The following is a 72,089-nucleotide window of genomic DNA, read 5'->3' on the forward strand; positions in this document are numbered from 1 at the left end:
CTCTAATACCGGAGTCAGGGGCTGGTTATCTCCACCTGCCGCACCCAGACTGTTCGCTACGGGGAAAACGCTGCTCTCACACTCTCTAACCCTCTCTAACGTCTGGATGCGCTTGTCTTATGCTGATATCTTCTCCGTCAAAATGCTCACTAACACACACCTATCCCAAGTAAAATTACCACTAACGACGAAGGAAGAATGTCTAAACATCCTGCACTCCACACACTGAATGAGCTGAATGGTAAACATGATAACGTACTTGACTCAGTTGTTTGGAGCTGAATTCCATTTATTGTTCTTAGATGAAGAAACTCGCGCGTTCTTCAAAAAGCGCAAAAAATGGAAAAAAGGAAAAGCCCAATAGTACGAAAAACGTAACAAAAATAGTTGCTGTTAATATTATTATTATTGTATAAACAGAAAAGCTATTTAATTTAAACGCTAATACAAACGGGAAACTTTCACGGCAACGATACAAAAACAAAAAGCTACGTCACCAACAGGAAGCAATCACGTATAGGGAACCCAAAACTAACGAACGGATATTGTTCAACTTATTTTCTGGAAATTTTAACTTCAGCTTGATGCCACAGACATCAATGAGACAGAGTTCAAAAGAGCAAAAGTGACTGTGCTGTCTGTGTCGGAAACATGGAATAATCTCAATTTATTGCAGTGATGTTAGACAATTTAATGGATGTGCAATCACTTTATCATTTTACTAATTATTGCTTGGTACATTGGTTCCAGTACATTCTATTTTCAGTGTTTACAAAAACTGAAATTGAACAGTAGACTAATTTTGATTTATTGACAAAATTGATTAGTTGGATGACCAAAGCCCTGACAAACAAATTAGATCAATAAATTAAATTATACACTGTTATCAAAATTATGTTGGCCATAAGGACTAATTTAATCTTATCTTGTGTCCTACTTAGCATGCAATAAACAGACTAATAAACTAAATGAAACTATAATTAATTGTCAGGATGGTGGCTCTTGGGATTACGGGATGGATCCAGAAGCAGGAGCAGGGCGTGAGTTGCTTTGATCGAGCGTTGAAACCGTGCCTAGATCGTGGAGCCGAGTCATAGTTAAGAGAGCGTGAGCGTGGGTCAGAGCCGTGAAATCCGTGTGCATTGCGTCAATGCCAAGATGTGAAGATCCGAGCGTAGTGACAATTCCAAATCGTGAGACGAAAGGCAAAAACGAGAAACAAAGCAAAATTGGCAACGTGAAACTATCATGAGCAAAAACGCAAAAAACTGCATGGAAAAAACAGACAATAATCCAGCGGCGAGATATAAGGAAGCACGCTAAGCCGGAAGAAATCAGCGCTAGATGAAAAACCGGTGTCCCGCTGGGGCGGTCCGGGGGCGTGGGAAAACAAGCCCGCGTGGTGAGGAGCCTGACAGTGTGGAAACGGAAATGTCAGCACACGGAAGTGGTCTCTGAGAACCTGACATTAATAAACCATTTGGTGCTGTGATATTGGGCTATTTTAAGTAACAGTCTGTCTGCATTTTGACTGACAGCATTATATTTTATGATGATGGTGGTCATGAAGATAAAGATGGCAATCTGTGAAACATAAATAGTTGCTGAACTATACACCAGTCAGCCATAACATCAACACTGATATTAGTTAATGTAATGGTTGCGCACTTCAGCATTCCACAAATAAAAGCCAATGCAGGCAATGATAGAAAGGCACCAGAAAACCAAGTGCACCACAGCCCACTGCTCAACAGACTCAGCAGAAAAGCAGCCCAAGTCTGCAGACACATCCTCCAAGCTCCCCAGATTCAATCGAGCCCCATGGGATACACCATACAAACAAGTCTGATCCATGGAGTCCCAACCCTGCAACCCACAGCACCCTTAGGATCCGTTTCAAGGTCTTGGTGCCATCATAATAGCATAACCCAAAGACTCTAAGGAGCCACAGTTCCAGGGGCCAGAACTGCGTATTCCGTTCAACGATGTGGCTCTTTGCTTAATCACCATTGTACAATGCAACATTAAAGAAACTAACTAACTAGTCACAACTGTTTCTCAACACCATAGTACCTGTGTCGCACTTCCATCGTTAGAACCATGTTGGTTTAATCTGTCGTTCTTCTCCTTTTTCAATACAATGGCAGAGTAGTGCCATAGGCACATATCACCCCCTACTGTGAAGTATTTTTTTTCTCTTCAGCTCGCATTCAATGCGCTTTCACAGTGACGTTATGAAAAGAAGTGGTGTAATAATGTCATGAACGCAACATTCATTATTTGTACAATAAAACATATATAGGCATACACAGTTCAAATGTGCTCTTTTCGAATAGCAAAGTCTATAACTGTTACTTATATTTCATTTGAACTCATTTTTTATTTGGTATTGATACATAAGTACAATTAAAATAAAAAGAAATTATGGGTTTTGAAAATGCTGGGATTGTGTTGTAAACACCTGTTACCTATTTTGCTCAAGATCATTTCCTATATAAGTCCCTTTACATACAGCCATGTTTTAATGAGAGTTGTGAGATGTGAAAAAATGACACGAAAACCACAATTTACTAAAAAAGAGCTTGCAGTTCTTTTTGAGGGGGTGGAAAACAATCAAATCTTGCTTTTCTCCAAATTAAAAAACACAGTTACACATTCTGACAAAAAAATGGAATGAAATCGCACAAAAATCGAATGCTTCTGGAAATAGGTATGAGAGAAGCCCAGAGGAAGTCAGAAACAAGTGGAGGGACTTTGCAAGTGTGACCAAACAAGCAAGTCCAGTGGTGGTCTGAAACTCAACCCCTTCAAAAGCTGCTATGTAATTGTAGTTACTGCAATTCTCCACAACATTGCAGTTAAGGAAAATGTCCCACTTTTTAATGAGGAAAAGGGGGTCTTTCTGGTGCTGCAGTGGATGAGGAAGATGACACTTCTGATGAGGATGATGATGATAATGATGATCCTTTGAACACACATCAAGGCAAAATGCATCCTGCAGGAGCAGAATTCAGACAACTGTTAATTTAGAATATGTTTGGTTAGTTATTTTTTTTACAGTTTGGATCCTGTATTCTTTTGTTTAAATGAATCTCGAATGAACGTGTGTTAATAAATATTTTGTTTATTTGCCTATATGGTTTCCCCCTGCAAACGTACTTTAAATACTTTTGCAAACAAGTAAGTACTATTTAAGTACTTTTGCATATATATATATATATATATATAGAGAGAGAGAGAGAGAGAGAGAGAGAGAGAGAATACGTGAACATTACGGATAACATTCAAGTAAAACAAGTAAAAACCTCTAACACTACAAATATTGTTATGAGAAATTTCTCTTTGGGTTGTTACGTTCCAAGACGTAATTATTTTTATTTGTAATATTGTGTGTATACAGTGTGTAATCTGAGTTTTGCCGTGTTTTGGTTTTCTCTCTCATTCTCTTTTCTCTCGTCCACCTTACTGCAAAGCTTAATGAAGTTCAGCTGTTGGTAATTGCCATCATCCACCATTGGCTTGTCCTGATTCCTGATTGGCTACTGAAGAAGAGACTTTGGAAATAAAGCTGGAGACTTTGTGTGAAGCTCTCCCCCCCTGCCTACTCTGTGCTGCCCCGCCACCAGAGACTGTTTCTTCTCCTGCCCCTGAGCTTAGTGTCCGTGCTAGTGGTTGGTTTGTTGTTTGTGTGTTCCCCTGCGTTGGGACTTCTAGAGGTGTTGCAGTGTCCTTGTTGTAATTTCACTCTGTATGACCTTACCAAAGATTGCCAAAAATCTAAGACTTCTCTTTATAATATTAAACTGGTTTACTTTGTTGGAGCAGTAGGGAGGTGGATGCCATTTGTTTTTGACCCAAGTTTTCTCCTGTTTTTGGTTAGAAAGGGAGTAAGGTAAGACTTCTGTTGTTTGTTTTAATTTCTTTGTGAGACTAGATAGTGTCCCTCTGTTAAGTTAGCTCTGTTATGTTTGTTATTTTTGGCATGGTTCCCCTTCTGAAGTATGATTTGCTCCCCTTCATCATTGAACTTCTTAAATAAAAGTCTCTTTTGTTATTTACCAAGTTAGTGTGGTCTTTTGCTGGAATGCTGGGACTGGGGAGAAACAGTTAATTTGTTTGATATTGCTTTTTTTTTCCCTAAGAATTTGCCTCTGTCGATTTCTTTGTTACCTCCTCTCTGACCCTAGACCAGAGACAAGTGTAACAATTGGGGGCTCGTCCGCTTTGTGATTTTTCTTTATTGCAAAATCACAAAAATAAGTTTTTTCCCTTATTGTTTAAAATACAAAGTTTGTTTGGCTGCTTTAAACTTTGGTAGGTAAGGGATTCCTATATTAGTGAAAATATCGACTTCGACTTATTAAAGTTTACTCTGTCTCCTTCTTTTGAAGAATTTAATAATTGTCGAAAAGTAGATCTCCTGTTAATAGCAGATTTTTACAACATTTCAGTTTCTAGAAGTGCACGGAAACACGCAATTAAAAATGAGATATATATTAAGTTAGTAGAGGCTGGCATCTTTCCAGAACAAACATTAGAGCAAAGGGATGAGGCAGATGTTGGCGCAGAAAGTGACTCAAATTCGGTTACTAGCGGTAAAAGTGTAGCTTCTGTAGATCCTCAGGTAGCTTTGAAATTAAAAGAGCTTGATCTTGCGTTAAAGAAGCAGGAGTATGAGACACAAGTGCTTCGGCTGAAAGCTCTTGAAATTCAAGCTGATCGTGATATTAAATTGCGCAAGCTTGAGTTAGAGGTGCAAACGCTGCGTAGTCGCCCAATTCCGGTGCCTCGTGTGAGGCCGCCCTCTTCTGGTGATGGTGTGGTATCAGGGTCTGAGTTTGATGTTAGCAAATATGTCAAGTTAGTGCCACCCTTTCGTGAGTCTGAGGTAGACTCCTATTTTGTTGCTTTTGAGCGTGTTGCCGCGAAATTAAATTGGCCAAAGGACATGTGGGCCTTATTGCTGCAGTGTAACCTTGTTGGCAAGGCACAGGAGGTATGTGCTGCCTTACCAATTGAGGAGTCATTGGACTATGATGCTGTGAAAGCAGTCGTGTTGAGGGCATACGAGTTAGTCCCAGAAGCCTATCGACAAAAGTTTCGAGCGTGTTTAAAGCAAGCCAAACAAACACATGTGGAGTTCGCAAGAGAAAAAAAAACTCTCTTTGAGAAGTGGTGTCTTGCTAGTAAGGTTACCACGTTTGAAGAATTGCAGGAGTTAATTTTACTTGAAGATTTTAAAACTTGCTTACCGGAAAACGTTGTTGTCCATCTAAATGAACAAAAAGTATTAAAGCTTACTGATGCGGCAGTGCTTGCAGACGAATTTGCACTTACTCACCGAACTGTCTTCTCCTCTGTGCGTCCGTCTAAAACTCCTCTCGTTACAGAAACTGTCGCTCGCATTGTGCCTAAAGCTAATGTCAGTATGTCTGGTGGTGGTGGGAAATCTGTTTTAAAGGGCACAGAGAAAAGGAGGGTTTGTTTCTACTGCCTTGATCCTGGTCATATGATTTCTGATTGTAAGGCGTGGAAGCGAAAGGCCACGTACACAAAACCTAAAAGCGTTGCGGCTGTACAAGCTGTTCTTGATTCGTTCACGATTGACACTTCCTCCTATAGTCCTTTTCTACTATCAGGTTATGTGTCACTGGCAGGAGACTCTGCAGATAGGTGCGTACAGATTTTAAGGGACACTGGGTCGGCCCAGTCCCTCGTGTTGGAGGATGTTTTGCCTTTTTCTGATGCATCATATGCAGGAGCAAATGCTCTGGTACGTGGTATTGAGATGGGCTGCATTAGCATTCCACTACACACCCTCAAAATAAAGTCAGACCTGGTTACAGGCCTAGTCCAAATGGGTGTCTGTAAGAAATTGCCCGTTGATAATGTCAGTATAATACTGGGAAATGACCTTGCTGGTGGTGCAGTTTTTCCCAGTCCGTTAGTGGTAAGCAAGCCGGTAGCCTTCGATGTCCCTGATCTCTCTGTCATGTTTCCTCTAGCTTTTCCAGCCTGTGCTGTTACACGGTCGCAGTCAAAAAGTTTTCAAGACGTTGTTGATTTGTCTGATTCTTTTCTGAATGTGCCACTTAAGCAGGTAGAGTGCAGACTGTCTATTGAGAATGATGTGGTCCCTGAGGAGAATTCCATGCTTCCTTTTGAAAGTGAGTCCCTTGTGGGTAAGGAACATCTGGGTGCTGCCCAGAAGTTGGACCCAACACTGACAAACTGTCGTAATGCTGCTGAGGCCAGTCGTAACCATTCGTTGGCAAAGGTGGGATATTTTTGGGACGATGGAATTCTGATGCGCAAGTGGCAGCCAAAAGAAGGTGATGACTGGCAAACCGTATTTCAAATAGTTTTGCCTTCCAGTTACCGGTCTCATGTGTTGAAGTTGGCACACGAAAATGTTCTTGCTGGTCACCTGGGTGTCACAAAAACGTTTCAACGAATTGTAAAACATTTCTTCTGGCCTGGAATAAAAACTGAGGTTTCCCGGTTTTGTCGATCATGTGACATCTGTCAACGTGCTGGAAAGCCCAACCAAACTATTCCAAAGGCCCCGCTTCACCCGATTCCTGTTGTTGGGGAGCCTTTTGAAAGGCTGGTGATTGACTGTGTAGGTCCCCTCCCTAAGTCGAAACATGGGCACCAGTATATTTTGACAATTATGTGTGCTGCTACCCGTTACCCTGAAGCCATACCACTCCGCACATTAAAAGCACAGGTAGTAATAAAGGAGATTGTGAAGTTTTGCACCACATTTGGCCTGCCCAGAGTTATTCAAACCGACCAGGGGTCAAATTTCACCTCTAAGGTGTTTGGGCAAATGTTAAAAGAGTTGGGAGTATCGCACAAGATGTCTAGTGCCTACCATCCAGAGTCGCAGGGCGTACTGGAGCGTTTTCATCAGACCCTGAAAACTTTGCTTCGCACCTTCTGTAGTGAGACTGGAAAAGACTGGGTAGATGGTTTGCCATTACTTATGTTTGCCGTCAGAGAATCTGTACAAGAGTCACTTGGGTTTAGTCCTGCTGAGCTTGTGTTTGCTCACACAGTTCGTGCCCCCTTGAAGTTGTTAAAGGAGCAGTTAAAGGGTAAAGAGAGTACACCCATTTCTGTTCTAGACTATGTAAGTTCCTTCCGTGAACGTTTACATAATGCTTGCAAAAAAAAAAAGCCAAGATGGCGCCGGTGAGGTCGGCTGCCGTCACGACTGCTCCGACCACCCTTTCTTTGTTTTTGTTCTTTAAGTTAGTTTACAGCGTTTTAAAACCGGCAAAATTACCACCATGGGGTACATTAGTTATGATAGAGACACTCTTGTTTCTATTGGTATACAATGTACTCACAATTCGACGTTTTTAACTCCGGATCCGAGCTGGCCGAGTGAGATCCTGAGGGACAACAAAGGACGCGACGCGAAGCGGCGGCCTCGAGGGAAAAGAGCCGGCGTCAGGAACAGGCTGAGAGCCCGTGCACACCGCACACCTCTGCCTAGCATCCTGCTCGCCAACGTCCAGTCACTGGAAAACAAGCTCGATGACCTCAGGGCCAGGATAAAGTTCCAGAGAGACATTCGGGACTGCAATCTCCTCTGCTTCACCGAGACATGGCTGAACCCAGCGGTGCCGGACCACGCCATTCAGCCGGCCGAGTTCTTCTCGGTTCACCGCATGGACAGGACGCGGGACTCGGGGAAGTCAAGGGGAGGCGGCGTGTGTTTAATGGTGAACAGCAGCTGGTGCAACAGCGCGAGCGTTGTTCCTCTCACACGCTCCTGCACACCCAACCTGGAACTACTGTCCATCATGTGTCGTCCCTTTTACCTTCCTCGGGAGTTTACATCGGTCATAATCAGCGCCGTTTATATTCCACCACAAGCGGACACGGACACTGCCTTATGCGAGCTGCATGAGGCACTCACACAGCAACAAACACAACACCGGGACGCTGCGCTTATTGTGGCGGGGGACTTTAATAGTGCCAACCTCAAACGCGCAGCGCCGAACTTTTATCAGCACATCACCTGCCCCACCAGGGGCGAAAGGACATTGGATCACTGCTATACAACGGTCAAGGACGGCTACAAGGCACAATCTTGTCCACCGTTTGGTAAATCCGACCACGCCGCCATCTTCCTCATGCCAAAATACAAACAAAGGCTGAAACAGGAAGTTCCGGTTCAGAGGGAGGTCGCGTGCTGGACGGACCAATCGGTGGCCGCGTTACAGGACGCACTCGATGACGCAGACTGGGACATGTTCAGAAACAGCTCCGATGGTGACGTCAGCGTGTTTACGGAAGCGGTTGTGGGATTCATCGGGAAACTAGCGGACGATACCGTAGGAAAAAAGACTATCAAAACGTTTCCCAACCAGAAGCCGTGGGTGGATAAAACCATCCGCGATGCTCTGAGATCTCGCACCGCTGCCTACAACACGGGACTCGCGTCGGGGGACATGGAACCATACAAGGCTGCGTCATACAGCGTCCGGAAGGCGGTGAAAGAGGCGAAGCAGCGCTACGGGAGAAAACTAGAGTCACAACTCCAACAGAGTGACTCTAGGAGCCTGTGGCGGGGATTAAGAACAATAACGGATTATAAAGCACCAACATCCGGTATGATAAACGCAGACGTGTCACTGGCAGATGAGCTCAACACTTTCTATGCTCGCTTCGAGGCTGCAGCTAAGGACGCTAGCGATGCTAATGCTAGCGGCGCTAACGGCTGCAGACAGGAAGTCACTGCCAGCACCGGAAGCGCGTTCATCATCACCGAGCATGACGTGAGGAGAGCCTTCAAGAGAGTGAACACCAGGAAAGCAGCAGGACCAGACGGCATCTCAGGCCGTATTCTCAGAGCCTGCGCAGACCAGCTAGCACCTGTGTTCACTGAGATATTCAACATCTCTTTATCTCAGTCGGTGATCCCCACATGCTTCAAAGAGTCCATCATTGTTCCTGTCCCAAAGAAACCTCATCCTGCTTCCCTCAATGACTATCGCCCTGTAGCTCTCACCTCAGTAGTGATGAAGTGCTTTGAACGCCTGGTCAGAGACTTCATCATCTCTTCACTACCAGACACACTAGACCCACTACAGTTTGCTTATCGTCCAAACCGTTCCACGGACGATGCAATCTCTCATCTCCTCCATACATCTCTCACTCACCTGGACACTCGGAGGGGGAATTATGTGAAAATGCTCTTCATCGACTACAGTTCTGCATTTAATACCATAATTCCCTCCACACTTACCACCAAGCTGGAGCACCTGGGACTCAGCTCATCAATGTGTCAGTGGATCTCCAATTTTCTGACTGGCAGACCACAGGCAGTAAGGATGGGCGGACATGTCTCAGCCTCCCTCACTCTCAGCACTGGAGCCCCCCAGGGTTGTGTTCTGAGCCCCCTGCTGTACTCTCTGTACACCCACGACTGCGTGGCCACTACCAGCTCCACCACCATCATCAAGTTCGCTGACGACACTGTTGTGGTGGGCCTGATCACGAACAACGATGAGACGGCCTACCTGGAGGAGGTTGGAAATCTGGAGAACTGGTGCCAGAGAAACAATCTCCTCCTGAACGTCAGTAAGACAAAGGAGCTGATAGTGGACTTTAGTACAAAGCAGGTGAGGAACTACCAGACCCCCGTCATCAACAGGAGCCCAGTGGAGAGAGTGGACAGCTTCAGATACCTCGGTGTTCACATCACGCAGGACCTGGCATGGTCCTGTCACATCAACACCGTGGTAAAAAAGGCCCGGCAGCGTCTCTACCACCTCAGACGCTTGAGAGACTTTAGACTGCCCTCCAAGGTGCTCAGGAATTTCTACTCCTGCACCATAGAGAGCATCCTGACGGGAAATATCACGACCTGGTTCGGGAACAGCACCATGCAGGACAGACGAGCTCTACAGAGGGTGGTGCGATCAGCTGAGCGCATCATCCGCATCGAGCTCCCTGACCTGCACTCAATCTACAGCAAGCGGTGCTTGACCAAGGCCAGGAAGATCGTGAAGGACCTCAGTCACCCCAATAACGGACTGTTTACTCTGTTGCGGTCTGGGAAGCGATTCCGCTCCTTGAAGGCCAACACAGAGAGACTGAGGAGGAGCTTCTTCCCGCAGGCGATAAGGTCTCTCAACCACAACCACACCACTATGCAGAACTAACAATCTTTTCATCTTTTTCATAATTGATCAAATCCATCAATCTTCTTACATCCATGAACACTATGGACAATTACATGCTCACCTTCCTTCATATATACACTACATGTCGTTTGCTTACATCCTGGACCATTGCACAAAGTCACTTTAATAACTTTGCACACCTACCTTCACAACTACACTACATTTTACAGTTTTACGTTTACATCCTGGACCAGTGCACAAAGACACTTTAATAACCTCTGCACAAAGTCACTTTATTCCATGCATATTTGCACACACAGCACAGTATATTTCAATTTGTACAGTAGATTTCTATTTTTGCACATCATATTTCTATTTCTATTTTTATTTTTAGTTCTATTTTTCCTAGTTTAATTTAATTTTTATTTAATTTCTATCGTATTTCTTTTATTCATATTTATTTCTTATTTGTAAACTTTAATTCTCTTCTAGGGTCAATGGCAGCCGTAAAATGCATTTCACTACATTTCGTACTGTGTATGTTTGTGTATGTGACAAATAAAATTTGAATTTGAATTTGAATCTGGCTAGGTCTCATCTTTCTGTGTCACAGTCTAAAATGAAAACACGCTTCGACAGAAAAACAGTGCAGCGCAGTTTTCAGCCGGGTGAATCTGTTCTTGTCCTTCTCCCTGTTCCTGGCTCACCACTACAAGCTAAATTTTCAGGGCCTTATGTTATTGAACAGAAACTTAGTGAAACCGATTACGTTGTAGCTACTCCCGAGCGCAGGCGTAAGAAGAGGGTATGTCATATTAACATGTTAAAGCCCTATGTTGTACGTGAAGTGCCTGCCTCTGCAATCTCTGTGTCTCAGTGTAAACCCTGTGTTACAGTAGACTGTGTTCCTGTTGGTGGAGATGTGATACTGGAAGAACCTCAGTCTCCTGGTGTGCGTCTGAACAATTCTGCTATTTTAGGTAATATATACTCGCATTTGTCCTACTTGCCCAAAGATCAGCTGAAAGATGTTGTGAAGCTGATACAAAGCTATCCGGCATTGTTCTCTGATGTTCCAGGAAGAACAACAATGTTGTTTCATGATATTGACGTAGGTAACTCTCTCCCTATCAAACAACACCCGTACAGAGTAAATCCTGTAAAGCGGGAGATCATGAAGTCTGAGGTTGATTACTTGCTCCAAAATCACCTTGCGGTACACAGCCAAAGTCCTTGGAGTTCACCATGCCTGCTAGTCCCAAAGCCTGATTCCACTTTTCGTTTTTGCACTGATTATAGGAAGGTAAACAGTGTCACCAAGCCTGATTCCTTTCCCTTACCCAGAATGGAAGATTGCGTGGATAAGGTTGGTGCTTCAAAGTTTGTGACAAAGTTAGACCTATTAAAAGGTTATTGGCAGGTCCCTCTAACTGCACGTGCGTGTGAAATCTCTGCATTTGTCACCCCGGATAACTTCCTCCAATACAACTGTATGGCGTTTGGGATGCGGAATGCCCCAGCGACCTTCCAAAGGCTTATGCAGAAAGTTTTGTCCGGGTTGGGTGGCTGTGACGCTTATTTGGATGACATTGTGGTCTACTCACATGATTGGGAAGGCCACCTAAACAACTTAGAGAGGGTATTTGACAGACTGAGCAATGCTAATTTAATTCTCAATCTAGCGAAGTGTGAGTTTGCTAAAGCAGTAGTAACTTACCTTGGAAAAAAGGTGGGCCAAGGCTGTATAAGGCCTGTGACAGCCAAGGTGGCTGCTGTTGTTGAATTCCCAACTCCCCTTACCAAACGTCAGTTGCGCCGGTTTTTGGGAATGGCGGGGTACTATCGAGGTTTTTGTAAAAACTTTGCAACAGTAGTGTCTCCCTTAACTGACCTCCTAAGCACTGTGAAAAAATTTGTCTGGAGCCCTCAGTGTGAGAGTGCTTTTCTTGCTGCCAAAGACCTTCTCTGCAATGCTCCAGTTCTCTCTGCCCCTAACTTTTCTTCTCCATTTAAGCTACAAGTAGATGCAAGTGCTGTAGGAGCGGGTGCTGTCCTGTTACAGGAGGATTGTGCAGGAATGGACCATCCTGTCTGTTACTTCTCCAAGAAGTTCTCCAAGAATCAACGGAACTACAGTACAATTGAAAAAGAGGCTCTTGCCTTGGTGTTGGCTCTCAAACATTTTGAGGTTTATGTGGGTGGAAGTTGTATGCCTCTTGTTGTCTATACTGACCATAACCCTCTGATTTTTCTCTCTCGTATGTGCAACCTTAATCAGCGTTTGATGCGCTGGTCACTTTTCCTACAAGAATATAACATAGACATTCAACACAAGAAGGGTTCAGAGAATGTGGTGGCGGATGCACTCTCTAGGGCCTGTGAGTGTGATGGTGATTGAGAAGTTACTTTGCATTACGATACACTGAAAAGTATTTACAAGCCATAAGTTGTAAATTTGGTGATGGGGGTGTTACGTTCCAAGACGTAATTATTTTTATTTGTAATATTGTGTGTATACAGTGTGTAATCTGAGTTTTGCCGTGTTTTGGTTTTCTCTCTCATTCTCTTTTCTCTCGTCCACCTTACTGCAAAGCTTAATGAAGTTCAGCTGTTGGTAATTGCCATCATCCACCATTGGCTTGTCCTGATTCCTGATTGGCTACTGAAGAAGAGACTTTGGAAATAAAGCTGGAGACTTTGTGTGAAGCTCTCCCCCCTGCCTACTCTGTGCTGCCCCGCCACCAGAGACTGTTTCTTCTCCTGCCCCTGAGCTTAGTGTCCGTGCTAGTGGTTGGTTTGTTGTTTGTGTGTTCCCCTGCGTTGGGACTTCTAGAGGTGTTGCAGTGTCCTTGTTGTAATTTCACTCTGTATGACCTTACCAAAGATTGCCAAAAATCTAAGACTTCTCTTTATAATATTAAACTGGTTTACTTTGTTGGAGCAGTAGGGAGGTGGATGCCATTTGTTTTTGACCCAAGTTTTCTCCTGTTTTTGGTTAGAAAGGGAGTAAGGTAAGACTTCTGTTGTTTGTTTTAATTTCTTTGTGAGACTAGATAGTGTCCCTCTGTTAAGTTAGCTCTGTTATGTTTGTTATTTTTGGCATGGTTCCCCTTCTGAAGTATGATTTGCTCCCCTTCATCATTGAACTTCTTAAATAAAAGTCTCTTTTGTTATTTACCAAGTTAGTGTGGTCTTTTGCTGGAATGCTGGGATTGGGGAGAAACAGTTAATTTGTTTGATATTGCTTTTTTTTTCCCTAAGAATTTGCCTCTGTCGATTTCTTTGTTACCTCCTCTCTGACCCTAGACCAGAGACAAGTGTAACAGGGTATGTTTTAACAAAGATACTCACCTTTTCTTCGCACAAACGAAACCAAGGCTGTGTTCCAACCGGCATAAATAATGCTTTTGTAGGGCACTTCGAAGGGAGAATAATTGCAACGGTATTGCTGTTATATCATTTCAAAGTGAATTTGTAATCAAAATAAACGAAAAATTAATAACCTACTGTAATATCTGAGCACCAAAACATTAGGTTTTCCAAATCGCTTACAGTGGTTGGGAAAATTTTTAGAAACTAATAGGGTGTAGGTTCATTAACTGTGAATAGAACACACCCAGCCGCGGCAAGGAACTATGCTTCTAAACACAGGTCGAAGGCTGTAGTTCCAACCACGTAAGTTTGCGACGCTGTTTGCGAATGTTCATTTGAACTATGGTTTTAAGAAACACCGAATTGTTGAACTATGTTGGTAATGACGTAACTTGCAACCATTGTTGGCTAACGATGCTTCTGGGAAACGTACCCCTGAAGTGGTAGCACATGGCGAATCTACACAATACAGGGTTTTGAAATTTTTGCATTATAATATGAAATTGTAGACTGAGTTACATAAACAATATTATTTGTTTTGGCAAGGAAGTCTCACCGATCCAGCTTATAATCAATGAGATTGATCACGTATTGCTTACCTGGATGAGTTTCATGTGATGATTAGTGTCTGTATGTTATTTTATTTTACTTAATTTTTAGAGCCACTTTACTGTGCACAGCCCTACTTCAAGTCTAAATGCAATGGAAACAGCCCCCCAGCCCAACTTAATTTCAGGGTTTAATTGCCTCTTTCTTCTGGATCAAAGCTGAAGCAGCATGTGATACTTCACTCTGTCTGCCTTTCATGCATGCTTTTCTTTGTTTGCCTGGCTAATGGTGGACTGTAAGGTACTGTAAGAAACTGACAAGATTTACATGTACTCTGATTGTAAATGATCCTCTGACTTATCATAAACATAAAGGGAAGAGTTGTGTGGGAAATCCTCTCCTCTGACACAGATATAAATATATTTAAAACATAATTTTATTCATATAGTGCTTTTAACAGTAGTCATTGTCACAAAGCATTTTTACAGAATCAGAAAAAATATGTAACTGTGTTTGAAAAGTGTGATGAGATATTTTTTAAATTTTCCCAAATACATAAGCAGAGAGGTGACAGTAGCAGGGAAAACTTCACAACTTCAAAAATGACTTTAGGAAGAAACCTTGAGAGAAACCAGGACTCAACAAAGTTCATTAAAGATGTGTTCAAACCTGTCAAAACTACAAAACCCACTATAACGTGCAGCTTATTTTGCAGGTCTTAGTGTCGTAAAAAGTGACATCAAATTGTTTTGAGGAAGAAGTTTCCTAAACACCTTTTACTTTTCCTACTCTGAGCGTGAAATATTTTCTGTCCTAAATGAACTTTGAGTGCAATTCCTATAAATGATTCTGAGAGGCTTATTTATTATGGGCCCAGAATTATATTTGGAGTCTGCAGTTTGAGGGCACAGATACACATCTCTAATTGTTGTTGTTATTCTTCTTTTTCTTCTTCCTCTTATTATTTAATATTATTATTAGTAGTAGTAGTAGTAGTTTTAGTAGTAGCTGTAGAAGTCGTCGTATTATAGTCAATAATTAGGTCACTAAGGAATACATGACCAAAGGAGACAGTATAAATGCACACTAAACCTTTTCCTACCTCAGTTTTCGTTGTCTAGATCCTGATGTATTACTTGTCATTAATGGATGATACTAACATTACATATTTAACCCTTGGTGGACATGTGGCTTTACAGCATTACAGATATGTTTATTTTTTTATTACTCTTACAGTGTATATATCAATCATTATGTTTAATGCTGTTATAATTTTTGTAATATTCATGAACAAACATCTTCATGAGCCCATGTATATTTTCATAGCTGCGTTGCTTTGTAATGCTCTCTCTGGAGCAACAGCTCTTTATCCTAAACTGCTTATTGACTTGCTGTCTGAAAAACAAATTGCTTCTTATTCTGGGTGTTTATTTCAGGCTTTTTATGTTTATTGGTACGCTTCTTCAGAGTTCGCCTTGTTATCAGCTATGGCCTATGACAGATATGTGTCCATCTGCAAACCACTGCATTATACAACTCTCGTAAAAATAAGTAATGTCAGAAGGCTCTTATGTTTATCATGGCTTTTGCCTTGTTGTGAAATTGGTATAGCGGCGTTACTTACATGCCAACTTCAGTTATGTAAATTTAAATTGAACAGAATATATTGTGATGGGTACTCCATTATCAAATTAAGTTGTAGGGAAACATTTGTAAACAACTTATATGGACTTTTTATGTTTTGCACCATTGTTTTTCCACCGGTGATCTTTATATTTTACTCATACATCAGGATACTCTCTGTGTGTTTAAACAATTCTAAAGATTTCAGAAGAAAGGCTCTACAGACCTGTTTACCACACCTTTTAATTTTCATAATTTTTTCTGTTAATACATGTTTTGAAATTATAAACTCCAGAGTAGACTCTAACCAGATTCCACACATTATTGTCATGATCCTGTCAGTTGAATATTTATTAATTCCTCCTATATTCAATCCCATAATATATGGATTAAAACTGAAGGAGATTTTAAAAAGCATTAAGAAACTTATTATTTAAGTGCAAAACAACGTATAACCTAAAAAGAAACCTTGGTCCAGTTTTTCCACAAAAAATATTATTACGACTATTATTATTATTAGTCACAGTAGTAATAAAAGTACAAAAATGCAAGGAAAATTAATTATATATTTGCAATATGACCTGTATTATGCATACATAAAGATAATGGCCAGGAAACATTATTTTTCGCTTTACCTATAATTATAATTTTAAAGACAAATAAAAAATAAAACAAAATATTTTGTATGTAGTTATGTAAAATTGTGAAAAAATGTGAACACAATTAGCATTGCTTGAAAAAAAAAAACTTAATATAAAATTCATGGTGATTTTTGAAATGCCTAATTCTGTAATAATGATCTTCTCTCTTTGTCAATGTATTTCTATAGTTCTATTTTCTAGTTTATCACCTTAGTTCTTTTACTAATCACATGTTTACATGATTAATACAACTAAAAGCTAGTTTTATCATACGCTAAGGAAATTGCATGTAATTTGAAAACAGCAATTTAAGGTTAACCCAAGATAATATTGATTTTAAATATTAGTATTATATTTAAAAACTGAAAACTGTTATACAATAATTTGTTATTGTTATATTTTTATATACAGTATGTAGAAAAGAACGCAGATGTATAGTAAATTTTATTTGTCTGAATATAAATATCGACTTTTTATCCATAGATTTTTCTATATGTGCAGTACTTTGCAAAAAGCTTAATAAAATCCTTAAAATTTAAGCCACACAGATACATGCCGGGAACATATTATAGGTCAATGACAGGGAAGGTTCAGACTTTAAACTGTTGTGTATTAGGTTTCAGGATATGTCATGTAGGACCCAAGTTATCATTTTTATTTTAAAGGGTAAATTTAACTGCTATTTAAATATGGAACATATACAGAAACCTCAAAATGATAACATTGTTATTATTTATTTTTTTATTGAAACAAAGGGAAACAACAAAAAAACACATGATTGTGTGTATCTGTCCTATTTTTTTGCCTATGTGACTTTTTAGAAAAAAATTTAACAAACTTAACAAAATTATTTATACTAACTAAAATTATTAATTTTAGTTTATCATATTACCTATTTTTTGGTAAAAAAAAAAAAGCATAGGTGACTCTATACAGCACAAGCCTAAAATGCTGTGGGGCGGCATGGTGGTGTAATGGTTAGCACTGTTACCTCACACTTCCTCCCGGGCCAGGCTCTATTCCCGCCTCTGTGTGCATGGAGTTTGCATATTCTCCCTGTGCTTGCTAGGTTTCCTCTGGGTACTCTGGTTTCCTCCCAGTGTCTAAAGATATTCAGGTAAGGGTAATTACACAAAATGGCCCTGACTAGCCCAGGGGCAAAGTCTAGGCAGGATGGGGAGACTGACAGATCTCCAATCCTTTCAGATAGGTAACGGCCATTAGAAAAACCATCCTAAAGGTCAGAAACCTGAGGCGCTGACTCTAGTGGTTAAAAAAAAAAAGGGTGTCAATTGGCTCTTCGAGCACGATAGATAAAACCCACAAAAGGGACCGTGTCACAGTAACCCCACCAATCAGGCTCAGTGGTTAAGGCATTGGACTACAGTTCGGAAGATCCCAGGTTCAAACCCCACAACCACCAAGTTGTCACTGTTGGGCCCTTGAGCAAGGCCCTTAACCCTCAACTGCTCAGATGTGTAATGAGATAAAAATGTAAGTCGCTCTGGATAAGAGCGTCTGCCAAATGCCCAAATGTAAATGTAAATCAGGACGTGGCAGGCTGAAAAAGCAGTTACGTACGTCCTGAGGGTACTAGGGCACAAGCCCGAGGACAATTTTTCCTGCAGAGACTCCAGCACTGAAACATTTCGGCAGTGGACTGGGTCTACCTGCTTCGTCATGCACCAACTTTCAAATACATTCCATTTGAGGGCATAAGCTCTTCTAGGGGAGGGAGCCCTAGCACTTAAAATAGTCTTAATTACACTGGCTGAAAAGACCAGCTTGACTTAGTTGGTCCCGTTGTTGCAGGCTAAAATAGCAGTTACGTACGTCCTGAGGGTACTAGGGCACAAGCCCGAGGACAATTTTTCCTGCAGAGACTCCAGCACTGAAACATTTCGGCAGTGGACTGGGTCTACCTGCTTCGTCATGCACCAACTTTCAAATACATTCCATTTGAGGGCATAAGCTCTTCTAGGGGAGGGAGCCCTAGCACTTCACTGAATGTGAAGGTTCCAAAACTCGGGCCGGGGATGAAATATCGTCCCCTGCGTCTGAGACAGAAGATCCCACCTCATTGGAATCACCCATGGTGAGCCGTTGTAGAGGGATACTAGATCCGAGAACCACACTCTGGTCGGCCAACAGGGCGCTATCAATAAGAGGCGCAAACACTGTTGATGGACCCTCGCCAAGACTCCTGGGAGCAGAGCTATCAGGAAAAGCGCATAAAGGCGTAACCAGGGCCATGTACGGGCCACGGCGTCCAGACCCGGGGTAGCTGGAAGAATCAGAGAGTAGTAAAGGGGGCATTTGCTGATCTTGCAAGACAAAGAGGTCCACCTCTTCTACCTGAAATCTCTCCCGATTGACGGACAATTTTGGGGTGGGGTTTCCATTTCCCGTGTGTCAGAGATTGACTGGACAGAACAACTGCTCCCACATTCATATGCCCTGGAATGTAATTCGCCCTGAGGGACAGGAACCTGGTGTGCTAGCTATTTAGCAGCGCGAGCACAGTCCGCCCTGGCGATTAATATATGAGACTGCCATAGTGTTGTCCACCCGCACTAGGACATGGTAGCCTCTCAACTGCTGAAGGAAGTGCTTTAGGGCCAAAAATAGAGCCATCATTTCGAGGTAATTGATGTGCCGCGCGAGAAGATGGCCTCTCCAGCTCCCTTGGGCTGGACGGTCATCAAAGACCGCACCCCAGCCCATGAGGGAAGCGTCTGTCATTAGCATCTGCGATGACAAGACGAACTTAGAGTGGGACCTAAAGTCAGAAACCGGGGTCTGAACCACATAGGAAGGGTACGAAGCACTGGCGCGTAACCTTTATTGGGGATTGGCCCTAGAGTGAAATCCCCTGGTTCTTAGCCACAACTAAAATGCTCTCATGTGCAAAAGGCCCAAAGGTGTCACCGTGGATACAGCTGCCATAAGAGCTAAGATCTATGAAAGTGATGGTCACTTTTCAGTCTAGCTTGATTTCCTTGAGGTTGTTGAGAATGGATTCGACACAAGCGGGAGACAGCTGTGCCCGCTTACGATCGAATCCCATGTGACACCCAATATGTTGTCCTCTGAACAGGAAAGAGCACGCTTTTTATGGCATTGGGTCTCAATCCTAAGAAACAAAGATGAGCTAGGATGACATGCTGATGTCAAAGCGCTAGCTACAGTACTGAGACTGGGCCAGCCAGTCGTCTATGTAATTCAAATACGGATGCCCTGGAGTCGTAAGCGCCAGAACTACATCCATGCATTTAATATATGCGCGGGTGATAGAGCTAGACCAAATGGAAGGACCCGATACTGGTAAGCTTCGCCCCCGAAAGCGACCTTAGGAACCTCCTGTGTTGTGGCAATATTTCTATATGAAGTAAGCATCCTTCAATCCCTTTTGATTTGATTGTCCCAAATCAATCGCTTGGTAGGATTTGAGAGCAATCACTTTGACAGTCAACATTTTGAAGCTGTATTTATTTATTTTAGATAGCAGAACAGCCCGCGAAAATCAAAAAATTGGACGTAGCCCCCCGTTCCTCTTGGGAACCAAGAAATACAGACTGTAGTAGCCTGACTCACTGTCTGGTAGGGGAACATGTTCCATGGCCCCATTCCCCAGCAACTTCTGTCAGCAGATGCGCACATTCCGGTTTTACGGAAGTGGAGACCACGCCGTTGAAACACGGAGGGTGATGTGAGAACTGCATCCTGTTGTTTCTCTCTACAATGCTTAGTACCCAAGGAGATATTCTTGGCAGTAGTTTCCACGCTGCCAGTTTCTCTGAAAAGGGCAAAAGTTTCGGCGGCTTGGGTAAACCGGGGGGTGATGTTAGATGTTCGGCATCCTGAAACATGGCAGGAAAAACCGAAGAGCTAACACTTTATTGGAGACTGGTGTTGCCCGAAACACCAGTGGTGGCGGAGCAAAAATACCGACCTCCTGGGGTGCCAGGAAGAACACTTCATTCTGCATGCCTCTCCCCATTGGGGGGCCACCCCCATGGTCCTGGGCACATGAACCTCAGGGCTTCTTTGTGAAAGAGACAATATGCCAGTCTGAGCTCTTTTGAGGCAGATTGCGAAGCGCGACGCACCCCAATCTTTACGAGGGGGTGCCCGGGTCAAAAACACGTGTGTTCCACGCCTTGCAAGCGTCAGACCCGGTTGAGACTGGGTGGCCGACAGTCCCGACTCTTGAGCACGGCGGGGAAGGAATTTTTAGAGACTTGTTCATATAACTTCGCCTCATGAACCTAGTGGCGAACGAGTTAACGACATCATCAAACAGGCCGGAAGGCGAAATAGGGGCATCAAGGGGGATTGCGCGATCCTATGCTTGATGTCGCTGAGATTCAGCCATAAGTCTGTGGCCTGGCGTAATTCCAGAACGCCCTATCTTGAAGAGCCCCGCCAGTACTCAAGTCTCTCAGCAGGTCAGCCTGGTAGACCTGCAAAACCGTCATGGTGTGCAATGGAGCATCAACCAGCCCTGCTGCCGGAAAAGCTTTTCCCTCCAGGGAAGATAAAAGTCTACACAGCTTGAAAGGAAGTATTAGCTTTTTAGGGAGGATGATGTCCTGCTGGATACACGCGTTTTAAGCCCTAGAAATGCGCCGCGGCCCGGTGCTTCTCAAGGAATGCGGGGCGCGCGCGAGCACTTTATTCGAAGCAGTAAAGTGTACAGATCGCCCTCCGATATTTATCAGACACGGAGGGATATCTCAATTAAAACTCTGCCATATCGGTGAGTTAAACACTTTCTTATTTTGCTGGTTTAAACACAGACGCATACACAACAAGGTCAGTTAAGACAAAAGATCTGAGGAATGTTTCCGGTTCACTCCTATTCATAACCTGCAGGTGCATCTCACGGATGAAGTCACCTGACCGAGGTTATATAAGCCAAAATTTGGCATGTTTGATAAACACATGCTTCACAACTGGCAACATAACAAGATGTTTCCCATAGCGTTTTCACGCAGCATCGAGTGTAGCCTTTGAAACGGAACAAAGATGAGCTTATTCAGGCCATTGTGACTTACTGGAAAGATCGCTTGACCAAATTTTCGTGCAATAAATATTAAGATCATCTTCAGAAAGTTTTGCCGATGGTGGTAGAGCGCAACGGGTGTGCTACTGGAATGTAAAAATGTAGTTTGGTAAAATGTTTTTTCTTATTTATTAAAGAAAATTATGACGACCATAACAGCTTACTGCATTTCATTTTTATAATAACACAAAAACACGAGCGCTGATGAATGGCATCGTCATTGTTGACGCTGACGCAGTAGCACATCCTGACAATGTTTGAAGTTCATGGTCTTTTTGAAAACTAACGCTGGCTGTGATATCCCTGTAGTGGTTAAAACAGCGGATATAACTAATTTTCTTGTCTTTGAAATAGACAAAGAGCATGAGTAAAATGGTTACAGTATGGTTAAAGAAGTAAAATTAAAAGCTTACTTATTTAAATTAAAAAATAGTTTAATAGTTTAAATAAAAATAGATGCCGCAATGAGCATTTACTTAAACATAAACCACTGATCAATAGCGCGTGATACAAACATGTAAACAATTTATTCCTACAGATGCACCCGTTTTACAGTACATACAGTATAAAGTTACCGGCTTATCACTAAAGCGATTTATGGTGATAAAGAATGGTATAAGAGGGGTGACAGCTGTCACACCAAAAATAGGTGCAGGATCATTTTCTATTGTCTTAAGAAATATTTTCTAAACATGGGTTATTGTGGTTTATTTACAATATATGTTAGTTTAATATAAAGCCGGTATCGTTATTCTTCTTTTTTATTTACGCAGTCTAATGAAGTTTACCAGAGCGCAGAGAAGTTTTGTTGTATTAAATAATATGTATAGAATAGAATAGTCTTTATTGTCATTGCAACAAGTACAACGAAATTTAAAGTGCCATCCCTCAATGCAACCTTGAAACATAATTACGCATGCACACACACACACACACACTCCCCCAAAGTGTACATTCTGCTATTGCAATTGATCTTTTTTTTTGCATAAAATTGCATTAATTGCAGAAAAAAATGCATAAATAATTTAAACTTATTGCACATTATTTGAACCATTTTTATAGCAGCATTCAGTATTCTTATTGCACTGGGATAAAAACAGTTTTTATATCTACTGGTTTTAGTTTTTAATGATCTATACTGTCTGCCAGACGGCAGTAGATCAAACAGTTGATGTCCCGGGTGTGAGTTGTCCTTTGCAATTTTATTGGCAAGTTTAAGACAGTGGGAATTGTGTAAGTTTTCCAGATTGCTAAGAGGGCAGCCGACAATCTTCTGGGCAGTTGTAATGACCCTCTGCAGTGCCGTTCTCTGGGCCACAGTGCAGCTGCTATACCACACACATATGCAGTATGCCAGTATGCTCTCAATGGAGCATCGATAAAAAGACACCAGCAGTCTCTGGGAGATGTTGTTCTTCCTGAGCATTCTCAGGAAATACAGTCTCTGCTGGGCCTTTTTTAGTATTTCAGATGTGTTTATCCCCCAGCTCAGATCCTCCTCAACATGTACTCCCAAAAAGCGGAAGTACGGAACCCTCTCCACACAGTCCCCACTGATAAACAGTGGTGAGATGTCCACTTTTTCCTCCTAAAATCTATGATGACCTCCTTGGTCTTAGAGGTGTTAAGCAGTAGATTATTTTCTCCACACCAGGCTGTTAGCCATTCCACCTCATACCTGTAGGCAGACTTATCCCCCCCCAGAGATGAGTCCTACCATTGTTGTGTCATCTGCAAAATTGACAAGCGTGTTACTATGCTGGACAGGTGTGCAGTCGTAGGTGTACAGGGTGTAGAGCAGGGGGCTTTAAAACAACCCTGTGGTGACCCGGTGCTGAGGCTGATGGCCGGTGATGTATATGGGCCCACTCGCACCCTCTGACTGCGATCACGCAGAAAGCTCCTAATCCATAGACAGATGGAATATGAAAGCCCCAGGTCCACTAGTTTGTCCATCAGTTTGTGGGGGAGGATGGTATTAAACGCAGAGCTATAATCCACAAAAAGTAGCCGCACATAGCTTCCCAGGTGCTCCAAATGGGATAGCGCTGCCTGGAGAGCTGTTAATATGGCATCCTCTGTGGATCTGTTTGCCCTATATGCAAACTGGTGTGTGTCAAAATTTGGTGGGAGGAATGAAATGATGTGACTCCGTACCAGCTTTTCAAAGCACTTCGTCACCACAGAGGTGAGAGCAACTGGCCGGTAATCACTAAAACTGTTAATGTGTAATTTTTTTAGGCAGGGGGACTACAATTGAGGATTTTAGACAGAGTGGAACAGTGACCTGGGACAAGGACTGATTGAAAATCCTGGTGAGGACTTCAGCCAGCTGGTCAGCACAGTCCTTCAGCACCCTTCCAGAGATGCCATCCGGTCCTGCAGCCTTTCTGGTGTTAATGTACCGCAGGGTACGCCTCACCTCCCACTCTTCTACTGTCCATGCTTCGTAAGTATGGGTGCACCTGGTTGATCCACCTCTAAACGGGCAAAGTAGTAGTTTAGTTTCTCTGCCAGTAAAGCATCACCACTGCCACACCTGCCACACCTGCCTGCTGTTGTGACTGTCCAGGTGGTCCTCGATTTTCCTCCTGTACATCGATTTAGCCTCCCTGATGCCTCTCTTTAGGTGGGCTCGGGCTGTGCTGTAGATAGCCGTGTCGCCAGACTTGAAGGCGTTGTTCCTCTCCTTCAGGAGCTGCCGGACCTTCTTGTTCATCCAGGGCTTTTGATTGGGATAAATCCGTATACGTTTGTCCACTGTAACAGTGTCTACGCAGTTCTTAATGTAACAGAGTCTGTGAACACCTCCAGGTCTGAATCTTCAAAGACATCCCAATTCGTCCTATCAAAACAGTCCTGCAGCTGCTGAGAGGCTCCAGCAGGCCATGTTGTTACAGTCTTTGTAATTATAAGAGCAGTTTTCCTGAGGGGAGCATATGCAGGGACTAAAAGCAAGGACATGTGGTCAGACTGGCCCAGGTGTGGTAGTGATCTTACCCTGTAGCCTAGCTTGATGTTTGAGTAGACCTTGTCCAGTGTGTTTGCTCCCCTAGTAGCACATTTTACATGCTGGTAAAATTTTGGGAGCGCTGACTTTAAGTCTACCTGATTAAAGTCCCCTGCTATGATGTGTACAGCATCAGGATACGTGCTCTGCCATCTGCTAATGCTACTATATAACTGTCCTATAGCCGAGCTAGCGTTAGCATCTGGTGGAATATAAACAGCAGTTATCATGACTACATTAAACTCTCTTGGTAAGTAAATGGGCCTGCATTTAACAGTCACATACTCCAGGTCTGGGGAGCAGTGACCGTCTACTGTCACTGTGTCAATACACCAGCAGTTATTGACATAAACACAGAGCCCCCCTCCTCTACTCTTACCTGAGTCCCTTGTTCTGTCATGACTCTGTATTGTGTAGCCTACTAGCTCGATAGCAAAGTCTGGGATGAGGGGATGAAGCCAGGTCTCTGTGATTAACATAATACAGCTGTCCTTCACGATGGTATTAGACGCCATCTGTAGCCTCAATTCATCCATCTTGTTGGTAAGTGATCTGGCATTCGTCATGAAGAGGCTTGGAAGCGGTGGTCTGTGTGGCTGTTTCCGTAGTCTAGCTAGCGCGCCGGCCCTGCAGCCTCGCTTCTGCTTCCTCTCCCTGCGCCGACTTCTTACCGCGGGGATGGTAATCCACGGAGAGCCGGGGCTTCTCGCTATGTCCACCGGGATGTTATTTGACCATAGAAACTCCGCTGTAATACTCCGCTCGAAACAGACTCCTATCTTGAGAGGATCATGCCGGCTGTAGATGTTATTTGCCCAACAGGATGGACTAAAAATGAAAAAAAGCCACAAAACACACAAGCATCTAGAGTAGCACTGTGCCGCTGCAACAGTGTGCGCCGCCATCTTGCCTTCGTATGCAGCATCAGGGCCTCCTATTCCTATTAATTTTAAGTTGTTGTTTTTAGTGTTACTATGTGTGCTTTACAATGACAAAGAACATTCAAATGCAGATACTTCATGCCTTCCCACGTGTGAATCAGCAGTTCTCACCTATACATTCAGAGAAACTACCAATAACTGTAAATAGCACCCCTCCCCACTTCACAGGCCTCTTCGTACTTACTTCTTACTACTATGTTCTTTACAGATTTTCCTTATCATAATATGCGTTAGATTCTTCTTTTTTTTAATCGACAGCGTGAGAAGCACCGTCACAAGGAAGCGTGTAGGAGTGCTGCCTACGCGTGCTCCGTTCTGCCACTCCACCAACCGCCACTTATCGTCAGCTGTGTGCCCGCAGCAGTGTGGCACAGCCCCCGGAACTGCACATGCACAACCTGTATCCCATTCTTTCCATTCTCCCTTCTTCAACACTTTCCTTCCCCATTTTACCTAAATAAATTACCTTTTTCCTGTAAGACCTCGCCTCGTGTCCGTGCTTTATGGTGCCGCCCGTGCAACATGGGTCGAACACTTTACAGATCATAACAGCCCACTGCATTTCATTCTTATAATAACGCAAAAACACAAGCGGGGCTGAATGACCGACATCAGCTGACGCCGTAGAACGTCCTGACAACGTTATAATTTTATGGTCATTTATTTCAGTTAATAAATCAACTACAAATTTAAAGAACACAAGATATAAGACAACTCAAAACCCTACACGCATCTTTTCTAATTACATGTGATAAAATCTAAAGGCTCACTCATTAACACATTATCTGAAATGTGTTACCATTTATTTTGTTTTAATTTAATCCTAATAAGACCTAATTGTAATTTTAGTTCTGTGATTATGAATTTGTTTAACTACAATGTTTTACTTGATTTTATCCGCTACTACATGCAGTTCCAAAACTCAGTGTCTCATTAATCCAGCAGAGAATGAACTAAGGCATGAGACGTCAGTCTGTAGTTATATAGCGCCACTCAGCGGTAAAAGCCAGCAAACGCACAAAGCCAAAAACTACCTCCGAGCGCCGTGACGGTAGAACCTACATTCCGATTGAGTAACCACTGTATATTGTATATTGTGTCACATATACACACATTTATCATGAAAGATATATTGTAAAACGAAATCATGTTTGCTTCAGCATTGGAAACAATATTGTTTTAGTCTGACTTTTGTATTTTTTGTTGTACTTCATCTTTTTCGCACACACTTGCACCTGTAAATTAAATCCTATTAAAACAGACAATTTTTTTTTTAGGATTTTTATATAATTTTTTTATTTACTATCGGGTAAGTTGTATTATGCTTTCTCTGGAGAATAAACAAGCCTGGTAGATTGTCTTGAAAGTCTTGGGCAGCTGCGGACTGGAGCACCATGAAACATTTATTAAAATGCAATTCTTATGCACACAAAAATAAACTACACAGCAAAAATATGTTATATTATATTATAACTTGAATAAATTGGCTCACATCGGAGTATCGTGTTGAAAGCGTTTATCTAGCGAGCCTATCTATTTTTTTTTTATTGATAAATCGTGTGCGCCCAAATCAATATTGCTCCTTGCTCATTAGATAGGTTGCCTCCCCTATCTGCAGGTGTGCGAAGGAGCGGTGCTGCGGAATTAGGCACGGCTGGTAAGGCATCACCGCTAATGGTCCGTGGCTTCTCCCTGTCGCTATAAAACACAGCAGGGGGTGTAGCTCGGGGTCGGTTGGGCTACTGGATACTTCTATGCGTTATGAATGCAACGCACGCGCAACAACATGGAAGAGCTGCATGCAAGCAGGGCAAATGGAACGCATCCCAGGAACTTCAAAGAGGCAAATACGTCATTGAACACCGCCAGAAGGACAGCTGCAAGCTCACTGCCGAAGAGGAAAAGGCTGCAAAGAGGTTCACGTCACGGTCCCTGTTCCCTGCCAGGGAAAGCCGCCCAGCCCTCAGACATCAAAGTGAATAAAATCCTGTCGTAGGCCATGCTAAAACAGGTTACACCTCGCACCTTATTCCGCTCCATACTCCACCCATGTTGACTGTTTGGTGGACTACCAGACTCTGTGTCAAGAGCCTGGGCGATCAAGCGCTACAGTCTTGGCATACACTGGACCCTGAAACTATTAAAGATTTTTGAAGGATCCAGATTGACTCTTGGACATCGGGAGTCCATAGAGGGTGGATACTGTAATGACGTGGGTCTCACGAGGGGCAGAGCCGCGCGGGGGTGCTTTGAGAGCGAGAGAGAGAAAGTGAGGAAGAGCGAAACGCATTAGTTTAGCATGCAGTATTAGGTTAAAGTGCACAACGTACAAATGCTCCCTCTTCTCTAAAATAAATCCTCTGTAAGGCAAACACCCCAAGAGGCTCTAAGTTTTTGTTTCAGTATTTAGAGCCCCATCCGTTCTCGCGTGAATGATGGAGCTCTGTTTGTTTTTGTGTTTTTAGTTTCCTTTCATTTTCCTTTTAGTTTGCTTCTGGTTTTGCTAACATTTGAATATCCTGCTTACTGATCTGCGTTTTGCTCCCTTTATTTGTACTTTTATCTGATTTCTCTAAGATTTCTACTTCAGCAGATTAGCACAGTGCTCAAAAAAATTTTTTTGGGCAAAACCCTAAATTAAAAACTTTTTAGATTGGATGAAAAGGGGACTTTTTTCTCCAGCTGCCAGCAGCTTACATTCCAGAGACAGAAAAACACAGCTGCCTCCCTTTAAATGCCTCTTGTGGAATCTACTTGCTGCATGACCTGCCACACACTTCTATGAAGGATTACGGTTCTTGAAACAAACTGAACTTAATTTATTTATCTTGAGAACAGATTTAAAGCATTAATGGATGTGGGCGAGGAATCCCCAAATGTGATTGAATATGGTTTGGATCAGCCAGTAGCTAATATTGCTACCAACAGTCGCTCAAAGTTGAGCATACATCAGTAGCAGAACAACAACTTAATGCTGCTTTCCTCAAGCAACCATCTTTGATGTAAACAGGGAACTTCAGAACATTCTGACAAGCACAAAACTGCAAATCAAATCATCATCCACGTGGGGAAGAATGACATTTGGAAAGAGCAGTCAGCACTTCTTAGGAAGGATTTCATTGAACTCTTTGAAAGACTTCAAAGACTTGAAGTTCAGTTTTTCATCAGTGGACCTCTCCTAGCAAGGGGACCTAAAATGTTCTCACAGTTGCTTGGGCTGAACACATAGCTTAAAAGAACCTGCAGTTCAAAAGGAGTCAACTTCATCGACAACTTCAATCTTTTCTGGGGCCATAGAAACTGTTGAAAGTTTGTTAAAACTTCACCCAAACAAACTTGGTGCAAGGGTGCTAAAGGCAAATATCTATTTCTCCCTTCATCATGCTTCAGCAAAACATGCCAATCCTCTCAACCTGAATGGCACATGCACACAAGGACAAAGTATGAGTGACCACAGCTTTCGAGTCATGTGGTTGAAGAATCCCACAAGGACACTGATAACATCACGCAGCCAAAACAACCACTGCTCATGGACATGCGGGTTCAGTCCTGCTCACAGAGCGCATCACAGACAGACTGTGACATATTACAACAGCTCCAAGATAACTTTCTCGAAAAAGCCAGGGATTTCAGGACAATTTACTACAGCCACCAGAAACACCAGAGCCTGCGCCCTTCTCACCAGACACATCATTCCTCTGTTCAACATATCCACTTCTAAGCTTCTCACAGAAAATAGAGGAACTGGTGTATACTGGAGTCAAACTCTCCCACCCTCTCTCGATCTCGTCTAGGTGAAACAAAACAAACAGATAGTAGCTCTCAGGGATGTGTGTTGGTTCCCCGCTATGATAGCAATAACATTTACAAATGTTTTCAAAACAAGTTGTCAATCTGCGATCTTGACACACTTTCCACATCTTTTCCCAAAAGTATGTTTAACGGTTTAGAAGCAGATTTTTTAGAAGTGCTCAACATCTCACTTTTCTCTGGGACTTTTCCTGAACTCTCTGAAAACCGCAGTTGTAAAGCCACATTTGAAAAAGAGCAATCTTGATAACATAATATTAAATAACTACAAATTTGTAAACATTAGGCAAAACATTCATACACACGGCTGATGAAATTAAATTGTGAACTATGAGTTGTGTTTTTATGTTTGGTTTTTAAGTTAACCTGCACGTTACCTTAAAAAAAGTAAAAATTAAAATCCCGACAGATAAGTGTTTCCATTTATGCGCACAGGCGCTGTGCCGGTTGTGTGTAAATGAAGCACCCCCTTTCTGTTTCACACACACACATACATACACACATTAAAGGCGAAAGAGAGAGAGCCGGCACGGTGTCAAATTACGCGTGCGCACACACATAACACACACACACTCAAACACTGACACACACTAACGACGAGAGAGTCACAACAACGCTCGTTTTAAAAAATTAAGTTTTTATTAGTAAAAATTACTAATTTAGTAATTAAATTAAGTATATTTAGTAAAAAATTATTTAAAAAATTTTGCTCGTCTTGCGGAACACTTGTAAACCGTGTTACTCGTAATCCAAGGTTCCACTGTATATATATATATATATATATATATATATATATATATATATACTTGAAATATAAATATTTTTTATATATTTTATCTCATTTTAAACCTTGTCTCTTTCCCTTCTGTGGTTGATATTACCCAAACAGGTGCATCAGTTTTCAGATGTTATTTACATGTGAAGGTGATGGTGTACAGTAGGTCAGGAAGGAGGAGGTCCTCTAATTGCTCAGAATCAATTACATTGTGTCTGGATGAAAGTATAAAAACTTTCCAAAATTGATTTTCTTTAACAACTGCAGTTTATCTTCACATGAAATCACATGGATTGATTAATGCAGTTAATGGATTACTCTATCAACATTACCTATTTAACACTAGAGGGACATGTGGATTTAGAAAAGTGCAGATATCTTTATTTTACATTTGCTCTAACTCTGTATGTATTAATTGTTTGTTTTAATACTGTTATCATTGTTGTCATACAAACAAACAAACGCCTCCATGAGCCCATGTACATTTTCATTGCTGCTTTGCTTAGTAATGCTCTCTATGGAGCGACTGCTGTTTATCCCAAATTGCTCACTGATTTACTGTCTGAAAAACAAATAGCCTCATATGAAGGTTGTTTGTTTCAAGCATTTCTACTTTACACATATGGTTTGGCAGAATTTACACTGTTATCAGCTATGGCCTATGACAGATATGTGTCCATTTGTAAACCATTACATTATGCAACTCTTATAAAAATGTCCACTGTTAGAAAGCTAACATTTTTATCATGGTTTTTGCCATGCTGTGAAGTTGGTGTTGGTGTTATTTTAACATCCAGATTACAGCTTTGTAAATATAAATTAAACCGAATATTCTGTGATAATTACTCTATTGCAAAACTAAGCTGTGGTGAAATAGCTATGAATAATTTATGGGGACTTTTATTTTTTATCATTGGTGTATTTCCTCCAGTGATCTTTATAATCTACTCATATATTAGAATACTCATTCTTTGTTCAAGTAATTCTAAAGATTTCAGAAAAAAAGCTCTTCAGACCTGTTTACCTCATCTGCTTATTTTTATAAATTTTTCGGTCAGTGCATGCTTTGAAATTATAAATAACAGATTGGAATCAAAGCAAATTCCACACACTCTTACCATAATATTTTCAGTTAATCCTGTAGTTATCCCCCCTTTATTCAATCCCATAATATATGGATTAAAATTGAAGGAGATTTTTAATAGTATTAGGAGATTGATTTTTTGGGGAAAAGAAGCAAAAGTTTACATTTAAATGTAAATGTGTTGCTGTCTTGCTGAAACAGAGATTGTTTCTATTAATATGTTTTCTATTAATAAATATTTGCTATGGATGACCAAGTTTGCTAATAAAAAACATACAATGAAATTTTATTGGAAGTTAAAATGTATATAACTCTTTTTTTTTGCTCGCCTTTTTTGCCCCAATTTTTTGCCCCTAGAACTTTAAATTATAGGCTGTTAAAATTTATTGTCTTTGGGCATATAGAACCCATGCCTATTCATTTTTTAAAACATGTTTAAAGAGATAGCATTGTGTTGGTGTAGCATTATTCATGGAAATTAGATGATCCTGAAGCCTTAAGATGGTCCTTAAGGCTTCAGTAGGGTCTGCAGTAGGAAAGTTGTGGCAGACATGCAATACCCAGTAGGGATTTCTGTTTTGTAATTCTAAAACAGAAAACAAGGCCCCTTGTCTGTATGCTTACTGGAAATTCCCTTCGGTAATTTACTAGCGAGACTTTGCAGCACACCTTTACCAACTTAAAAATAACTGACAAAATTATCTTTGTTAATTGTCAATAGAGTTAGTAAAAAAAGATTTCATTTAATAAGCAACTGAAAGCATTGTGTTTACTTTATAACCTATCCCAAGTGCATTAGGCTGTCTGCTATAGTATGAATTAACTTGTGTTGTTTGTTAAATAACATTTACATTTCAGTGTACAGTAAATTGTTACCAATAGCTAATATGATATTGTTTCAGTTTTTGTAAAAAAAAAGCAAATATGCTTATCACAGCTGGTGTTTTAGCATGTTAATAATAGTAATGTTGATTAACACTGCAGCTGTGTTTCAGTGTATGTTGTCACAAATGGCTAATGGAAGTTAGTCTGTTAAGTAACTTTAAAGAAGTACAGTGATTGAGAACTGTTTTGTACTGTATTCTATTCAACGCCCTGTTTCAGGCCTGCATTATTTTATTTTATTTTATTTTATTTTAATTTATTTTATTTTACAGGACTTAATTAATAAATAAATAAATAAATAAAATAAATAAAAATAAATCAGGCTGAGCATGTGGTATCTGAGGTTGTCCATAATATGTTTTGAGTGCTGTACATAAGTAAATGAGTATGGTGGTGTCTGTGTGTAGAGTGTTCATGGTAGATTTCCTCCCACAGTCCAAAGACATGGATATTAGGCAACTTGACATTTTCAAATAGTGAGTCTGGGAATGTGTGTGCTTGTGTATTCTACAATGGATTGGCATGCTGTCCAGGGTATACCATGTCCAGAGTTCAATGGGATCTGCTCCAGGCCTCCTGCAACCCTTTACAGGATAAGCATTATAGTCAATGGCTGAATGGAAAAGTAAATAGAAATATAGTGGCAAGAAAAGGTATGTGCAACTTTTAGAAATTCATGGATGCATAAATGTTATGAGATGTCAAAAAATACAATTCGATCTTCATCTAAGTCAAGAGTGTTGACTAATGCAATGTGCAAAAATAAATAATATTGCAAAATAAATTCAGATTTTTCTTTATTAAACACACTCATTTAACATTCAAAATGGCAGTGGAAAAAATAAGTGAACCCTAGGAATTAATAACTTGTTTTCTTGCCCCTGTATGCTACTATTCAATAATACATATTATTTAATATTGAACATATATTCACAATTTTTATTGGGTTTTAACACTAGAAGCGCCGCGCCAGTGTCACCGACTTTTAATGCGGTTTACCGGTCATTTTGACAGTCTATTGTTTTGAATGGGAAGCTGCTGCTGACACACAATGATTGCTAGATGGCGCTTTCACCCAAAGCAAATAGTTTAGCTCCAAGATCAACTTGCACTTGGACAATGCACCATTCATTCCCGCGGTGATAATCAGCTGTATTTTTTTTTTTTTTATATTTAACTGAGAAAACCTACTACAGAGTCTCTAAGGGGACAAAGGAAGAAAAAAAATGGCAGAAGAAAAAAAACAAGTCATGTTTTGCATGTTATAACCCAAAGTTTTTGGCATTCCTTTTTTTGTTTGTTTTTTTCTCCTCCTTTGTCCATCTAGGGGCTTCGTACTATAACAAAAAGGAAAGCTCTACTTAACTTTATATCGTATGGAGAAAATGTATTTAGTTTGTTCATTCTAGCGACTTAGTTCTGAACTCGCTTCCGTGAAATTATCGCTAAAACAATATTAAATTTGAATAAATCAGATCAACCACAGCAGATAAACTATGTCATAACCGAAGCAAACACCACGATTATGCCTTGTTTTGTTCAGTGTTGCTAGGCAACGGACCACGTGCCAAATCGGTGGGAACGTGGTTCACTTGGCTGCGGTGTATTATAAACCTGCGGAATGTTTCACTGTTTATGCTCACATAAGAATCATGTAATGTAAAAGAGAGGGAAATGTGGAGGTGATTTAGGTAACACATTTCCATTTACCTCTGAGAAAAAAAGCTGTATTTTGTTTGTTTACATTTAGAATATTTATAACAGTACAAGAAGTATGCACACGCGCACACACACACACACACCTCCCCTGAGCCCTCTGTAAACATCCAATTACCGTCGGTATGCAATGAGTCAAGGCGTAGCCTAACGTAGCGTTGTGTCGGATTTCAGTGATCACGGAGTGGAAAGACTAAAGCAGTTGCAGCGTTTTTTCAGGTACAACAAGCACAGCGTCCACGTCCGACAAATTACTGTTGTCTGACAGACCCCTATGTAAAGTCTATAGTAAAAGCCTAAGTAAATGAATATAGAGAAATTTACCTTGTGTTTTCTACTATAAGATTATCATAAACCAAATAAGCTAGGCGTTACATTTTAAAGTTCTTGTCCTCTTGTCAGGAATCCACTATAGTAAAAGCCTATAGTAAATTTTACTATATTCATAGTAATATTCATATTCATATTTAGAGCTGTTTATTTACGATAAAAAATTACAAAAAAAAAAACAAAATATAAAAAAAAAACATAACATGATCTGTTCTATAGCCCATCTGCTTTAACTTAGGTTTTTTATTCATAATATCATAATATTAAATATTCTTCAATGCTTATATTTAGTACAAGAAGATAAGAGTTCGTCTGTGCAGTTAGTGCCCTTGTAGAGAATAAATTAATGAGTAACACCTTCCATAGTCCATTGTTATTTTTAGTGATTTTGTCAGGATGAACTAACCTAGGCGACCAGATGACTTAGCTTTAGCGATTAGCCCAATGTAGCGTGGATGGTGAACCCAAACGCGGAAGAGAGCGAGTAGGTAGGATAACCACGCTTGTTAGTCTAAGGACTCTCACAAAAGGGGAGCAAGGGAAAAACACAAATTTAACCCGCGTCCTATAAACACACACTCAAGATCAGAAAGCGAAACCCAAATAAAGTGAGTACTCACGAACCGATGATGGACAACCAGAACCGACATGGGCTGAACTCAATGACTGAGCGCTGAATCGTGGTTTGTTTACTCCTCTTATACTTCCTGATTTGCGACCGCTTTACTTCCGGGTCCTAGTGCCGGTCGCCGATTGAGTGTGCATGACAGTACCCCCCTGTCCAGGACCGGCTCCTGACGGTCCTGGGGTGGAGGATACCCGACGACGGTAGTCCCGGATTAGTTCGGGGTCGAGAATGAACCGGGACGGAATCCAGGATCGTTCCTCGCCTTCCCAATCGACCAGGTACTGGGTGCCCCTGCCCCGAGGGCGTGAGTCGAGGATCCGGCGCACAGTGTAAGCGGGACCACCGTCGATAATCCGGGGAGGAGGAGCAGGGGGGGTGGGTGGATTCATTGGAGAGGTGGTGAAGTGTTTTAGTTGGGAGGTGTGGAAAACTGGGTGGATCCGGAGCGCCGCAGGCAGCTGGAGCCGGTAGGTGACAGGGTTTATCCGGTGGGTGATGCGGTATGGGCCGATGAACCTGGGAGATAGTTTGCGGGATTCTGTGTGCAGGTGCAGATTCCTTGTGGAGAGCCATACCTTGTCACCTACGTGGTACAATCGTCCCGGAGGGTGTCGGCGGCGATGCTGGGCGACGTAGGTGGTATTGGCACGTTGGATGGCGAGGTTGGCTTGGTTCCATAGCCGCCGACACCTACGGACCAACTGTTGGGCCGATGGTACATCAAACCATAACATACCTCAAATGGACTTAGGTTGGTGGCTGAGGAGACGTGGAGGTTGTGGGATAGCTCAGCCCATTTGAGGTAGCGGGCCCAGGAGCGCTGGCGATCCGAAACAAAACACCTTAGGTAGCGCTCTAGTTGTTGGTTGGCCCGTTCCGTCTGACCGTTAGTCTGGGGGTGGTAACCGGAGGACAGACTGCAGGTGGAATTGATCAGACGGCAGAAGGCCTTCCAGAACCGGGCGGTGAACTGGGGCCCCCTGTCCGAGACGATGTCCTTGGGGAACCCATGCAGGCGGACTACGTGTTCCAAAATCAGCTCGGCAGTGTTTTTGGCTGATGGGAGTCCGGTGAGGGCCACCAGGTGTACGGCTTTGGAGAACCGGTCGATGATGGTCAGGATGGTGTCTTTTCCTTCGGAAACCGGCAGGCCCGTGATGAAGTCTAGGGCGATGTGCGTCCAGGGCCGTCGGGGAACGGGCAAAGGCTGGAGCTCTCCGGAAGTAGGCTGGTTGGAGTCCTTGGCCCTGGCGCACACCGGGCACGCCTGAACGAACTCTTCAACGTCCCTTCTCATGGTGGGCCACCAGAATGCCCGTCTCACAAACTGTAGTGTGCGCCGAGTCCCTGGGTGTCCTGCGACGGGCGAGGAGTGGCCCCACTGGAGAACTTCGGGGACCAGACGCTGAGGAACAAAGAGTCGTCCAGGCGGCGCACCTGCCGGCCCAGTCTCCGCAGCCTGAGCCTGGCGAACCCTTGTCTCTATGTCCCAGTGGATGGGTGCAATGATCCGTGAGGTGGGGATGACAGGCACGGGGTCCGCCCGGGGCATCTCCTCTTCTTGTTGACGAGAGAGGGCGTCGGCCTTGGTGTTCTTGGAGCCCGGGCGGTATGACAGATGGAAATTGAAGTGTTCAAAAAACAATGCCCACCGTGCCTGTCGTGGGTTGAGTTGTTTTAGATTCCGGATGGTGTTGAGGTTCTGATGATCCGTCCAGACCATGAACGGCTCACTGGCGCCCTGGAGCCAGTGACGCCATTCCTCCAAGGCCCACTTTATGGCCAACAGCTCGCGGTCCCCTACTCCGTATCGCTGCTGAGTGGGGTCGAATTTCTTGGAGAAGAAGCCACAGGGGTGTAGCTTCTGGTCTGGACCTCGCTGAGAGAGAACAGCGCCAGCGCCCACATCTGACGCGTCCACCTCTACAACGAACGGTTGGTTGGCATCTGGGTGAAGAAGAATGGGTGCCGTGGTGAAGCGATGACAGAGTTCTTGGAAGGCGGAGATGGCTTCAGGAGTGAGACGGAAGGGATGGGAGGAGGGCCTGGTCAGACTGGTTAGTGGTGCTGCAACTGTACTGTAGCCCCGGATAAAGCGACGATAGAAGTTCGCAAACCCGAGAAACCGTTGGAGCTGTTTGAGCGTCCTGGGTAGGGGCCAATGACGGACAGCTTCCAGTTTCTGCGGATCCATGGCCACACCCTGGGACGAGATGACAAAACCCAGGAACGTGGTGGAGTGCTGGTGAAAAGCACACTTTTCCAACTTACAGTACAGCTGGTGAGCGAGCAATCTCTTAAGAACTGCCCGTACATGTTGGATATGTTCTTCGGTGGTGCGAGAGTAGATGAGGATGTCGTCTAAATATACAAACACCCATCGGCCTAACATGTCTCTCAGGACATCGTTTATGAATTGTTGGAAGGCCGAGGGTGCATTGCATAGTCCAAAGGGGATGACCAGGCTCTCATAATGGCCTGTGGGAGTGATGAAGGCCGTTTTCCACTCATCACCCTCTCTGATGCGCACCAAGTTGTAGGCGCTCCGGAGGTCCAACTTCGTGAACACGGTGGCACCAGAGAGGGCGTCCAGGGCTGAGTTGGTGAGCGGCAACGGATGTCGATTTTTGATGGTGATTTTATTCAACCCCCGATAGTCGACACACGGGCGAAGTTCTCCTCCTTTCTTCTTCACGAAGAAGAAGCCGGCGGCCGCTGGTGACGAAGAGGGCCGGATGGTTCCATGGCGAAGGGCACTGGCGACGTATTCCTCCATCGCCTGTGTCTCAGCCGCCGACAGTGAGTACAGGTGGCCACGGGGTGGAACAGAACCTGGCTGCAGCTCTATCGCCAGGTCGTAAGGGCGATGTGGTGGAAGGTGAGTGGCTTTTCGTTTACAAAAGACTGCAGCCAGGTCACGGTAGGCGGAAGGAATAGCGTTGGTGTCGACATCGGGGGCCTCGGACTCCGTGGAACACGTCCCAGCTGGGTCCCGTAGGCATAGCTCAGTGCAGGTCGGCCCCCACTGAAGGATTTTATTTTTTGTCCATGAGATGAGAGGGTCATGTTGTAGCAGCCAGGGGTATCCGAGAATGATGGGAGGTGAGGAAATGGAGGTGAGGTGGAATTGGATGGGTTCATGGTGTTGGTTGATGATGAGGGTGATGGTCTGAGTCTGGTGGGTGATGGGGCAGGATGACAGAGGCCGACCGTCGCCGGAGGTGATTTGCACTGGCTGGGATAACGCCTCAATTTTTACCCCCAGTTCTTTGGCATAAGTGGAGTCAATGAAGTTGCCGGCGGCACCGGAGTCGATGAACGCTGCACTTCTGACTCGTTTGTGGCCAAATTGGAGGATTACCTGAATAGTAAGACGAGAGGTGGTTGTGTTGATTGTGCTGGAGATTTGGAGGGAGCCCGGTGAGTCTCTCCTCCGGCTCACCGGGGCTGCGCGTTTCCCGGACGAAGAGGGCAGATCGCCCGGTGGTGTGCCGCGGATCCACAATAAGCACACAACCCCTCTCGATACCGGCGTGCGCGTTCTGCTGTAGTCAGGGAGGCGCGTCCTAATTGCATGGGTTCCCCGGCTCCGGTGTCAACCACGGCAGGAGGTGGAGATCCGACAGGTCCAGTGGTGGCAGCAGTGAAAATGGTCGGTGGTGAAGGTGCAGGATGGTGAGAGGTGAAAGCAGGCGGCAGGGTCCTCAGGGCTGGCTTCGGACGAGAGAGAAGGCGCTGGTCGATGCGGAGGGCTAGCTGGATTAGTCCCTCCAGCGTGGCTGGAAGCTCTCGTCCGGCAAGCTCGTCCTTTATGCGTGACCCCAGCCCCTCGTAGTAGGATGTCCGGAGCGCGGCGTCTCCCCAAGATGTCTGCACGGCGAGGGTTCTGAATTCCGCGGTGTAGCGGCTCACGGACAATCCACCCTGCCGCAGATGATAGAGCTTGGTGTCGGTCTCCACCTCGCCCGCAGGGTGTTCAAAGGTGAGTCGAAGCTGACGTGTAAATTCCTTATAAGAATGGGCGGTGTCTGAGTCTGATTTAATCACTGCCGTGGCCCACTCTGCTGCCTGCCCAGTTAGCAACGAAACGAGAAGAGCAATGCGTAGCCGATCGGTGGAGTATTTGGTGGAATTAAACTCAAACACCAGATCGAGCACTGTTAAGAACACACTACATTTCCCGTCCGTGCCATTCCATTTTTCTGGTAAAGCAAGAAAGACATCAGTAGAAGGGGGGGGGGGGGCGGGGTGATGCGGAGCCGCGACCGCCGCGACGGGAGGCCGGCTCGCCGCGCTGTCAACAGCCGCCCGGAGATCCGCGTTCTCCCGCCTGAGCTCCGCGATTTCACGGCGCAAGGCCGCGACATCTTGGACGCTCTGGCGCAGAGTAGCGATATCCCCGGTTAGCTTATTGATTAGCTCGGCATGCTGGTCAACCACGTCGCAGAGATGCGCGTAATCCGCTGGGTTCACCGCTTTGGGCTCAGTCATTCTGTCAGGATGAACAAACCTAGGCGACCAGATGACTTAGCTTTAGCGATTAGCCCAATGTAGCGTGGATGGTGAACCCAAACGCGGAAGAGAGCGAGTAGGTAGGATAACCACGCTTGTTAGTCTAAGGACTCTCACAAAAGGGGAGCAAGGGAAAAACACAAATTTAACCCGCGTCCTATAAACACACACTCAAGATCAGAAAGCGAAACCCAAATAAAGTGAGTACTCACGAACCGATGATGGACAACCAGAACCGACATGGGCTGAACTCAATGACTGAGCGCTGAATCGTGGTTTGTTTACTCCTCTTATACTTCCTGATTTGCGACCGCTTTACTTCCGGGTCCTAGTGCCGGTCGCTGATTGAGTGTGCATGACAGATTTTGCTAAAACTAATGATCACTAAGTACCCTAACTCCATTGATCATGAGTTTTAGCTGAAACTAATTCTATACATGTAACAGAAAATGTAGATGCAGATTCCAAATGTATAAATATGCAGCGCCCGCTCAAATAAATGTCTGCAGATGTTAATATACTCACAAAGTGAATATATACAGATGTTACTCATGCGGTATTCTGGTTTTACCACCATGCCTAACGGTGGCAGCATTTGGGTTTGTGCGTTTGCTGGCTTCTACCGCTGAGTGGCGCAATATACCTATAGACTGACGCCTCAGGCATCAGTTCATTCTCGCGGCAACATATTCAGCAAATATGTTGCCGCTTACGTCGGCGTGTGTTTTGCACAGCGCCGCAAAGACAGCGCTTATTTAACACCTATAAATTTGTGTTTGTTGTATTTTTGGGAAAGAGAAATCTCTTATAAATCTCTCATATTAAAGTGAATAAGCGCCACAGGTTCACGCACATATTTTACATTCAATAAAAGGTTTATTTACAACCACATTTCAGCCATTCACACACATGCATTGTGCTGTGTGTACCAACACAAGCAGCTTTGTTTCCAATATTCATCTCTCATAAAGGGGGCAACATGTACTTGCTGATTAAACACTGCATTTTTTAAAAGTGAAAGCGCGCGCAATGTAAGCAGCTTTAATTATTAATAATTAAATAATTATTCAATTCTGGACATAAACAGAAAAAAACACGATGATTATCATTCTTCTTCTTCTTATTATTATTATTATTATTATTAATATTATTATCATGTCCTTTTGCTGTTTGGGCTCAGCGATGAATGATTACTTGAAACTGAAGCCACAAGTCATTTTATCATATAAAGATTATTACGAAGTTCTCGAACCACTGAGCTCCTGATTCCAAAATTGACATTTTTACTATTTTTTTAATCACTGTAATGCAAAAGCTAAAAAGTTCCCTTATCCTAACATGCCCTGTATTGTTTTTAATCGCTCAATACACAACCCATGATCTTTTTTTAATGCTATTTTACAAATGGAAAATACGAATGTAATAATTTTTTGGGGTTTATTGATTTATTTTTAAATAAATTCTAAAATTAAAACATTGTAGAGTTAGTAAAAACTGTGTAGATTGATTAATAACAATACAACACAATTGATGATAAGAAAAATCTCATTCCAGGGATTAAAAACGGTAACAAAGTCAATTTTAAAATGTGGAATCCAGAAGATTTTAAATTTACACAAATTTAAGAAGAGGCCTGAAGCAAGATCCAAGATCCTCCACTTTGCTGAAAATTATTATTATTTTATTTTATAATATTTTAAATATTATGACTGAAATAAGGCGGCACACATCGGCGTGTGTTTTGCGCAGCGCCGGAAAGACAGCTATTATTTAACACGTGTAAATGTGTGTTTGTTGTATTTCTGAGGAAGAGAAATCTTTTATAAATCTCTCATATTGACACGTGCATTCATCTAACCATAGATCAAAACTCGGCAAAGTGAAAAAGCGCGAGCGCACGCGCGCGCCGCGGGTTCACGCAAACATTTTACATTTATTAAAAGGATTATTCATAACCACATTTCAGCTATTCCCACACATGCATTGTGCTACGTTGTTGGTACACACTTTCACTTTTCATCTCCCCTTTGATCGAAATGCTCTCGATATGAGCCGACACGAGCAGCTTTGTTTCAGTCTTTGTTTTATTTATTTATCATAAAGAGATTAAACTGATTGCTGATGAAACACTAAAATTTTTTAAAAAGTAAAAGCGCGCGCAATGTGAGCAGCTTTATTTATTAATAATTAAATAATTATTCAATGTGGGACAAAAACAGCAAAAAGCACCATGAATATTATTTTTTTTATTATTAATTTCATGTTCTTTTGCTGTTTGGGTGTCATGAAGCAGACTCAGGGAATGCAGGTGCAGTTAAGATATTTATTAACCAACGGGTAGAAAAACAGAACAAACGAACCAGAAGGGATAATCCAAAGTCGGGAGTCGAGAAAACAAGCGAGGGTCGGGCGATGTGCGTCGGGCATGAACTGGATCAGGCTAAACTTGGAAACGAAAATACAAGCGGGGTCGATATCGGGAAACAGGTACGTGAGAACGGCTTGGTAACGATACTGGAGATGAATCACAGGGAAGTGTGAGAGTCTCTTTTATTAGTTCGGTAATCGGTTTCAGGTGTTAGTATTCAGGTGAACAGCAGTGTTGGTATTGGGAGTTGTAGTTCTGACAGTTGGGAGTTTTAGTTCTTTGTAGTTCTGACAGAGCCCCCCACCGAGGAGCTCTCTCCGGGAGCGTTATTCCTTCGTGGTCTACCCCTTTGCTTGGGTTTTGATCTGTTAGGGTAAAGTGTGTGGAATTCTTGAGTTAGCAGAGGGTCAAGTACATCTTGAGCTGGAATCCAACATCTTTCTTCCGCTCCATACCCCTCCCAATAAATGAGGTACTGTAGTTTGCCTTGTTTTATCCGTTTCCTTTTCTTATTCTGAAAATGGATTGGTTATTGGTTCCTACGGTTTCAGATGAGTTGGTTGGCATTAAGTCGTCAAAGGTCCCGCTTTTGCCGGTTTCAATTGTGAAATGTGGAATGTGGGAGCGATGTGGCAGTCTCGTGGTAACTGTATTCTGTATGCAACGTCATTAATTTTCTTTATTACTTTGTATGGTCCTATGAATTTGTTTTATAGTTTTCTGCACCCTTCTTTGATCTGTAGATTTCTTGTGGAGATCCATACTCTGTCCCCCGGTTTATATTCTGTGTTTTTTCCTCTTTGTCGGTCAGCAAATTTCTTGCTTACTGTGCAGGCTCGTTGTAGTTGTTGGTGTGTGATGTTTGCGTTCCATGGGAACAGGGGGGGTTAAAATCCCAGTACGCATTGAAACGGTGTTAATTTGGTACTTGAATGAATGAGCGAGTTTTGTACATACTCCACCCATGGGATAAATTGCGACCAGTCTTGTTGGTTGTCTGCACAGTATGTTCTCAGCATTCTGCCTACTTCTTGGTTTGCTCGTTCTACTTGCCCATTAGCTTGGGGGTGATATCCTGATGTTAAACTTACGGTTATGCCCATCTTCTCCATGAAGTCCCTCCATACCTTTAAGATAAACTGGGGTCCACGGTCGCTTACTATGTCCTCTGGTAGACCGAAATATCTGAATACTTGTTGTAACAAAATTTCTGCAGTTCTGAAAGCGGTTGGAAGGTTGGCTAGAGGAATTAATCTTAAGGATTTTGAGAATCTATCGGTTATTACCATAATCGTGGTCTTTCCCCTGGATTCGGGTAGGTCAGTGATGAAATCAATGGCAATGTGGGACCATGGTCTCTGTGGAATCGGCAGTGGCATTAGCTTTCCGGTGGAGAGAGATCTGGGGACTTTGGCTTGTGCACAGGCTGAGCAGGATGAGATGTGTTTGTTGATGTCTATTTTTGAACTATTCCTCAAGTTGGGGGATTTTTTGAACTATTCCTCAAGTTGGGGGAGTTGTCTCTTCCTTGAGACTTGTCTCTTCCTTGAGAGGGAGAGGACGCTGGCGTGGTTTGTTCGCCGCTTCTCCTTCTCCTCTCCTTTAGAGTTTTTAATCAACTTTCTGATATTTTTACAACATTGGCTGTATTTTATTCATTTTTTGTGGATTTTGTGTGGATTTGGACTTGTGGATTTGGACTTGCCTGCGACTGTCTGTGCACCCCGTTCTGCCGAGTCGCCGAGTTTTGCAGTTTTAATGGCTGAAGCGACGTAGATCGCATTTTGAGTTGGATTCTTCTCTGTGCAATACTTCCATGGTCAGTATCAAACTGCAGAATTAACTTTCCTTGTTCAGCAAGATGTTGAAATATTCCGTCGACCAGCTGATGAAGTTAAACAATTTCACCGTTCCAACATCCATATCACTTATTAAACAACTTGGACTACTTCGTCGCCCCCGTTATATCCACAGAGGCTCTGGTAGAAAGTTAGTTTTTTCCCGGACTGGTTGCACCATTCCGTCCTTCTGGACTGCCGTACGCTCTGTCGCGTCTCAACCGCGTCATCAGAGCACCGTCGCTCCTTGCACAATGAGCGTTGGAGTTCCCATAGCAACACCAATCAGGATGCACGACAGAAATCGCGGTGTGGATTTCAACTTACTTCGGCCGATACAGAGTTTCTCTGCTTCCCCCAATATCAAAATTGAGCTGTTTAATGTACAATCTCTAGCAAACAAAGCATGTTTTATTCATAATCATATATTGGACAAGTGTTTGGACCTGATGTGCCTTACAGAAACCTGGCAACAACCTGATGTTTTCTCTGTTTTAAATGAGTCATGTCCTTCTGGCTATACCTACATTCAGAAAGCCCGCAGCACTGGTCGTGGGGGTGGCTTGGCTGTCATCCATCACAAAGACTTGGACTTGTCTCCTCTGCCATTGCCTGAGTTGCATTCTTTTGAATGTTTGGCTTTTAAATGTAAACCCCCCCTCCAACTGACCATACTTCTCATCTACCGTCCACCAAAACCAAATTCATCATTTATTACTGAGATGTCTGATCTTCTCTCAACATTCTGTACCACCTCTGCTAATATTATGGTTCTTGGAGATATGAACATCCATGTGGATTCTCCCTCTTGTCGCTATGCAGACGAATTACTTCAATTATTGGATTGTTTTAATCTCCGCCAACTTGTTGATTGCCCCACGCACACCAGAGGGCATACTCTTGACTTGGTAATTACTGACTGTGCTCCTGTTCACAAGCTTTTTGCTTATGACTTGGGTGTGTCTGATCATAAGGCCATCTCAATGCAGTTACAATTTAAATCTTGCACAAAACCCAAACGACAAATCTGCTTCAGAAACTGGAAAAGTATCAATCTAGAAACTATGAAAACTGATTTACAGCATTGTTTAAATGCAGATGTTTCATCATTAAACGATGCAGTGGACACTTATAACACAACCTTGCGCAGGATTCTGGATCTTCATGCCCCTGTCAAAACCAGAAATGTGACGTTTTCTCGATCGGCCCCCTGGTTCACCTGTGAGCTACGGAAAATGAAAGCAGCTGGACGTGCGTTGGAGCGTCAATATAAGGCTTCAGGTCTCACTGTTCATAAATTAGCTTACCGTGAGCATCAGAAGGTTTACTCGAAATCTCTTAGAGAAGCACGGTCTCAGTTTTATTCTAATGCCATCAAAAGCAGTCCTGGAAATTCTAAGCAGTTGTTTTCTACTATCAATTACCTTCTCAAACCACAAACCCCACTACATATAGAAGCTACTGAAGAACACTGTAATAATTTTATGACCTTTTTTAAAACTAAAATTGACTCTATGCGTGCTGTCACTCCTGGCCCTGTTGTTCCACCTGCATTGACAAACTGTTCACAGTTTGAGTTCTGCAGGTCTCTAAACTACTTTCCAGACATTTCCCAGCAAGAGGTTAAAGACATTATCAGGAGGATAAAAACCCTCCACCTGTGCTCTTGACCCCTTTCCCACAACCCTGGTGAAATCAAACATTTCTGCCATAAGCTCATTGATCACCATGGTAATCAATCTTTCCCTCCAGGATGGCTACATTCCACATGCTCTAAAAACGTCAATAATTAAACCTATCCTCAAAAAACCCACACTGGATCCAGATGTTTTGGCAAATTACAGGCCTATTTCTAATATTCCATTTCTCTCCAAAGTGTTGGAAAAGGTTGTTGCTGCTCATCTTCAGGACCATCTTAAAAACAATAACCTGTTTGAAAAATTTCAGTCTGGTTTCCGCTCCGCTCACAGCACAGAAACAGCGCTGGTCAGAGTTACTAATGATCTGCTGATGGCTGCTGATGCCGGTTCACCGTCTCTCCTTGTTCTTCTTGATTTGTCTGCAGCATTTGACACTGTCGACCATGGCATACTTTTAAATCGTTTATGTCATACCATAGGTCTTGCTGATACTGCTCTTTCCTGGTTCAAATCATACCTTACAGACAGAACAGAATATGTTTCCATCGGAAGTGCAAAATCTTGGGAACACAAGGTGTCTTGTGGAGTGCCTCAGGGTTCTGTACTCGGACCCCTTCTTTTCATTCTGTACATGCTTCCCCTTGGTGGTGTTATAAATCGTTATGGACTATCATTTCATTGCTACGCTGACGATACACAACTTTATATGAAAACAGATAAGCATAACTCTACGTTATCAACACCATCCCACAAATTGTTATTGACTGACTGTCTCGAAGAGATCAAGTCATGGATGCAGCAAATCTTTCTTCAGCTAAACAGCTCCAAAACTGAAGCAATTTTGATTGGCTCCCCCCATCAGATCCAGTCATCCTCCATAACAAACATAACTATCTCTGGACATGACATCCCCCTCTCTTCATTGGTCACCAACCTTGGAATGCGGTTCGATCCTCAATTAACTTTTGATAATCATATTAAATATCTCTGCAAGACCTCCTTTTATCATCTCAGGAATATTGCCAGACTCCGTTCCACTCTGACCCAGCCTGATGCAGAGAAGCTAATTCATGCTTTTGTCTCCACCAGATTGGATTATTGTAATGCACTTTTTGTTGGGATCCCTAACAGGAATCTTCAGAGACTGCAATACATTCAGAACTGTGCTGCTAGGATCTTAATGAAGGTACGGAAATACGATCATATCACCCCTGTACTTTACAAACTCCACTGGCTTCCCATCTCAGCGAGGATCGAATACAAGGTCTGCCTCCTCACTCATCAGTGCATTTATGGAAATGCTCCTACATACTTGAAGGAGTTGCTCATCCCACAAACCTCAACACGATCTCTCCGCTCTACGAACTCTAACTGTCTTCTCCCACCCAGGACTAAGCTCTGTACCATGGGGGATCGGGCCTTTTGTTCTGCTGCCCCCCGCCTATGGAATGCCCTCCCGACCATCTGAGGGCACCCCAGGCTACTGAACACTTTGAAAAAGAACTTAAAACATTCCTTTTTAGCAGAACATATTGTTGACCTCAGTAGCTGCTCTTTATCTTTTATAATTGTGTTTTTATGATATAAGTTTTATGTTAGGTTCGTAGCTTTTTTCATTAGCTTTACTGTCCTGATTTATTTATTTATTTTATTTTAGTTTGTTAGCTTTTATCTTCTTGTTATATTTTTATACTTTTATGAAAATGCTTACTTTGTGGCACTTTGAGATTGTCTTAAATGTGAAGTGCGATACAAATAAAATATATTATTATTATTATTATTATTATTATGTCTACTGTCATGTTTGGCCACCAGTATTTTCTCCGTAACAGGTTGTGGGTTCTTAGTGTGCCTGGGTGACCCGTTCCTGGAGATGTGTGAGCCCACATTATCAATTTGCTCCTTATTGGCAGGGGGACGAATTTCCTGTTTTGTGGACATTGCTTAGGTATTTGGGCTTTTGGAAATTTATTTATTAATTTATCAATTTCCCATGTAACCGCACCTAAAATCTGGACTCTGGGATTATTTTGTCCTCTCCTTTATTTGGAGAGGGTGCATTGTGGATCCGTGAGAGGGCATCTGCCTTGGCATTTTTGGATCCTGGTCGGTAGGATAGCACGAAGTTGATTCTTGTGAAGAACAGAGCCCATCGGGCTTGGCGAGCGTTCATTCTCTTGGCCGTTTTAATGTATTCAAGGTTTTTGTGGTCTGTGTATATGATAAACAGGTGCTTTGCTCCTTCGAGCCAATGACGCCGTTCTTCTAATGCTAGTTTCACTGCCAGTAATTCCCGATTTCCCACGTCGTAATTCTGTTCGGCTGGTGTTAATTTTCATGACATGAATGCTATAGTAGCTTGGGTTTGATACCAAATCGCTCCCACACCTGTTTCAGAGGCATCTACTTCCACCGAAAATGGTTTAGTCGGATCGGGATGCTTCAGTATAGGTGCTGATGTGAAGGCTTCTTTGAGGTGCAGGAAGGCTTGTTGTGCTGCTAAGTTCCACTTCAGGTTCTTGGAATTTCCTTTTAAAAGGGTTGTAAGAGGTGCTGCAATATGGCTAAAATTTCTGATAAACCTTCGGTAGAAGTTTGCAAATCCGAGGAAACGTAGTTCCTTTATGGATGTTGGGCTGGGCCAGTCCTTTACAGCAGTTACCTTTTCTTCATCCATTTGTACACCCTCCTGGCCGATCACATATCCCAAGAAGTTAATTTCTTTAACATGGAATTCACACTCCTCTCCCTTGACATATAAGTGATTATTTTTAAGACAGGTTAGCACCTTCTTTACATGTGTAACATGGCTATTCCAGTCCAGAGAGTAGATTAAGATGTCGTCAATGTATGCTATTATGTATTTTCCCAGCATTTCTCGGAGTACGTCATTTATGAAATTCTGAAATACTGCTGGGGCTGAAGATAGACCATATGGCATCACGCAGTACTCATAATGGCCTTATGTGGTGCTAAATGCAGTTTTCCATTCATCTCCTTTGCGGATTCTAATCAGATTCTAGCAGGTCTAGTTTTGAAAAAAAATGTGCCTGTTCCAGAGCTGTTGGAACTAAAGGTACATTCCATAACTTCTGTTTCTTTCTGAGATAATGGATAGATCCTGCTTCGTGGAAGAGGAGCACCTTCCAGGAGCTCAAAAGCACAGTCATAGGGTCGATGGGGTGGGAGGTGACTGGCTTTGGCCTTGCTGAATACCTCACTGAACATTGCGTACTTTTCAGGAATTACATGTCTTGTGGCAGGTTCCGGGCTTTCAATAGAGGTGGATGCAAGATGGAGGGTAGGTTGAGGCAAGCATTGTTTTTTGCACTCCTGGGACCACTGTGAAATTCCCTGTTCCTTCCAAGAAATGTGAGGGTCATGTTTTTGAAGCCAGGGGAACCCCAAGATTATAGGGAATTTAGTGGTTGTGACTAGGAAGGAGATGTTTTCTTGGTGTAATGCCCCCACTGTGTGTGATAGTTGGGAAGTTCGGTGAGTGACAGATCCTCCTCCTATAGGTCCTCCATCCAGTGCTTCGATTGACAGTGGTTGTTTTAGGGGATTCATTGGACTGTTGTGTCTAGTGATCAGGTCCTTGTCCATAAAAATTCCGGCTGCTCCGGAGTCAATCAACGCTGGAACAAAAATTGTTTATTTTGTTATTTTAAATTTTTGTACTCACCGCAGGGTTCTGAGTATTCCCTGCACTTTCCGAACCGCTCCGTTGCTCTCTTATGGTAGGTCGTACAGGGCAAAGAGCTATGTTGTGTTGGGCTCCCCCGCAATAGAAGCACAACTGCTCCCTCCGGCGGCGGTTCATTTCTCCTACAGTTGTCCTTGCTCCTCCAATTTGCATTGGTTCATACTGGGATGAGGTTGGGACTTCAATGGCTTCACCGGCTTCAAAATCTCCCGGCGCTGTGCGCATAACACCGGGCCAACTCATGTCGAAAGAATTTATAAACGGTTTCTTTATAAACGTGGGCTATTGTTTTTTACTTATAATATTTGTTAATTTAATTTAAATGAGGTTTGGGCTCAGGACTTCGATTTGGCATCGTGATTCTCCTCTTTAATTTACTCCATAGTTTAAATCAGCGCTCAGCCGCATGCATAAAGTTTTCGCACCGGCAGAAGTAGACCAATGATTATGAACGCGTCAGGAAAACAGCAAGCAGACTGACTCTGACCATTAAAAAAACTTTTGCGTTCATTTTCTGACACGCTCAAGTTCACCAAAAACAATACAGAACAGCGCACCTTATTTGCTTTCAAACATTTACATGACAATAGTTTTTTCAGCCTGTTGCGGCGTGCGCCCAAATCAATATCGCTCCTCGCTCACTAGTTCTGCGGCCTCCCCTTCAGACATGCGAAGCAGCGGGACCGCAGAATTACACATGACTGGTGAGCTATCATTGTTAATGATCCGGGGCTTGCACCCCGCGCTATAAAATACTCGGGGTTTGTTGGGCTACAGTGGATTTTACTACGCACTGTGTATGCAACGCGCATGCAACAACGCGGAAGTGCGGCATGCAAGCGGGGCAAATGGAACGCGCCCCCGGGACTTCAAAGGAGCGAGAGGTGGGAGGGGCCGTTCCGGCCATCCGCGGAGAGCAGAGTCGCGCGAGCGGATGGATGGCCATTGCACACTGCTCACACCGCGTAGTAAAATCCACTGTAACCAACAAACCCCAAGTATTTAAATACAAATTATTCACCCTTCCCTTATTTCATATTCTCATTTCATTCGTCTTTATCTGATTATTGGTATTATTAAAGAACAACAGCACAAACACAAGGACTTCTAAGAAACATTTTTATTATTTTTACAAGAGTTAAAATTGTAAAGTAGAATTCAAATTTAAATATAGAAATAACCAAAAACAAATAGAGCAAACTATTAGAATAGAAAATTAGAACACATCTGTTTTACATACATACAGTACCAACCATGTTAAAATAAATTGTTAGAAATGAAGAAATGAAGTAAAATAGAGCTAAAACAAAATTTAGTAGTGTAGTGTAAACGTTTTGTAGTGTAAACGTCTATGTGCGACAGTGACCCTCGGTGAGCGTAAAAATTTGTTTACTCTGTCCTTGACCCGCTTGCTGTCACCACTAGTCAGGAAGGGAAACTTCTTGGCCACTGTCGTCATCAGAAGTTTACTGGCATTCCATGTTTGCCTCTGGAACCATCCCAGTTTGTTGTGGACGCCCAGTTTTTATAGACATCTTGCGGTACCACGGTGCGGAACAACAAGCAACCAAGCCAATCTGGCCGTCCTTGACTCTGAGTCATCAGTGACTCGAGAAGCTCCGTAGTGGGAGGAGTAAAAGGAAGTTCTGGGTGGTCGGCTGTAATGGAAGCTGTCGCTGAAGACATCGTTTCCCCGCTCTCTGCATACCCACTAGCAGTACTTCTGGTCGGTGTAAGAAAGTCTGGGGTTGGGGTGTGTGCACAGTTCACCCGTGTACTAAGAGCCTCTCGTAGGACACCAGTGTGGGTCTCAACAAGTTGACTATGGGTGGCTTGCAGAACTGCGTGTTCCTCTTTGCAGTCCTGAAATTCACTCCGAAGGGCTTTTATCTCTTGAGCATGTGCTGCCTTGCAGACACGCAGCTGCTGTTTGAGCGCCTCAATCTCAGCGTCACGCTTCTCCAGGGCAGACCTTAAGTCCACCACAGTCTGTGTTTTTTTAACTGCTTCTCTATGCAGGGTAGTTGCCTATAATAGCATAAAGTATACGGAAGGTGTTAATACAAATCTTGGTGTGGTTAAGTATCTTAAAATAATGAAGTGTCTTAATAGTAACAGTCACTGGACAACTGAAAACATTTCAAAGTCATTTTCTCAGTTTCACACTCACGATTTGATGTAGCGTTTATAATATATGTAGAATGTATATATAATCATAGAGCATGTTACCGCTTTTTTCTGCACCAAGCGCTTCTTTTTGGCAGCAGCGGGAGCTTTTGCCCTCCTTTCTGTTAATGGTTGAGGGCGCGGAGCTCTGTTTTCCAAAGATTCCTACAGTATCAAACGTAGTGCAAAGATTAAAACATTGTAAAATATAAAACTATACAGAATGATATGAATTTGTTCAACTACAATATTTTCTTCTGTTGCATCTGTTCAACATTCTGCTGGAGTTGTACCATTTCCATACGAATTTGTGCAACGTCCTGGGGTCGATATCGGAAAACAGGTACGTGAGAACAGCTTGGTAACTACACTGGAGATGAATCACAGGGAGCGTATACTTCGCAAAGACCGGAAGTGTGAGAGTCTCTTTTATTAGTTTGGTAATCGGTTTCAGGTGTTAGTATTCAGGTGAACAGCGGTGTTGGTGTTGGGAGTTGTAGTTCTTTGTAGTTCTGACATTGGGACAGCATTGAATGATTATTTAAAACCTGAAGAGCTTTGTGTATTCATGCCACGAGTCATTTTATTATAAAAAGATTATTACATTGTGCTCGGACCACTGAGCTTCTAGCCACCAGGCCACCCAGGAAACAATACTATAATTTAATTGAACAATACAAGTGCTGCGAAGACGAATGGGCAAATTTCCAACCAGAATTCAGCCAGAAGTGTTTTGATAGCTTTCCAGTGTCCAATAAAGCTGAGACCTACTATAAGGCTTCTGACCTTGTATTCCCATTCATTCTATGGTACAATAAAAGGTAGACAGAATTTTAGATAATCATATGAATAGCTTTCATTAGGCTAACATGTAATGCATGGAGTATAGGAGATGCCAATAGGCTTAAAAACTGCTCAGGAAAGACTGGACTCCTTCAAGACACTACTTAAAAATACTACACGCCATATTGCACTATGACTCTTACCCATTCTGTGCTATTCTAACAAAACAAAAAAGGACTTTTTTTTAAATAAAAACGTGTGGGATGTGAGCAGCTTTAATTATTAATAATTAAATAAATGTTCAATGTTGGACATAAACAGCAAAAAGCACCATGAATACTATGTTTTTTATTATTAATTTTATGTTTTTTTGCTGTTTGTGTTCAGCGTTGAATGATTATTTGAAACCGAAGCGTTTCCTGTATTCATGCCACAAGTAATTTGATCATACAAATATTATTATGTTGTGCTCGGACCACTGAGCTTCTGATTCCAAAATTGACATTTTTACCATTAAAAATAAAAATGTTTTTACAAGCTCTTGAGCTGTTGTTTGTGCTGTTTTCTTTGTTTCTATTTGTCTATTGTTATTAATAGAGAGTTTGTCTAAACAAAATTAATTGCAGCTGTTTTGCAAAATGTCCCTTTGTGCCACTTTGTGCCACTTGTCACACGTCACACACCACCACACACAAACAGGGCTGCTCACAACTCGTGCCCACCCCGCCAACCGCACCCAGTAGAAGACATCGGAGAGCCGAGCAATTACTGTACAGGGGCCCACCCAGTGGGACATAAGCTTGGCCGAGAGCCCCCTCTTCCTTCCAGAGGAACACACCCATACCTGCTCTCCAGCAGCAAAATCTCGCCCACGGCTGTGAGTGTCCACGCCCATACATCACCGAGCGTCACCCTACATTCATACGAAGCCTACCTCCAATTCAGCCTAAGCATGAACCGGAGCACATTTCACACGTCACACACCACCACACACAAACAGGGCCGAAGCCACTAGACCAAACAGCCCTACCCCAACAAGGTGAACACACCGACATCCCCGCAAGGCATGCTGGTCGTCAGCCGCCGCCCCGCCCACGCCACAATATATATATATACAGTGGTGTGAAAAACTATTTGCCCCCTTCCTGATTTCTTATTCTTTTGCATGTTTGTCACACTTAAATGTTTCTGATCATCAAACACATTTAACTATTAGTCAAAGATAACACAAGTAAACACAAAATGCAGTTTTTAAATGATGGTTTTTATTATTTAGGGAGAAAAAAAATCCAAACTTACATGGCCCTGTGTGAAAAAGTAATTGCCCCCTGAACCTAATAACTGGTTGGGTCACCCTTAGCAGCAATAACTGCAATCAAGTGTTTGCGATAACTTGCAACGAGTCTTTTACAGAGCTCTGGATGAATTTTGGCCCACTCATCTTTGCAGAATTGTTGTAATTTGAGGGTTTTCTAGCATGAACCGCCTTTTTAAGGTCATGCCACAATATCTCAATAGAATTCAGGTCAGGACTTTGACTAGGCCACTCCAAAGTCTTCATTTTGTTTTTCTTCAGCCATTCAGAGGTGGATTTGCTGCTGTGTTTTGGGTCATTGTCCTGCTGCAGCACCCAAGATCGCTTTAGCTTGAGTTGACGAACAGATGGCCGGACATTCTCCTTCAGGATTTTTTGGTAGACAGTAGAATTCATGGTTCCATCTATCACAGCAAGTCTTCCAGGTCCTGAAGCAGCAAAACAACCCCAGACCATCACACTACCACCACCATATTTTACTGTTGGTATGATGTTCTTTTTCTGAAATGCTGTGTTACTTTTACGCCAGATGTAACGGGACACGCACCTTCCAAAAAGTTAAACTTTTGTCTCGTCGGTCCACAAGGTATTTTCCCAAAAGTCTTGGCAATCATTGAGATGTTTTTTAGCAAAATTGAGACAAGTCTTAATGTTCTTTTTGCTTAAGTGGTTTGCACCTTGGAAATCTGCCATGCAGGCCATTTTTGCCCAGTCTCTTTCTTATGTTGAAGTCGTGAACACTGACCTTAATTAAGGCAAGTGAGTCCTGCAGTTCTTTAGATGTTGTCCTGGGGTCTTTTGTGGCCTCTCGGATGAGTTGTCTCTGCGCTCTTGGGGTAATTTTGGTCGGTCGGCCACTCCTGGGAAGGTTCACCACTGTTCCATGCTTTTGTCATTTGTGGATAATGGCTCTCACTGTGGTTCCCTGGAGTCCCAAAGCTTTAGAAATGGCTTTATAACCTTTACCAGCCTGATAGATCTCAATTACTTTTGTTCTCATTTTTTTCAGAATTTCTTTGGATCTTGGCATAATGTCTAGCTTTTGAGGTGCTTTTGGTCTACTTCTCTGTGTCAGGTAGCTCCTATTTAAGTGATTTTTTGATTGAAACAGGTGTGGCAGTAATCAGGCCTGGGGGTGACTACAGAAATTGAACTTTTAACTGTGATAAACCACAGTTAAGTTATTTTTTAACAAGGGGGGGCAATTACTTTTTCACACAAGGCCATGTAGATTTGGAGTTTTTTTTCTCCCTTAATAACATAATCTTCATTTAAAAACTGCATTTTATGTTCAATTATGTTATCTTTGACTAATAGTTAACGGTTTTTGATGAGCAGAAACATTTAAGTGTGACAAACATGCAAAAGAATAAGAAATCAGGAAGGGGGCAAATAGTTTTTCACACCACTGTATATACACTCAGCAAAAAAAGAAACGTCCTCTGACTTTCAACTGTTTTTACTTTCTAACAAATAAACTACAACTACATATGAAATACGCGTACATACCCCTATGAGACGGCACATATACACAAACTCTCCATGCACACACAACTGCACAGAGTAGGAAACTGTAGTGCTGTAGGGAAATAGTAACCAATGGATCTTCACTTTAGCGGAAAAGGGAATAAATAATTATCAGTCATTACATATCGCTGAAGCATGAAAAAATTTACCATGAAAAATTATTTTTATATAAAATTATTTATATATTTACATTTCAACTTAATTTAGAAACCCTTAGTATTATTGTTGGTTACTGGCTACAATGAATCTACAAGAGGCGCTTCAGTTTTAAATAATCATTTAATGCTGAACCCAAGCAGCATTCATCTTGATTTTAGCTGTTTATGTCCAGCATTGAATAATTATTTAATTATTAATAATTAAAGCTGCTCACATCGCGCATTCTCATTTAAAAAAAATGCAGTGTTTAATCAGCAAGTATATGTCGCCTCTCTTTATGATAGATGAATAATCTGATTTCTCGAAGTTGTTTGTGTTTGCTCATATCGGGAGCATTTTTATCAAAGGGGAGATGAAAAGTGAAAGTGTGTACCAACAACATAGCACAATGCATGTGTGTGAATGGCTAAAATGTGGTTGTGAATAAGCCTTTTAGTGAAATATAACAAACACACATTTATACGTGTTAAATAAGCGCTGTCTTTGTGGCGCTGTGCGAAACGCACGCTGATGTGAGCCGATTTATTTCAGATGGTTGTGTATCGAGCAATTAAAAACAATACAAGGCGTGTTAAAATAAGGAAACTTTCTATCTCTTCCATTCCAGTAATTAAAAAATGGTAAAAATTTAAATTTTGGAATCCACAGACACTTAGTGGTCCGAGCACAATGTAATAATCTTTGTATGATAAAATGACTCGTGGCATGAATCTACACGGAGCGCTTCAATTTCAAATAATCATTCAATAACATGATAATAATAATTAAAAGTAAAATAATATTGTTTTTTTTTTTTTTGCTGTTTATGTCTATTATTAATAAATTATTGAATTATCAATAATTAAAGCTGCTCACATCGCGCTTTCATTTTTTTTAAAATGCAGTGTTTAATTAAGTATATGCCGCCTTTCTTTATGAAACGAAGCTGCTCGTGTCTTCTCATATCGGGAGCATTTTGATCAAAGGGGAGATTAGAAGGGGAAAAGTAAAAGTGTGTACAAAAAACATAGCACAATGCATGTTTGTGAATGGCCAAAATGTGGCTGTAAATAAATCTTTTAGGGAATGTAAAATGTTCGCGTGAACCCGCGGCGCGCACATGCACTCTTTCACTTTGCCGAGTTTTGATGTCAGATGAACGCGCGCGCTGATATGAGAAATTTATAAGAAATTTCTCTTTCCCAGAAATATAACAAACACACTTTTATATGTGTTAAATAAGCGCTGTCTTTGTGGCGCTGTGCGAAACGCACGCCGATGTGAGCCGATGGACCGCACAACCTCTCGTGGGCGAGCCTCTGAATACACCTTTTTAACGGGGGTGGGAATAAATAACACCGCACCGGCAGAACTAGACTAATGATTATGAATGCGTCGGGGAAAACAGCAAGGAAACTGACTGGCCATTTTAATAATTCATTGATAAGTTGATGTCTTTTCGTTTCGGCTGTGAGTGGATGCACTGTAGTAATCTACGTTTCATACGAATTACATGAGCTGATTTTCTTCCATTAGTTTATATAAAAGCACACATTTTGCTTTCTGTAAGTATATATTTTTCACGTCCGTGAGGGGAGTATACACAGAGTTTCGTTTTTTTTTTCTGACGCGCTCAAGTTCACAGGATACAGAATAGCGCTGTATCTCTGTTTGCTTTCATTAGTTTACCACCTCATAACTTTTTGTCGTCATTGTGCTTGCACTTAAATAAAAGTAAAGTCTTATAAAGTTTTAAGTTATATTTAGTTGTAAAGTTTATTTTTTGTCATTCGATTTCGGAGGTCCCTGATTTCAGCACCTAGTAGCTTCTTGGAAGATTCCATAGAAACTGGCGGCGACGAGCGAACGCTAGGCTGGAAAAAAAGTTATTTAATTATGCTATACAAAAATATATAATATTTTATATATTATAATTTATACATTATGAAACCAAAGCACAATATTGAAGATGGTGGCGCGGCAGTAGCACGCAGCGGCCGCTCCGGAGCCAAAATGGTGCTACGTTGTTTACGTTTTGTGTGTAGCGTGTTTATTTTTTTATGTGTATAGATATCTTCACAACTGGTGTCCGTACATACAACAGCCAGACACTTTTCAACCTAAATAACCCAGTTAATGATATCGACGATGAGCTGTGGGAAAAGCTACGCGACCTCGGCTTGCTGCGTGAACCAGGTCTCGAAGCCTCAGCGTTGCCTGATGCCGGAGGCCGGAGGAAGGGTCATCGGAAGCGGTGCGCGGCAAGCAGTCGGAAGTCTGTGCTAGGCTAAAAACAAACCCTAGCTGGCCGGCTCTCCCGTCCATCATCTTATCTAACGTCTGCCCCCTGGACAATAAACTGGACTACATCCGACTCCAGCAGGCTACACAGCGTGAGGTTAGAGACTGCTGTGTCTTTGTTTTCACGGAGACATGGCTCAGCGACAGAGTACCAGACGCCGCTATTCAGCTAGACGGGCTAGCCTCGTTTCGCGCCGACAGAAATACATCACCTACCTGTGACAGTGACGGCTCCCTCCCAGATGCGCTGAACAACTTCTATGCTCGGTTTGACAGGCAGAACGACGTGGCGGCGAGAAAGACCACCCCTTCTCCGAACGATCAGGTGCTGTGTCTCACTACAGCTGAGGTGAGGAAAACTCTACGCAGAGTCAACCCACGGTAAGCTGACCAGACAACATCCCAGACAGAGTGCTCAGAGAATGTGCTGAACAGCTGGCAGATGTTCTCACCGACATCTTTAACATCTCTCTGAGCAGCGCCGTCATTTCCACGTGCTTCAAGGCCACCACCATCGTCCCCGTGCCCAAGAAGTCTACTTTGTCCTGTCTTAATGACTACCGTCCCGTTGCACTCACACCCACCATCATGAAGTGCTTTGAGCGGCTCGTCATGAGACACATCAAGACCCTGCTGCCCTCCTCACTGGACCCACTGCAATTTGCGTACCGTCCTAACCGCTCAATGGACGACACCATCTCCACTACACTACATTTTGCCCTCACACACTTGGACAAAAAGAACACATATGTTCGAATGCTGTACATAGATTTCAGCTCAGCATTCAACACTATCATCCCCCAACAACTGATTGGGAAGCTGAACCTGTTGGGCCTGAACACCTCCCACTGCAACTGGATCCTGGACTTTCTGACCGGTAGGCCTCAGTCAGTACGGATCAGAAACTGCACCTCCAGCACCACCACACTGAGCACTGGGGCCCCACAAGGCTTTATGCTCAGTCCCCCGCTGTTCACACTGCTGACTCACGACTGTGTAGCAACACACATTTCGAACCACATCATTAAGTTCGCTGATGACACGACCGTGGTGGGTCTCATTAGCAAGAACGACAGGTCAGCGTACAGAGAGGAAGTGCTGAGGCTAACGGACTGGTGTAAAGACAACAACCTGTCTCTAAATGTTGACAAGACAAAGAAGATGGTTTTGACTTTAGGAGGACACGAGGCGACCATTCTCCGCTGAGCATCAACGGCTCCTCTGTGGGAATCGTCGAAAGCACCAAATTCCTGGGTGTCCACCTAGAGAAGGACCTCAGCTGGTCCCTCAACACCAGCTCCCTACACAAGAAAGCCCAACAGTGTCTCTTCTTTCTGAGAAGACCAAAGAAGGCCCAGCTTCCACCACCGATCCTGACCACCTTCTATAGAAGAACTATCGAGAGCATCCTGAGCGGCTGCATCACTGTCTGGTTTGGGAATTGTGCCATATTGGACCGCAAAACCCTACAGCGGATAGTGAGGACAGCGGAGAAGATCATCGGGGCCTCTCTCCCCTTTATTGAAGACATCTACACCACACGCTGCATCCGCAAAGCCACCAGCATTGTGGCTAATCGGACACACCCCTTTCACACACACTTCACACTCCTGCCATCTGGAAAAAGGTACCGAAGCACTCGGGCACACACATCCAGACTGTGCAACAGTTTTTTTCCACAAGCCATCTGTCTCCTCAACAAAAAGGGACTGGACTGATAAACACAAACACACACAGACACACAAACACAAACATTATCACACAGCTTAACTCAACTACCTCAAAATATTGGGACTGGACTGACTAATCAACACAAGTGCAGACACACTGACCTACACAATGAAAAATGGGATTTCTGTCCCCTCGAGCCAGTGTATCTATTCCTCATTTTCACCAGTTTTATGGCCAGTAGCTCTCAGTCGCCGATACCATAGTTCTTCTCCGGGGTGGAAAGCCGATGAGAAAAAAGGCTGCAGGGGTGCAGTTTACCGTCTGTTGGGGTCCTTTGAGAGAGCACTGCCCCAACATCAGAGTCTGAGGCGTCTACCTTTACCACAAACTGGAGGGAGGGATTTGGTTGGGTGAGGATAGGTGCTGAGGTGAATAGTTCCTTGAGTTTGGAATAGGAGTACTCCGCCTGATCTGACCACTGAAAAGGAATCTTGGTGAAGGTGAGGGTAAGGAGTGAGGGATTGCTACTGAGCTGTAGTCGCGGAGAAACCAATGATAAAAGTTGGCGAACCCGAGAAAGCACTGGAGGTCCTTTCGGGGGTAATGGTCTCAGCCAGTCGGTCACCGCCTTTACCTTGGCTGGGTCCATCTAAATCTGAGACAGGGCAATAATAAAGCCCAAGAAGGAGATGGTGCGGCGGTGAAATTCACACTTCTCTGCCTTCACAAATGATTTTCCAGTAGTCTCTGGAGGACTTGGCGAACGTGCACACAGTGTTCTTCCAGGAAACGTTAGAAAATCTAAATAAACAAACACGAAGATATTTAGGAAATCCCTGAGAACGTCGTATACCAAGGATTGGAAAACCGCTGGGGCGTTAGCTAGACCGAAGGGCACTACCAGGACGAGGTGTTAAATGCCGTCTTCCATTTGTTACCCTCTTTAATCCTGACCAGAGGGTAGGCATTTCGCAGGTTGAGCTTTGTGAACACGTTGGCTCCCTGCAGGAGGTCGAAGGCTGTAGACATCAACGGGAGAGGGTAGCGGTTTTTAATGGTGACCTTGTTTAAGCCTCGATAGTCAATGCATGGCCGTAGCTTCTTGTCTTTCTTGACCACAAAGAAGAATCTGGCCCCAGCAGGAGACGAGGAAGGACGAATTATCCCAGTGGCTAGAGACTCGAAGATGTACTTCTCTATGGCCTCCCTCTCCTGAGATGACAGGGAATATAGTCTTCCCCTAGGGGGGGTCGTACGTGGTAGGAGGTCAATGGCTCAGTCATAAGGTCTGTGAGATGGTAGGGAGAGAGTTTTGCTGAAGACCTGCTTGAGGTCGGCATAGTCAGGAGGGACAACTTAGAGGTTAGGGATCTCCTCCTCGTTAGGGGACGTGGCTGAGGGGCAGTGGGCTGACTTAAGACAGGACAAAAGACACGAAGGACTCCATTCTTGAATTGTGTTCTTGACCCAGTCAATATGGGGATTATGACGGGTCAACCAAGGGCGCCCGAGAACCAAGGGCAAGTGGGCGTTATGCATTACGAGGAAGGAGGTCTCTTTAGAGTGATTGCCAGAAATTTGCAGGGTTATCGGGACGTTGGGTAATGACGGGCAGAGGGGTCCCATCCAGGGCTCGAACAGCTAACGAGTGGGTTAGGGCCAGTGTATGGAGATTGAGATCCTTAACCTTCGATGCAGAGATCAAATTCTGGTCAGAACCGGAATCAATTAATGCGGGAATTATGTGAGGCTTATATTGTGCTACAATAATAGCTGGTAGAAGCGACCATGGGCTAGGGGAACAGATGAAGACTGGCCCCTCCATGGTCCCTAGGTTCACCGGAGGGGCTTGAATTTTAGTGGACAGTGGAGCTGATATTGACCTGACTGGCCGCAATAAAGACAAGAACCTACTTGGAGCCTCCGCTGACGCTCCTCTGTGGAAATCCGGGTCCGACCCAGTTGCATGGGTTCTGAGCCTGAACTAGGTCATGGCAACGAGACAGGGCTGAGATGGAGAATTGTGTCTCAGTAACCTGCTGGATGGTTTGCTGATGGGAGCCCAACAGCGCCCTCTGCTGTGAAAGGGCCAGCCTTAATTGCTCCAAGTCCGCTGGGTTCTTGGAGCAATTAAGGAAGGCCCTTTTGTCCGATCTCTGCGAACTCCGAAGTGCACGCAAGCACACACGTGCGTGCACAGCGTGAGAGAAATAATGTCGAGGTCGGAGAGGCAGGCGAAATCAGTGACCAGTAATCCAGCCGCGAGAGAAGTTACGTGATCCAAAACATGATTCAAACTCGGACTAGATAAAAAGGAGAGGTCATACACATAGACAAATCCAAAGCAAGCAAATCTGGAGGGCGAAGCACGAAAGCGAAATCCAAAACAGGCACGGTCAAAAACACAAATCCAGGACACTAGCAAATTTCACGAATGAACAAGACGAGAGGCACGCATACGATACATCGGCAAGGTGAGGAGCTTTCTGCATTTCTTTTAAAGTCTCTGGCTGATTGCCAAATTGGTAACAGGTGTGCTTCCGCAGGAGTTATGACTTAGATGTGCTGGGCTGATCAGACTGGCTTGTGACAGAAAGTCTATTTTCCCAGTTATTTTTATATTTAAATATTAATGTATTGAAATGTAACTTTTTTTTATAATAATAAAGTGATACAAACAGAAGATATATAACCGTTCATTCTTTCCACAAATAAAATCTTTAGCTAGTGAACTTAATTAGCTGGTCTAAATAATAAAAATGTTTTTATAAGCCCTTGAGCTGTTGTAAGTGCTTTTTAGGCCAGTCAGATTCCTTGCTGTTTTACAAGACTCATTTATAATTTTAACACCCCACCCCCGTTAAAATGGCGTACTCAAAGAAAGGTCCACTACACAGCAAAAATATGTTAGTATATTACAGTATGACTGTAAGCGCACACACGCGCCGCGGGTTCACGTAAACATTTTACATTCACTAAAAGGCTCACTCATAATCACATTTCAGCCATTCACACACATGCATTGTGCTATGTTCACTTTTCACTTTTCATCTCCTCTTCGATCAAAATGCTCCCGATATGAGCCGACACAAGCAGCTTTATTTTAGTCAGTCTTCATTTATCATAAAGAGAGGCGACATATACCTGCTGATTAAACACTGCATTTTTAAAAGTGAATGCGAGAAGTGACAGTACACGATGTGAGCAGCTTTAATTATTAATAATGAAATAATTATTCAATGTTGGACATAAACACCAAAAAGCACCAAGTATTATTTTTTTGATTATTAATTTCATGTTCTTTTGCTGTTTGGGTTCAGCGTGAATGACTATTTAAAACTGAAGCGCTTTGTGATTAATGCCACGAGTTATTTTATCATACAAAGATTATTACGTTGAGCTTCTGCAGATTCCAAAATTTACATTTTTACAGTTAAAAATAAAAATGTTTTTACAAGCCCTTGAGCTGTTGTTTGTACTGTTTTCTTTAATAATAACAATAGACAGATAGAAACAGAGTCTGTCTTAACAAAATTAATTGCAGCCGTTTTGCAAATGACCCTTTGTGCCACCTGGCAGTCATTTCACAAATTACTTTAAATTGCGACTGATTAATTTTGGCTGTTGCCATTTGGCCGCGGCAGAGTGACTCGCAGTCATAGACATTCCCCTTGAGTAACCACTGTATGTTAGTTCCTAGCCTGTTATGTTAGCTGTTATTCTGTTGTGTTTAAGTTTTGTTAAAGAATTGGTAAAGTTATGTTTAGTTCCTTATTAAGGTTAGCTTCTGAATCTGCTAGGTCAGGATAGTTTATGTTTAAGTTTTGTTTGGTGTCTATGTTCTGGTTTCCTTATTAACACTAGAAGCGCCGAGCAGTGATCATTCGACCGCAAGGGGGAAAAAAAAAAAATACTTCACACTCGTAACAAATAGAAATACCTTAAATACTGTGTAGCTATTGGCATCTTTCCGCCTTGTATGTGTACAGTTTATTTTTTACACAGAATCAGTAAGCTTAAAATTAAATGTCATATTTGAAAAGACCAATAAAATCTGACAACAACAGTTTCATAAAGCTTGTTTCCTATGTTCACATACCATCAAGAAATACTTTTTTTGATGCTAGAGCAGCCAATGTGCATGCGCAGTCATGAACGTGAATGTGCGAACGCTGCTTGTTTTTATAGGAACCGGAGCCTCTAACAGCTGCTGCAGTGACGCGTTGGCTTTATTAATCAACAACTATCCCTTTCAAGTAGAAGGCAGGCTTTATTCGCCATGTTGGGCATGGCACCTTGTCCCATTCATAAGTAATAGGACTGCATAATATAAAGTCGTTGTTTAATACCATTTATTGATATGGCAATGTAAAACTACGATTAACAGTGATAATGAGCTAAGCATGTTAGTACTCTAGACAGCAAGAAAAATATGCAAAACTTACTGTCAAATTTTTTTTCTCTAGAACCCCTCTGTCTCTGACCTTATGCCAATCCTCTCAGTTCCTGGTCTCCTTGTTTGTTTTGTCCGTCAAAACCTTGTGCAGGCGAAATTCGTTTTGGAGCTCCAGGACACTGTAGGAGAAAAAAAGGAGACTCATTCAAATAAACACATATTCATCACCTGAACACAATGTACCTTTGGGAAAACCATCTACAAAATATATATAATAATAAAATAAAACTAAGCTTTTTCATGTTTACACCAATCTTGTATCATTTAAGGAAAATTGTATGGGTAATAAGTCTTAGAATTACTACATTAATAATAAACCCATGACACTTGAAGCCATGACCACTAAAATCTGACACGGTTTTTACAACTTACTTTAAAAATAAAATATTCACAAAGCAATCCATAAAAAATAACTTAGCCATAGCAAGCTACTAAACGATTTGTTCTCTTATTATGCTGAACTAATTACTAAGGCCTATTAATAGTTTCACACTAATAGTACCTTCATAAACTCTAAAACATAATTTAGCATTAATAAACCTATAGTACGTAAACAGCAAACTAATAAATACTACCACAAGATTAACAGTAATGATTGATATGGCAATGTAAAACTACGATTAACAGTGATGATAAGCTAAGCATGTTAGTAAACTAGACAGCAAGAAAAATACACAAAACTTACTGTCAAATAATATTTTTTTTCTCTAAAACCCTATGTCTCTGACCTTCTCAGTTTCTGTTCTCCTTGTTTGTTTTGTCCGTCAAAACCTTGTGTTTGGAGGCGAATTCCATTTTTGGGCTTCAGGACACTTTAGGAGAAAAAAAAGGAGAATCATTCAAATGAAAACATATTCATCACCTTAACACAATATATCTTTGGGAAAACCAACATCAAAAAGAAATAAATATATAATAATAAAATAAGTAAATTTTAAAAAGTTTTTTTTTTTTTGACCAATATGACAGCCAAAAACAAAAATCTAATGCTAAAATATATACTGTTTTGCTTTTGATGCCAGCTGCCATTTCCATTTCAAATAGCACTGTAAATAGTAAGCTCTGAAGACATTTTAAATAAGACACATTTTTCCCTTGAGGTTTAAGAACTATGCTACTTCACAATTATACACCCATATAAATTTGTGAAAAATAAATGAACCGTGCGACAAATCTCTACCAAAATTCATAGCGGTGTAAAATACGTGGGGGTTGTCTCAAAGCTGTGGGGCGTGGAACGGTCCAAACTTTTTTGTCGAAGAATAATAAGTATGCCTATGCAATTGCATTATGCAAGTACTTAGCAGTGATAGACAATGAAGGAAGCATGTTGCGGGATGTTTAGCTGTTTTATTTAATTTTGAAATCTTAACATATATAATTAGCAAATGAATTAGAGGCTAAAAACATTGAGTTTCTTACATTTGTTCTGCTGGACACAGTGTGAGACTCTAAAGTGAGACCTCTTGTACATGTTCTTATGTTATTTTTTATTTGCTGTGCTATTTGCAGGGCAACTGAATATACGGTACATCTTACACTGGAAATAGTTTACACTGTTTAAACATACATATGTTAGCTACAGTGTTACCAACAGTAGGTTTTTTTTTTTAAAAAAAGCTTTATATTATAAAATATATTTGTAGTTCTTATTATTTAATATGCTATGTTGTAAATATATTAAGTTTTATTCATTTAATTTTATTACATTTATTTTATTATTTGAAATGATTCAATTTGCACATTATTTTATCATTGTCTGACTGCTTAAATAATTTCTAAAAAAAAAAAAAAAAAAACATTATGATGAAACAATTACTCGGTACTTAAGTATCTTTTTACCGAATACTTTTTTTACTCTTACTTGATTTATATTTTAGATGACTACTTTTTATTTCTACTTAAGTAATATTGTTTCGAAATACAGCTACTCTTACAGTAGGTAGTCAACCGAATAATGGTTTTACCCCCGCGCACTATGGCGACAGCTGTAAAAAATATCTAGCCTTTATTTAAGCAAAATAAATGTCTTTATATCTAGCCTTTAGATTATATTTTGTGTACAGATTTTGGGTGTTCATCAAAAAAAGTGTGCCAGATTTGCAAATAAAAGCACTCTGGATGCGCTATTCTGTATTGTTTTCGGTGAACTTAAGCGCGTCTGAAAATGAAAACTCTGTGTATACTTGCCTCACAGACGTGAAAAATATATATTTATAGAAAGTGAAATGTCTGCTTTTATATAAACTAATGAAAAACAAATTTTAGATTATGTAATTCCTATGAAACATGAATTATTGGCGCATCCACTGCTGCAGAGATAATGAGATGACATTACCTTCATCACTACAGCTAAAACAAACAAAATCACTAATTTATCAATAAATTATTTAAATCGCCAGAGTCAGTCTCCTTGCTGTTTTTCTTCTGAAGCATTTTTTAACTTTATGCATGCGGCTGAGTGCTGATTAGACTAAATGGAAAGTTAAAGAGGAGGATCACGATGCCATATTAAAATCCATGGCGCAGAAATTTGTTAGGGCAGTTTTTCAACTAAACAACTCTTAAAAACTACACTTCTGACACAGTAACAGTAATATTTTAAACATTTTTCAGGCTGCCATTTGGAGAAACCAGAGAATAAAGAATAAATCAGTTGTTGGGTCAAAATAACCCAACCAGGTGTTCATTTGTAAATGACTCATTTGACCTTAACATGTGCAACCCAAAATTGCTCCCAAAATTGTTTAAAGTACCCAAAATAACTCACAATTTTGTTTTTACAGAAACAACAAAGCATTTTTTAGAGAGTCTTTTTTTTTTCTAAAAGTATATTTGTCCAGTTATCTCTATATTTAAAGTTTGATGTTTTTGAATGTATTTTTTTTTAAATAATAATAAACAAATACAGAGATAGGCTAAATAAACAATTAAAATTGTCAAATAATCTAATTCAAATTTTATTTGTCACATACACAGTCATACACAGTACGATATGCAGTGAAATGCTTATTTGACTGCCAGTGACCTTAAAAAAAAACTTGTACGTAAGAAATAAATATGAATAAAAAGAAATACGAAAGAAAATAAATTTAACTAGTAAAATTAACTTTACAAATAAGGGCATAATAAAACTATTACAAAATATAGAAATATATAAATATAGAAGAAAAAAGTATATATATACACATTTTGAAAGTGACAATGGTTGTGCAAATATGCATAAAAAGTGACTTATTGAAATGTCTTGTGCAATGGTCCAGAAATGAAAACATAAATATGTAGTGCAAGTATGTATGAATGTGTCCATATTGTCCATGATTGTTCAGTCAATGTTGGAAGTTTAAAAAGATGTTATTAGTCCTGTGTGGTGGTGTGGTTGAGAGACCTTATCGCCTGCGGGAAGAAGCTCCTCCTCAGTCTCTCTGTGTTGGCCTTCAGGGAGCAGAATCGCTTCCCAGACCGCAACAGAGAGAACAGTCCATTGTTGGGATGGCTAAGGTCCTTCATGATCTTCCTGGCCTTGGTCCAGCACCGCTTGCTGTAGATTGAGTGCAAGTCAGGCAGCTCAGTACAGATGATCCGCTCAGCTGATCGCACCACCCTCTGTAGAGCTCGTCTGTCCTGCATGGTGCTATTTCAAACCAGGTTGTGATGTTTCTCGTCAGGATGCTCTCTATGGTACAGGAGTAAAAATTCCTGAGCACTTTAGAGGGCAGTTTGAAGTCTCTCAAGCGTCTGAGGTGGTAAAGACGCTGTCGGGCCTTTTTCACCACAGTGTTGATGTGACATGACCATGACAGGTCCTGCGTGATGTGAACACCGAGGTATCGAAAACTGTCCACTCTCACCAATGGGCTCCTGTTGATGACGGGGGTCTGGTAGTTCCTCTCCTGCTTTGTACTAAAGTCCACTATCAGCTCCTTTGTCTTGCTGACGTTCAGGAGGAGATTGTTCCTCTGGCACCAGTTCTCCAGATTTACAATCTCCTCTAGGTAGGCCAGCTCATCATTGTTGGTGATCAGGCCCACCACGACAGTGTCGTTAGCAAACTTGATGATGGCAGTGAAGTTGGTAGTGGCCACACAGTCGTGGGTGTACAAAGAGTACAGGGGGCTCAGAACACAACCCTGCGGGGCACTAGTGCTAAGAGTGAGTGAGGCTGAGACATGTCCGCCCATCCTTACTGCCTGGCCAGTCAGTAATGAGATTAGCGATCCACTGACACATTGAGCCGGGTCCCAGGTGCTCCAGCTTGGTGATGAGTGTGGAGGGAATTATGGTATTAAATGCAGAGCTGTATTTGATGTAGAGCATTTTAAAATAATTTTCTTTTCTAGTGTCTAGGTGAGTAAGCGATGTGTGGTGGAGATGAGAGCTTGCATCGTCTGTGGAACGTTTCGGGCGGTATGCAAACTGTAGTGGGTCGAGTGTGTCCGGTAGTAAAGAAATAATGAAGTCTCTGACCAGGCGCTCGAAGCACTACAGGGCGATAATCGTTAAGGGGAACAGGATGATTTTTTTTTGGGACAGGAACAATAATGGACTCTTTGACGCATGTGGGGATCACCATCTGAGATAAAAAGAGGTTGAATATCTCTGTGAACACAGGTGCTAGCTGGTCTGCACATGCTCTGAGAATATGGCTTGAAAATTCGTCTGGTCCTGCTGCTTTCCTAGTTTTCACTCTCTTGAAGGCTTACGTCGTGCTCGGTGATGATGAGTGTGCTTCCGGTGGTGGCAGTGTCTTCCTGTCTGCAGTCATTTGCGCCGCTAGCATTAGCATCGCTAGCATCTTTAGCTGCAGCCTCGAAGCGAGCATAGAAGGTGTTTAGCTGGTCTGTCAGAGTCGCATCCGCGTTCGTCATACCGTTGTTGGTGTTTTATAGTCCGCAATTGTCTTTAGTCTTTTAGCACTTTCCGCACGTTATATGTACAGGTCCATGTCCCCCGACACAAGTCCCACTCTGTAGGCAGCAGTGCAAGATCTCAGAATATCGCGGATGGTTTTATCCACCCACGGCTTCTGGTTGGGAAACGTTCTTATAGTCTTTTTCTCCACTGTATCATCCACTAGTTTCCCGATGAATCCCACAACCGCTTCCGTAAACACGCTGGCGTCATCGGAGCCGTTTCTGAACATGTTTCAGTCTGCGTCATCAAGTGCGTTCTGTAACGCCGCCACCGATTCGTCCGTCCAGCGCACGACCTCCATCTAAACCGGAACTTCCTGTTTCAGCCTTTGTTTGTATTTTGGCATGAGGAAGATGGTGGCATGGTCAGATTTACCGAACGGTGGACGAGATTGTGCCTTGTAGCCGTCCTTGACTGTAGTGAAGCAGTGGTCCAGTGTCCACCAGGTGGGGCAGGTGATATGCTGATGAAAGTTTGCCGCTGAGCGTTTGAGGTTGGCACTATTAAAGTCCCCCGCCACAATGAGCGCAGCATCCCGGTGTTGTGTCTGGTGCTGTGTGAGTGCCTCATGCAGCTCGCATAAGGCAGTGTCCGTGTCCACTTGTGGTGGAATATAAACAGCGCTGATTATGACTGATGTAAACTCCCGAGGTAGATAAAAAGGACGACACATGATGGACAGTAATTCCAGGTTTGGTGTGCAGGAGCGTGTGAGAGGAACAACGCTCGCGCTGTTGCACCAGCTGCTGTTCACCATTAAACACACGCCGCCTCCCCTTGACTTCCCCGAGTCCCGTGTCCTGTCCATGCGGTGAACCGAGAAGAACTCGGCCAGCTGGATGGCGTGGTCCGGCACCGCTGGGTTCAGCCATGTCTCGGTGAAGCAGAGGAGATTGCAGTCCCGAATGTCTCTCTGGAACTTTATCCTGGCCCTGAGGTCATCGAGCTTGTTTTCCAGTGACTGGATGTTGGCGAGCAGGATGCTAGGCAGAGGTGTGCGGTGTGCACGGGCTCTCAGCCTCTTTCTGACGCCGGCTCGTTTCCCTCGGGGCCGCTGCTTCACGTCGCGTCCTTTGTTTTCCCTCAGGATCTCACTCGGCCAGCTCGGATCCGGGGTTAAAAACTTCGAATTGTGAGTAAATTGTATACCAACAGAAACAAGAGTGTCTCTATCATAACTAATGTACTCCATGGTGGTGATTTTGCCGATTTACAAACGCTGAAAACTAACTTAAAAAACAAAAACAAAGAAAAGGTGGTCGGAGCAGTCGTGACGGCAGCCGACCTCACCGGCGCCATCTTGGAACAATTAGGGGCTGGTGTGTGGGAGCCATTCGATGTTTTTTGTTGTATTGGTGGCAATTAAGAGTGAGAGTCTCTTGTATTGGTCAGGTAATTAGTTATAGGTGTTAGTATTCAGGTGAACAGCAGTGTTGGTGTTGGGAGTTGTAGTTCTTGGTAGTTCTGACAACCATGTATTACAATTTGTATTCTTATGTATACTTTCTGTATTGAAAGTATTCAAATAAAAAAAATTAAAAGCATGATGTCAGTATACTTTTTATGGTGGTAAATTGTCTAATGGTACAATGTTTTGTTAGTATATTTGCAATGTACTTGTGGGAGCCATTCGTTGTTTTTTGTTGTAGTGGTGGTGGTTCACACTAGGTGGCAGTATTTGATAAATTATAAAGCCACAAGTGGTTGGGCATGACAAAGGAATAGGGTGGTGGAGATCATGATTTTTACTGCTAAACGCTACTTTGCTGGTGGTGGACGAGCTCAAGTTACAATCTAAGTTTATGTATCACCTAAAATTTATATTAAATGGGAACTTTACCCAAAAGGACCGTTGCGAGTTATGGACATTATGATTTCATGGAAATGGACAAACTAGTGAGTTATAAACTAAGATATAAAAGATCTAGCCCCATCCTATCCAGTGCCTAAAGTGGAACAGGCACTTATAGTACTATTGCAAATTTTAATATATTTGTAATACACTAAAGTGTATATTTTTTTACTCTAGGATGTGCCTGTGTGTGTGCTGAAAATTTACTTTCAATTCATAAGTACCTAAATAAAAAGTATTAAACTCACTGAGCCTGTTTCCAGTTCTTCCTTTTCCAAACATAAGGTGTAACACCTTGATCTAAACTCTGTCACTTGCATGCTGTCATGAATGCATGCCAATTCATCTGCCTTCCTAGGTGTTTTGATCTGTAAAGTAGGTGTAGGAAATTAATTACATTGGATTCATCCTTTCATCCTTGGGCTTCTTGAATTTTTTTCTGGAAGAAAGTAGTCTCTGAACAAAGAATTCATAAGTTCATATAAAGGACTGGTTAAACTTAATAAACATGAATTAATCAATAGAACTGAAATAATCTTTGGTGTTTCCAAGCAATTTTACAAAGGACAAAAGTACAAAGGATCAAAGTCACACTTGGACTATTATTAGAAGTAGTAATCACCTTCCTCCTCAGGAAAGAAGGTTGGACTCTTATCTTAGTTACTGTCACTCTAAGGAGTGTCCAGACAGGGTATATAAATCTGCACTGAGCTTTCTGTCACCAAAGTTGTGAAATACTTTTCTTTTAAATTCTAATGTATTTTTTTTTTCTTTCTTTTAGAAATTAATGGATATCGTTAACTTTACATATTTTATACTAGAGGGACACATGGATTTACAAAACTACAGATATGTTTATTTTATATTGATTCTTACTGTGTACATACTGATCATTGTATTTAATACTGTTGTAATTTTTGTAATATTCATGAACAAATGTCTCCATGAGCCCATGTACATTTTCATTGCTGCATTGCTTTGTAATGCTCTCTTTGGTGCAACCACTGTTTATCCCAAACTGCTTACTGATTTACTTGCTGAAAAACAAATTGTTTCTTACCATGGCTGTTTATTTCAGGCTTTATTTGTTTACTGGTATGCTGCTACTGAGTTCACATTGTTATCGGCTATGGCCTATGATAGATATGTGTCCATCTGTAAACCATTACATTATGCAACTCTTGTAAAAATGTCCACTGTGAAAAAAATCATATTTTTATCATGGTTTTTGCCTTGTTGTGAACTTAGTGTTACATTGATATCACTGTACCAACTTCAGCTGTGTAAATTTAAACTAAACAGAATATACTGTGATAGTTACTCCATTCGTAATTTAGCTTGTAAAGAAATGTCTCCAACCAGCTCCTATGGACTTTTTATTTTCTGCATTGCTGTATTTCCCCCAGTGATCTTCATAATGTACTCATATATCAGGATACTTTCTGTGTGCTTAAAGAATTCTAAAGATTTTAGAAGAAAAGCTCTACAAACCTGTTTGCCACATCTCCTCATTTTAATGAACTTTTCTGTCAATATTTGTTTTGAAGTTATAAATAACAGACTTCAATCAAATCAAATTCCCCATATTATTGCCATAATACTTTCAGTTGATTTTTTGCTAATTCCTCCTTTATTAAATCCCATAATATATGGAATAAACTTGCAGGCAATTTTAAAAAGTATCAAAAGATTAATTTCATGGAAAAAGCATTGCTTTTAATAACAATATTAAAATGGAAAAAATGTTATATTGAATAGAGATTTTTTAAAATCTATTTGCAATGTAAAGTGTAGAAACTCCTCGTTTTTTTTTTTTCTTTTAATGCTAAAAGAGTAATCGAATAAATGCAATTTCTTGTCATGCTATGCTTAGTTCTTAATTTACCATATATATTGCTGATCTAAGTTGTAGTTTGCTGCAGTCATGTTTATAGTTTATTGTAAATTCTGTGAACTTTTTTGCTGAGTTAATACAGGTTGAATTTTAGGTAAATGGTGTGACAGAGCCCTCGGTATCCCCAAATAAATCTAAGGCCACAAATAGATTATTTAAGGCTGTGTGTTACTAATTAAATTAAAAGAGTTAAAATTAGGTTATAGTAGAGTCAACTTCAATAATTCTATGCAGTTATAGATGAGACCCATTATGTTTTTAATAATTAGAAAAGAGCCATACAATGAAGCTGTGGGAAAGAGTAGTGTATAGGTTAAGGGGAAAGGGGAGCATTTGTAAGCAGCAATATGGTTTCATCCCTAAAAAGATTACATCAGATGCACTATTTGCTTTGAGGATGCTGGTGAAGAAGTACAGAGAAGGTAATAAAGAGTTGC

At 42.1% G+C, this 72,089-nt stretch overlaps 3 protein-coding genes across 3 annotated transcripts in view; all 3 read left to right on the forward strand.

The window, feature by feature from the left end:
- The first annotated feature begins 15,190 nt into the window (after window positions 1-15,190).
- LOC128519323 (putative gustatory receptor clone PTE03) lies at window positions 15,191-16,123 on the forward strand. Its single transcript, XM_053493016.1, has one exon. The coding sequence runs from the start codon at window positions 15,191-15,193 to the stop codon at window positions 16,121-16,123; it is 933 nt and encodes a 310-aa protein (XP_053348991.1).
- A 14,108-nt stretch (window positions 16,124-30,231) lies between these two features.
- Window positions 30,232-31,182, forward strand: LOC128519278 (olfactory receptor 6N2-like). Its single transcript, XM_053492951.1, has one exon. The coding sequence runs from the start codon at window positions 30,238-30,240 to the stop codon at window positions 31,180-31,182; it is 945 nt and encodes a 314-aa protein (XP_053348926.1). The 5' UTR covers window positions 30,232-30,237.
- Window positions 31,183-70,545: 39,363 nt separating this feature from the next.
- LOC128518694 (olfactory receptor 6N2-like) overlaps window positions 70,546-72,089 on the forward strand; it is a 5,956-nt gene continuing 4,412 nt past the window's right edge. Inside the window, exon 1 of the mRNA XM_053491940.1 lies at window positions 70,546-71,465. Coding sequence (XP_053347915.1) covers window positions 70,546-71,465 — 920 coding nt within the window. The remainder of the gene's footprint in view (window positions 71,466-72,089) is intronic.

The sequence above is a fragment of the Clarias gariepinus genome, chromosome 3 (assembly GCF_024256425.1).
Source record: "Clarias gariepinus isolate MV-2021 ecotype Netherlands chromosome 3, CGAR_prim_01v2, whole genome shotgun sequence".
Classification (NCBI taxonomy): Eukaryota; Metazoa; Chordata; class Actinopteri; order Siluriformes; family Clariidae; genus Clarias; species Clarias gariepinus.

What these genes read in the sequence shown, in the direction of transcription:
- LOC128519323 (XM_053493016.1), top strand. Translation starts at nt 15,191, where the DNA reads ATGTATTACTTGTCATTAATGGATGATACTAACATTACATATTTAACC.
- LOC128519278 (XM_053492951.1), top strand. Translation starts at nt 30,238, where the DNA reads ATGGATTACTCTATCAACATTACCTATTTAACACTAGAGGGACATGTG.